Source organism: Diadema antillarum, unplaced genomic scaffold, assembly GCF_040938485.1.
Source record: "Diadema antillarum isolate AM-2024a unplaced genomic scaffold, OU_Dant_1.0 scf00000056, whole genome shotgun sequence".
NCBI classification, from domain to species: domain Eukaryota; kingdom Metazoa; phylum Echinodermata; class Echinoidea; order Diadematoida; family Diadematidae; genus Diadema; species Diadema antillarum.
Window position 1 is genome coordinate 359,173 of NW_027270945.1, and position 72,089 is coordinate 431,261.

Here is a 72,089-nt window from a genome sequence, read left to right on the forward strand (position 1 = left end):
CATGTTTAAACTCACCAACCATTCTCTCCCCCTTGTGTTTGATTCCATGTTTTTAAAGAATGAAACTGTTCATGCATATCCAACCCGTCAATCCCATGAATATCATTTGCCTTTGACTAGAACGGTTTTTGCAAAATCTTTATTCTCCTTTTCTGGACCAAAATTCTGGAATTCTCTGGATAATAACATAAAAGAAGCTTAAAGTTTTCATACATTTTCTTTAAAGTTAAAGAATTATCTAAAAACTTCGTACGCAGCATAATTCATTTTTCTTTTTTTACTGTTGATTTTCAAAGTTGTTGTTGCTTCGTTATTCTCACTACTCTTTCTTCACCAGCGAGCCCGTGCTTCTGTGCCTCCAGTGCCCTGGATATGACCCACCATTTTCCTCTCCTCTCCCCTCCCCCCCCCCCCCCCTTGTCCACCTCGAACTTACTACCTTCTTCACTACTAGTATATCCTCCTCAATTTTTTCCTTACAAGAGAGCCGCCATGTGTTTGTTAATGTGCGTCCGTAAGTGTGCTTGTATCTGTGTATTACTCTTGTCTGTTTTTTTTTTTGTTTTTTTTTGTTTTGTTTTTTGCTACCGCTTATAGGGAAATTTGTTGTTGTTGTTGTTGTTTGCATTTTTTTTCTTGATGAGGGGACTGCATTCTACAAGCTCTGCTTTTTAGCAGTCCCCTCCATTTCCAGCAATATCGTTTATGCATTTACCACAGTGACGTAACAGATATTTGTATCTCTGTTGATAATTTACCTATAGTTTTCTTACAATGTTATTCTGTTCATCGCATTGTGGTACTGATTTCATGACGTCTGTGTTTATATATGAGTGTTTCTTTGTATTTCTTATTTGTTTGTTGGAAGTGAAATAAAATCAACTTGACTATCAACTTGACTTGACTACTTTTATAGTTTACTTTAAAAGAGTAGACCTTGCAATAAGCAGCTTAAATATACATGTAGCTGTAATGGGAGAACCATTCTCGACTAGCACAGTTTGTGCTAACTTTTGGTTCCCCCTTTAACAACATTATCTTCTGTTTTTCTATTTTTTTCAGAACATTTGTCTATGCGTATGTCTACATTACATATACTCTGTGCCTTTTCAGTGATAAATGTATCACAACGAAACTAAATCTATCATACCACATGTATTCTCATGTGTATAAGATAATATAAGTATGTAAAACATATGCTTGCATACCTGTAAGAACCTTGTACAAAATCATTGTATTTTTATAAAACATTTTCATGTTATTGTATCTTACCCTATGGAATTTCATGTTATCATGTTATCATATTCACATGTATGTTGTTAATAAACTCAACTCAACTCAACTCAACTCAAAGGTTGATGTTTACATGGATAAAGCACAGCTTGTTAAGCCGCAAGGTCCCAAATATAGAGACGTATTTTGTGACCTTTCTCTAAATTCATATTCGATAGACAAATCTTGAGTAACTTTTAGTGTCCCTTGCAAAATATCATTTTGTATATTTTGTAGGCCTACAATGAATTCAAGGTCTACGAAATTAATTGGCCCTTTTCTACCGCTAATTAAACAGAAAGTTCATTCACAACGGCCCACTACTGTTATAGCATGATATTAATTGGGGTAAGATAATCAGTGAATAAAAACCAGAGACCAAACATGCACAATTATCCAGTAGGTCTATATGAGATACTGGGAAATCCCTTCTCGCCCTTTTTAATATCTTTGCAACATTATAGTATGCACTCTGCACTCTCCATCATTCGGTTCAAAGTGTCCGGTTATTTCCAAATACAAAATCCTTAGACTCTGTCTGTCCGGTTTCTTTCACAAGTGGATGTTCTTTTCTACGCATGACGGTTCGCGCTGCGTGCAGGCTGCGTGTGATTTCACGCCAACGCAGAGTTCGTGGTTGGGTTGCGCTGAAGTTGCTCTGCTATGCTTCGCGATTGGTAATGATCGAAGCACATACAGTACATGCGCCTTTAGCTTTGCATACATGTTGATCCGATATCCGTGCGTTCAATTCTGATTCACTTTGGTCTTTGCACTAGAAACGTGACGCAAAAAAATGGCGTTCTTCGGACGGCCTCGGGCCAGTGGCCCAGTCGATACCAGTCTTTACGATCTTCTGGGGGTCCCGAAATCAGCAAATGATACGGAGTTAAAAAAGGTAATTAGATTTAAGAATACACTGTTTGTTCGAATCGCCTGCCGGAGGATTTTGTCACTGAGTGCTGGTGATGGAATGAATGACTTGACGATTTATACATAAGGTCTGTGTGTGCTGCAAGCGTGGCTTAGGATATAACGTGTGCCGTCTATGGGACTTCATGCCAAATGCATGTGACCATGCAGGGTACACGGTGCACGGCGGCGATCGCGAGTCGCGCCGTGCCGGTAGGTTCCATAGGTTGACGATCGTATGTATGCGTTTATACGGTGTCTATACGAGCGGCCCGCACGCTGAAAAGTAGAAAAGCTTCGTGAACCTTCTCTTTCGTTTAGTACTAGCGTCACATTGAAACCACGGCGGATTGTGTTCTTTCTATCCTCTTGCAGTATTTTATGAATTAAACAAAATTCACAGATATGACGAAGTTTCATTGTTGATGTGAAACACAATGTAATAATACACATCAGGGTCTGTATGACTAAGAAATTTTGCAGTTTCCTCTTTCCATTCTGTAACGTTGGACAAAATCAAGGCCATGCACATGCAATTACCTGTGGGCCTACATTTGCTGTAGAAGTACATCATCTGAGATCAGGCATCCTGTGTAGTAGAGCCCATTTAGTCTTATTATAAACATAGCTGTGAGTGCGTGTATAGAAAATACTACCCTACTACTATTCTAAGACACTAAAGTCAAGGCAAGTCTATTGTCATAATAGTGATTGTTATGTAAGTTTTAAATATGAACATTGACCGAAAGATCGGTCTGTGTACGTATCTGGTCGTCGGGGATATATTCCGCGGAGACTGCGTCTGGCTTCACGGATCCCTCCATACAGACCGAAGGCTATGATGCTGGCTCCTGAAGGGCTGTTCTGCCAGCGGTCGTGCACAGACCAAACATTACGATGAACCCAATTTCATACAGCTTTTTTACACTCAAACAAGTTTGACAAGACATGACACATTAATATTATGCAGCAATATTTGATGTAACTTTCTCACATTGTGCAATTGAAATACAGTTAAACTAGTTAGATCGCAGAAATTTGTATCCATATCGCAACATCGCCGTTCGCTAAATGTAAGTCACCAATTTGAATCCGTTGGCCATTGTTGTTTTAATTAAAAAAAACACGTAGAAATCTGCCTGGCATGTGATTGGCTAATGGATTCATACAATGTATGTTGAAGAGCTGTTACGACCATACCGACGGGCTGGTAGTTGTCTTTTTTCATGAAAATTCTATCAAAATGTTGGATCATTCATTGTTCTGGTGAGTGCAATGCATTCTTCAAATGTTGATTTTGCTATACAAGTTAAAATTTGCCGATCTAGGGCTGTGAATTAGACGCATTCAAGAAGGGTGAGGTACCTCACCCAATTCTCCTTAGAGACAGTGGTTAGAGCTTCCCCACAGCGATGTATAGTACCGGTACAAGCTTTCGTCTGTCTATGGAGGAGAGCGATAACATCCAAAAAAAAAAAAAAAAAGACTCCTCCGGACAGACTCTTTCTGTCTAATATGAACAGTGACCGAAAGGTCGGTCTGTATCTGGTCGTCGGGGATATGTTCCGCAGAGACTGTGTCTGGCTTCACAGATCCCCTCCTAGTACTGTCTCTGGATTAGAGCGATAACATCAAAAAAGTAAAAGACTCTTCCGGACAGATGGATCTTTCTGTCTCATATGAACAACACAACAAGACAACAGAGCCTTCCGGTGTTTATTTCTTGACTTGTGGTTTGTGAAATACCTGTCATGAGCATTTTGACATGAATTTGCTGATTTTCACTTTCAGACATTTTGACAAAAAATCATAAATGGAATACCTGTAAGGTAGGGGCGGTACCCTGCCCCCCTGAGTGATACACTGAATCTTTTCATTCTTTGACACCAGCTACAATTGTAGTACACTCCTACAACTGTACACAGTACACTGCACTCAACGTCCGATGGGATCTGTCTCTTCACGGTGGGCTTCTTATCTGACGTTGGGACATGTATTGTCAGCCCTCTGTTAAGCTGTTTAGAGACAGATCTGCTCGTATCACTTTGCTATGCAAAATTATTGTTCAGTGTAAAACAATAAATCCCATCGGTCTGCACAGCCCTGTTGCTGGACACAACGGAGACGCCATGGGAAGCATGGCGTCTGGTCGGGCTACACTTCTACTTACTACTCAGTACTGCCTTGGTACCATGCTGGTACTAATCACAAGATCTATGCATGTGTAATCCACTAGACCCTACTACAAGTTGTACTTTGACTGAGCTGAGACAAGTCTCTACAGGGTGACTACAATAAATACATTGACTAGATACAGACCTACAGTACAGTAGATCTGTGTACACTAGGCCATGACTTGTGTCAAGGAGGAACGGAAAATATAACCACCAACACGTCTGTGTGTGTGTTTGTGTGTGTGTGTGTGTGCTGTGACTCTTTAGGAGTCTAATAAATTTGCAAACTGAAGTACCGATACATTATACCCATTATGCTTTGTACAACATTTTGTACAGGTTTTAAAGTGAGGAGTTGTGTGTATATAAAATGTGTGTATGTGTGGGCACCGTGTATGTATGTGTGTGTGCTTGCATGCCTCAGCAACTTCCAAAATACAGTCTTTACATCATAGTTTTTATTTTGCACAAACAGAGGTTTGTCCATGAAATTGCAAGTAGTTCAGCATTTTTTTCTTTTTTCCATTTTGAGCAAGAGGACACTGGCTTATTATGATAAGAACTGAACTGCAGTGGAGTGATGACATGAAGTTTGCTTTGCTGTTATGTAAAATAGAGTATCATTTACAATGTTCAATTGTGTATGTCCTCATACATGTACAATACAGCCTGGTTACATTATTTGGTAATAGTCCCAGTTTTGAATGGGATGGATGTGTAGAAATTTTAGGAGCAGGTGTAATCTTCGGATTAAATCAAAACTGATATGTTGGGAGAAAACAGTAGACTGGGAGATACATGTATATAACCGTACATGTATGTACACCTTGTATGTGTACGTGCATTTTTGTAGACACTTCTAGAAAGGACCATACAAATTGGTTTGTGGAGATTCTCTTGATGCAACTTCATAATTTTGAGACCTGCAAGTCGAACACAGCAGAAAATTAAAATACATCTAGACTTGGTATAATCTGAGAAGATGCACAGGTCTATACAATGTATCGTGTGTATGGCTGTGTACATAATCCTTTGTATTCATGCCCATATAGCCAATCCCCCACTCCCTGTGAAATGCAACATCTACACAGAAAATGTGCACCATGACTTTGTAATGCTGAGTCAGAGTGCCTTTTTTGAAGTGAAGGGATTAGTTAATCTTTTCCACAAAGGGAACAATTTGAGCATCACAGCATCAAGGTGATTAAATGAGCAACCTGCAAGTCCAAGCTACCCTTAACTCTTTATGTGCCACGTTGTAAACCCCCTCTGTGCCACGTTATGCTGAGACAGCGATGTAGTCCTGCTTTGGGAAAACATTTTTTTTTTTTCAAATCTATGGAACTTTTATAGATTTGTGTTACCCTCGACATGTAATGAGCAAAGTTGTAGAGAAAATTCCTAGCTTTGATTTGATGTACATCTGTAAATCACATGACAAATCTATAAGTATTTTCCTTTCAAAAGAGCAATAGCTTTATTATTGCAGAGGCATGCTTTTGCACACAAAACACTGGCACAGGCTGGGAATTTACTTGTAGATCCAGGAATGAACATTGGTTGATATTGAATCAACACATAAAATGCAAGCTACGTGTGACAGGAATGGTACCGCATGAAACGCTTCCATTATACTGTGGCATTGGGTGATTTATTGATCGGTTTGGACGGGTTTGTGCGTTTGAGCAGAATATACGAAGTTGGCACGCCTTTGACTGAGTCGGACGTGCGAAAGTGGCACATAAAGAGTTAAACAACTTGAGAAGATTTGATATTTGGCAGCATGTACACTCTATGTACTCAAGGCACAATGCATCTGAAAAACAGGTGATCTTTAGAAGATGCAGTACTTAGTGAAACATTCAAATGTGCTCATTGTTTGGAGAATATTTGTTTCTTGTTTTAATGCATGCATTGATAAAGCAATGTTTGTAGGAAAATGTGCAAATAACATAATTTACCATAATTTTCTTCTCTTTTTTTCATGTTACCAGGCCTATCGGAAGATGGCAAAACAGTATCATCCAGACAAGAACCCAGAGTATGGGGATAAAGTAAGTGTCAAGTTATTGCAGCTTAAATTGAAATAAAACTCTAATGTCAACTCCCAATAGCTGTCTCACAGCAGTCATATCTGTTTAAAGATATTTGTTTTTCATAATCCACAGTACCTATATTAAATTGCAGAAGATGTTTAACCCATTGAGGACGGACTGATTTTGCTACAGCACGCCTTTCCTATAGACACCTGCCGGAGTATACTCAGGACTCGTCCTCAACGGGTTAATAGATTTTGATTTGCTTACAAGCGGTATTGAGTTCAATCAAATCAAATACCCAGTACATGCAGCAAGAAACTTTACTAAACGAGTATGTGACTGTTCACTTTGACTGATTTGTACCTAAAGTGAATACAGTGTAAGATTTGCTACGAGAATATGCTCTAATGAAGTCTTTTATAGGTGATAACTGAATGCTTGCATACATGTAGTTAAGAATTCGATCTGCTGTCTGCTGTGCAGTTGTCTTTGCATTATGTACCATTTCATTTTATGCGTTGGCTTACAATTGTAATTCAATATTCTTTGCGTGTTTGCAGTTTAAGGAAATCAGCTTTGCGTATGAGGTACTATCAGACCCAGAAAAGCGGGAAACCTACGATAATTATGGACTTGATGCCCTGAAAGAAGGAGGTGGCCGAGGTGGAGGTAAGTTGGAAGAAAAAATCTTTGAAAAATCTATCAATAGTGAATATCAAAGTAACATGTCACATCAGAATTGGCAAATTGTCCCAACTTGACACGCAAAGGTATTATGAACAATATACATCAATTGTTTGTTTCTTTGGAAATTAGGTAGAATAAACATCAATGACAATCAACTTCTTTAGTGTAGTGATTTCATTTTATGTCATCTTGATTTATAATGATACTGTGGGTGTTTATAGCACATTCTAATACTTTGAAGTTTAAAAAAAAAATCTGAATGCATCTCAAAGCAGGAACTTTGACAAATACATTGTAAATTCTGGATCTATTTTCACTTCTAAGTTTTGACTGGAATCTCCCCCAAACTTATTTCCATCAACCCCTTTGTATGAACAGACTGTGAGTTGTTGAGTAGCTAGATTTCACCTAGCGTGTATGCATCGTCATAGATAGATGAGGGTTATGTTGTCCAGATTTTTTTTTTTTTCATTTAAACAGAATCACTCAGTCATAACTTCGTGAAAGAAGTACTGTATTAAAACTGTATAGTTTGCAAGCGTAATATTCTGCAAATTGACACTAGTAGGTCAGTGTGATAAAGACTCTGCAGTGTTGTTGGTAGTTCATGTAATGAAATGTTCCATAAGTAGAAGAGACAGAAATCTTCTGAATCGTCCTCTGTGGATAGAAGATGCAACCATAGATGATATAAATGCAATCATATGCACATTGTATGTATTTGAGTTTCATTTTTCTTCTCTTTTTTTTTTTTTTTTGTGGGGGGCATTTCCTGATTGAGAAAGAAAGAAACATGCCAATTTTGCCAATCCACAGGAGGTATGGAAGATCTCTTCTCGAGCTTCTTTGGTGAAAGTATGTTCGGAGGTCCGTTTGGTGGAAGGGGACCCAGGAGGACGAGCAGACGAAGAATGAAGGGGGAAGATACTCTACATCAACACCGGTCAGTTTGCTGTGCCATTGTTCCTTTCTTTCTCTCTTTCTCCCTCTCTTACTGGTCACTTTATCTTTACATGCCTTGCTATTTACCTTTCGATCTTTTCTTTGTCCATTTTCTCTTTCATCATTTAATTTATCTTTGCATACTTTGTAATTTCCCCTTGCTGTGTCACTAGTGACATTATTGTTCATTTTGCAGTTGCTCCTTTTTCTCTTACAGGTCATTTCATTACATGTTTTGCCATTACCCCTTCACACTGTTCAGTTGATCTCCTAAGCTTTACAGTACCTTGTATCTACTCTTCCGTGTCGGTCTATCATACACCCCCCCCCCCCCCCCCCACACTTCTTCTCTTTCAGGTCTGTCAGAACATTTCACATGTTGGTCTGTACCCCTCTCACTCACTAGACATTGTATCTCTTTTAAATGCTTTTTGCCGTCATTCTTTTCTCTCTATAGTGAGGTTAACTCATAGGCTTTGCTTTTGTTCCTTTCTGTCACTGGCCAGTTTATCCTTCGTACTTTGCTATTATTCCTTTCTTCCACCGGTCAGTTAATCTCACATGCTCTGCCGGTACCTCCCAGTCTATCTCTCTTGGTTTGCCATACTTCCTGTTTCTATCACATCAACTTTTACTTTCTCCACAGTATTTTTGTCTGTTGCTTACATGACTTTTACACCTTTCGAAAATATTTTCCATAAATTAATTGCAATTATTTCAAGAAATGTTTCACTGACAGACATAGACTAGTATCTTCCCTTACTGAAGACAAAATTCAAAATGATTATTCAATATAGCAATTTGTGTATTTATGATTGATAAGCATGCAAATGTGCATTTCCACCAAGTAATATTGAAGTGTGAAGAACAATGGTTTTATAAACGATACAGAGAAAGGGAATCGTATGGTCATTACATTTTTATGTGTAAAAATTTCATTGCTGTATCACTTATCCTGAACATTTCTTTTACTTATATCTATATGTACTATGGGAGATGCTTTAATATGGTACAATTGTACTGAAGTTGTCAACATAATGTGTTTGAAATGTGGTTTAAACAGCCTAACATTCATTTTTCCCTCTCAATTTAAAGGGATGGTACAGTATTGGTGGAGATGAAAATTGGGCTTTAACTTTTTTGCGAGATACCAAGAAAACACTTATGAAATAGTACAGAGCATACCATTTTAAGAGAAATTCAAAGTTTATTTGATGAAAATCGGGTTTGGGATAGCTGAAACATCCAAAAACAAAGTAAAACAAAATGATCATGATAAAATGTGGGTCCCACACTTTATTAGGATCACTCTGTTTTGGATATCTCAGCCATTTCAAAATCAATTTTCATCAAATAAACGTTGAAATCCTCATGGAATTACATGCTCTTTCATATTTCATAAGAGGTTTCTCACTATCTCACCAAAAAAATAAAAAATGAATAAAAATGATATAAACTTGAAGTTCAGTCTCAACCAAAACTATATGATCCCTTTAAAGTGCAAACAGTGTGCAGTCTCTCTGAGAGCAGCACTTGATGTGTGTTTGTCCAACTATTTCACTGTGATTGTGTTACAGAGTTTCTCTGGAAGATCTGTACAATGGCAAAGTATCAAAGCTTCAACTTAGCAAGAATGTAATTTGTGATGCATGTGGTGGGTAAGTACCTGTCAACTTATTCATCAGTTTAAAAGAAAGGAAAACAAATGAAAGCATGATGTGTTTCAAAACTTCTGCTGTCATAAAGTGACTCATATACAAGTACATGTTTTGAAACCAGTAAGAGTGCTAGATAGTAGTGGTAAAAACAACAATAACAAAAAGATATGGACATATGTTCTGGCAAAAGAGGACCACTGTTATTCAGTGTAATCTAATTCCTTGGACATGAATGAGATTTGTGTTATAGAAATACACATACACACACAAAAGAAAAAATAATTACCTATCAACGACTATGTCAGCAAAATCAGATGACACAATAAATTGCATTAGAGTCACTATATTCATGTGATTAAATGTTCATGGATATTGCATTTTCTTTAGAGAAGCATTCTGGTGTTGTGCAGAAAATTTGCGAAGTTGATGACAATCTTGTGTATCAGGCAAGACAGGAAAATTCAGTTTTAGCCCTATTGCGCATCAAGCAAATGGAAATTGCTGCACAGACGGTGTCACAATCACACCATGAAGGCCTGCACAATATTTGTCTTTAACCCTTTCAGTGTCACATACTTGGGACAGTCTGTACAATGCTATGGGGTTTTCTGTGCCAATTAGCTCTCAAAGCGCACAAAGGGTTAAATATATTTGACACAATGTGAAAGCCTCATTGTGATATTAACTGCAAACCTGTCCTTGCTTTTGCAGAGTTGGGGGCAAGCCCGGTGCCATGCAGCCGTGTCGCACCTGTCACGGGCGGGGAATCAAAGTGACGATACGACAGCTCGGGCCGGGAATGGTCCAGCAGATGCAATCGACGTGTCCGGACTGCCGGGGAGAAGGTAAGTGTGTCAGCTGACCATTGTCCAAAGTGGGACCTAAATGATACATTTTCATCTTCTTCTTGAAAATCCCAGAATGAATTTTCACCAAACTTGACAGGTATCATCCCTAGGGGAATGGGATCTCACTTTGTTAAAATGGGTAGCATGCTCCCCAGGGGCCCCTGGGCCCCCTTGAAAAAACATAAGGAATCTTTAAAAATTCTTTTTCTCAAGAATCAGAAGTGATAGAGCAAAGTTAGTGCTATGGGTACAAAGTACATTGATAAATGTAGTTTCCAGTTTGTTCATGGGTTGCTTTCCCCCCCCCCCCCCCCCCCCCCAACCTTCGGAACAATCAACAACAACAACAAAAAAGACCCCAAAACCAAATAGATAAATGGAGTTAACTCTCTTTTTGAATAAACTCTTCATTTATACATTCATTTTTAGTTACATTTCATGTTCAATAGTCGTACAACTAGCCTCAAGAAAAGTTTTATGACATTCGAAGACAAAAAATACCTGATTACTGGCATGTGACTCACAACAGAATTTTTTTGTTGACATAGGATAACTTTAAAAATTGCCTTGTCTGCGTAAGACACAGAGAATATGAAAGTGTAACATGTACTGTAATACGCCGAATATTTCCCGAGGTTTTTATTTTCACAAATTTCGTGAATCAGCTGCTATTCGTGAAATTAAAGATGCGTGAAAATATTAGTCCTGATGTGAATGTGAGGCACATGTATACAGGTCTCCATTCAGTACAGGACTCCGTGATTGTGAATTTAACACTCGCGAAATCGTTTCATGAAAATTTAGACTCGCTAAATATATGGCGTATACAGTATGCAGTATTTAAACCTTCCTCCACATTGTGTCACCCACCCCCAGGGGAGAGAATAAATGAGAAGGATCGCTGCAAGAAGTGTAACGGGATGAAGGTCAACAAAGAGTCCAAGATCCTAGAGGTACACATCGACAAGGGCATGAAGGAGGGGCAGAGGATCACGTTCAGAGGGGAGGGTGATCAGCAGGTAAGAGTGCTTTAACCTCCGTACTACACCCAATCTCCCTGACACCTTTGCCATATACAGTGGACCCCTGTTATAATGAAGTCCCCGGGACCAGCAGTTTTCTTTCGTTATATCGAAATATTGTTCTAACCGAACAAATAAACAATAAAAATACATAGAGCGTATAATGTTGCTGCCTTAATTTTTACTTCGTTGTAACCGGAATTTCGTTATAACTGTGTTCGTTATAACGGGAGTGCACTGTATTGGGTTTCAGTGTGTTCTGTTCCAGGGTTGTCTTCTTGTATGTATGTATGTCATATCACCTTGATACTTTGAGATCAGCCCAAGTTACCAGAATGCTGCTTGGTATAGATATTTGTGACCTGACAGCTGATTAATGGTCATGAATACAAGGGCCACAATTCCAGACTTTTAGCTAAAGTAAAATGGGGTAGACCTCTGTAGAAGTGGAACAGTTCAGTAATTTTAAGCTATTAGTGGGCAGGTGATATGTTTTAGGGTTGTGGTTTATCTGATGATAAGAATCTCACACTGTCTGTTTTCACAAGCGTATCCAGACGGGGGCATCCTTCCTGTTTTTTGGTTAAAACAAAAGAAATAAAAAGAAAAAAATGAAAGGGGGCACGGCCCCCCCCCCCCCCCCTCCCCCCTTAAGTTTTGAAGAAACCATCTTTGTCAGCCGATTGTAGTGGCACCAGAAACTTGCGCTGAAGCGTTTTTTTTTTTTGCTTGTCGACCGATGAAACCCAGAAGTGGCACCAGAAATATTTTTGGCACCTCCTCCCCCCCCCCCCCCCCCCCCCCACACACACACACACACTTTTCAGAATTCCTGGATCCGCCCCTCGAAATGACCCAAGAGATTATTCACCAAAATGCAGTTACTGTGGTAGATTGTAAAATACAGGTGTATGGCATGGCAGTCTTCATCAGGACTTTATCTCTGTAGCATAGATTTGTTCTCACTGAAACTGAAGCTACAATGAACAAATGTACTGCCATGCTGTCCTATATATAATTTTTGTGAACTTGTAAATGCTAGAATGGCCTCTTTATGATAAAATGATATCTCTTAATGATGAAAGTAATATTGGATGGGGGAGGGGGAGGCAGCAGCACTGGGCTTTCTGAGGGACTACACAACCATTATGGCTGTGGGATAGCGATTCTAGGTAGATTGGAAGTCATGAATAGCACACAATATAACAAAGTCAGGCAGGCTCATCTAGTGGAGTGCTTCAACTGTGGTTGCAGTCATTTCGCAAAATCTGAGTTATACAGATTAATGTATTTGTTCCTGCTTATGTTTGTTTATTTTATTCATTTCCCTTATATTACCTCACTTAGCATGGAAATGTTGAGGGGAATTCGAAAGTAATATTTCTTTGACCGATCAAGGATAATAAATGGGTAAAATTATGTTCAGTTTCGTCTCTTGGTATATATTTTACCCTAGGCCTAAGTTGAAACATACACTTTCCAAAGTAAGGAGCAACATCATTATTTGAATTCTTTGTCAAAGATATCAAATCTTTCCCTCATTTTGTGCAAAACCTACATACAGTATGACTGTTACAACAGACCATAATATTGTTATAGTGAAAAAGTGCAACGACATGTCAGATTAGTGACATCAGTGATGGTGTTGATAGCCTCGCTCAATACAAAGCGATGACATAAGAAGTAGTTACAAGTTTGCTTTGATCTCACCAAGGAGGTTCAGGAGATGGAGTAACAACAGTTTTATTCCCTTTGATCCCATGTTCGAAGCGGCCACTCAAAAATACTTGAAGTATGTACTAAACTGGAGCTGCCCCATAGGTAGGAAGACAATTGATTCATGTGTCATTGCATAACGACCAGCTACCTTCTAGGAAAGATATGTCTTTATGATGGTGATAACTTTTTGCCATCCCTACTTATGGAACATGAGCAATACAAAAAGGTACAGGCAGGGGATGCGCGGATAGAAATCACAAAGAAATTGATGAAATGAAAATCAAGTTTACTGGACATGGGCATGTCTGGGCACAAATCTGACATATTGATTTATAAAGAACTATTATCGAAGATTATTCCATATCAGTTTTATTTGTCGGAATTTAGCGGAAAAATGTTACAATCGCCATTCAAAGAGGGTGTACTTTCAAATACTTTCACAACATACAGCTCCGATTTCCCCCTTGGCAGGTATTTCTGGACGAGTTTCACCTTTGTTCTAAATGTTTTATCATAAGGAGAAATTTCTTGTCATTTAATGAATAAACAAGCAAGATATACCCGATATAATGTTAGAGTTCAAAATCCTTCTTCTGATTGCCCAGAATGATGGCGGCTTCAAACATCGAACGTCAAGGGTACTAATGCACCTGTGGAATTCTTTTGTGCATCCATAGAAATATGACAACTGTTTGAATAATTATGGCCAGTTGGAACTCCAGCTCTAGAACCTCCTTGATCTCACATGTCGTTACTGTCAACCCTTCAAATCCTCCAGCCGGATGTAGAGCCAGGAGATGTGATCATCATACTGGTGGAGAAGGAGCACAACCAGTTCAAGCGCCAGGGCACCGACCTCTACATGGAGCATACCATTGGCATCACGGAGGCGTTGTGTGGCTTCCAGTTTTCAATAACACACTTAGACAACAGGAAACTACTTGTCAAGTACCCACCGGGCAAAATAATCCAGCCGGGTAAGTGTTGTAATCGTGTCAGTGAGAGAAAGGGAAAACAACTTGAACACTCTCGTAGCTTGTGTCACACCGCCCTAATTAGGTTTATTTCCAGTGTGACTTGAAAACAAGAAACCATCACAAAATCGCTCAAAATGGCAAAATCTGTAATGCAATCCAAATTTTATAGGTAGCAAGAGATTTTCATTTGAAATGCATGCTTTCTGCAGCTCACAAAGAGTATGCATACTTTTTGAATTATGCAGCTGTGAAATTGTATTCCTGATGTCGCAACGCTTATTTCATTATAAACTGCAAACATGATACTATAGAAATCATTCTGCTAATGTTGAGGGTGTGATGCCAACCAAGTTACTGCATTAACCCATTGAGGACGAGTCCCAAGTGTACTCAGGCAAGTGTCTATGGGAAATGCTTGTTGTAGCAAAATCATACCGTCCTCAATGGGTTAATTTGTAGTATGATCCATCTTGAACTAGTTTGGCAATATCACACCATCTAATGAGGAGATCACTGCTTGAGCTGCAGGGGTCTGCGATGTGTATTACTCTTGTCTGTGTCAAGTCTGTTTCTGATTTTAACAGCGATTTAGTATAATGTCTAAAATACAGCAAAATCAAAATTCAAGTCCCAAAATCATCATCTCTGTATATGAATACATTCTGCTGTTCGTTTATAACGAAATTTCGTTTAGAATGGATCCAAAGAAAACTGCCGGTCCCAAGGAGTTTGTTGTAACGGTAGCACACAGTATATCTAATCTATCTAATCCAGTAAATGTCAAGATTTTTTTGCGCAATTAATTTTCCATGCTGAGTGGCTCAAAAGCACATTTGTGGGTACTTGAGTTAAATCTGCACAATAATTGCCAACCCATTCAAAATGTGCAGAGAAAATTGTAAAGATATTTTCATGGGTTTATAAATTCACGCTCGCCAAATGTAGTGCGAAATACTCGAAAAGTAATATAACGCAAAAATTTCTGCCTTTACAGTATGAACCTATCTGTCTGTCTAGCTATCTATATCTATCTTATTTATCCATTTATCTAGTGTCGTGTCAATCATGTTTGTGAAGATGAGGAATGCATGCAGCAGTTGCTATTACTCACATGCAGTCAGACAGAAAAATTAACAAACTGTGAGGGAGCCCTTGTTCTTAGAGACTGTGTTTGTGCTTCACTGTTTACAGGCTGCAAACGGGTCGTGGAAGGAGAAGGCATGCCCATGTACAGGAATCCCTACGAAAAGGGCAACCTCATCATCAAGTTCAACATTGAATTCCCTGAAAACAATTTCACATCTGAAGAGAAGTTGAAGGTAACGATGTCGGTGTGCCCCTTTATCTGCCAATCCCGTTAACCATATGTCTCTGTCTTCATAATACAGTTCAACTTCTCCTATCCAGCCTCCCTTTATCCAGATTTCTCTATTATCTGGATGCGATTTTGGCGTTGTTTTTTTTTTTCAATCTATTAATTACGGGGAAAAGGGGGATTTCAGACTGGAACAAGATTCCTACACACACTCACATTGATTGCATATCTTTTCCCAACATGAATAACATACATTCACATCTAATTTTCATGTAAATGCATTTATACATTCACTATCCCCAAATCAGTGCAAGAACATGGACAGAAAACTTGTTATGGAATCAGTGCATGTACAGGCAGTCCTTCATTCAGCTAATTATCAGAGAATTTCAAACGCAGACTAGCTGACGAGGATGTGACATGTTCACACAAAATTGATATGTGTACATGTAGCTACCATTGGGTAGGCAGCTGCATGTATTAAACATTGAGTCTCCCATATCCAGCCAAATCCTTTATCCGGATGAGCGCTGGTCCCAACATGTCCAGATAGGAGAGGTCAGACTGTATTTTTGTTTATGCCTACGAATCACCAGAGAGGATGGAATTCAAACTGAGGAAAAATGCTATCCTTCAAATTTTCATAAGCAATTGTCAAGGAATGACAACCCAGTTTGTCACAGCATGCAGGTTATTTGCTTGCAGAATAACACAGGCATAAACCAACAACAGAATGTTCAGAAAGATGTGGAGTGACAAAAAATGGAGAAAGTGATGGAGAGGAAAAAAAAATGAGAAAGAAGAGATGAAGATGATGGTGAAAAGAAAAGAGAAAACATGTAAGAACAAAAGAGGTCAATTACTTTGCTAGAAAAGCACTGAAAGAATCATTCATCCCTTTTGGTTGGACGGAGACAAGGTGGTGTATTCATCTTTCTTCACTGCTTTTGTGGTCCAGATAATGTCTAGATTAGAATAAAACACACGCCCCACTCCCCCAACAAAAAAACAGAAACAAAAAAAGAAATATGTATAGTGCTAGTATTCGGCTAGCTCTTGTTATCTAAAATGCCATTTACATCCGTGCCTCTATACCGTATGTCCCCCCAAAAATTTACAGTGGGACCCTCTGCAATGATAACTTTAAAAATAGTGAATCAATCCAAATACAATTTCAGGGTATGAAATTATAACTTATTACCCACGTCTTAGAGAAAACCCCATCCAATTTGCTTTAGTGGTCAAAGAGAAATGAAGATTTTTGTAGAGCATGGCAGGTATCACTTCCCTCCAAGTTCTGGCCATTATGTTCACACATTAGTATGCAGTTCCAAGAGCATCCAAGTGCTAAACTTGGAAAAATCACATCCACGACATGCTTCACAACAATTCACATTTCTCTGTCACCACTTAACCAAATTGAATGGGGTTTTCTGCAAACTATAGGTAAGACATTATGTTTTTAGACCCTGAAATAGCATTCAGACATTTCAATCATATTGGAAGTTATCAATGCAAAAATCTGATTGTAATTTTTTTTTTTTGTGGACATATTGTACAGGAACTAGAACAGCTGTTACCCCAGCGACCAGAATATCCCCCGCCCGGCGATGAGGCCGAAGAAGTCGACCTGATGGACCTTGACCTCTCCCACAATCACCAAGAGCGTCGGGACGCCTACGAGGAGGACGACGATGACGACCACCCGGGTGGCCCGTCGGTCCAGTGTGCGCATCAATAACGTCAGTGTGGACAGTAGCAGCCTAATGCAGAAAGGACAGTGAGTTAGCGCTTGACCAATGTGTGAATAACGAACTGTCCCTGAAAGAGGAAAAAAAAAAATGGAGAGATTGCCATTTTGGACTCTCGCGTTTATGCCGAGACGAGATTAATGTTCAGGACTGTGTTAGATAATTGAGACTGTGATATGTTGTTTGTTCAGATTTTGTTCAGTGGGTCTGATTTTTTTTTTCCCCTCCTTCAGTTTGACTAGTCTTGTGTCCAGGCTCTCAAGTCTTAATGGCACCTTGACAGTTGTTGTCATGGTTGATAATTTGGATTGCAGCGTTTGCCAGACAGGACTTGAGGACCACTGTGCACCTGTTTTCAGTCCGAGATTGGTCGCAAACTGATTTGGGCCTTCACCACCTGTTGTCACTGCTTTGATCATTTTCACAAAATACCGTAGTCATCGTGGTCTTTTTATTTCCCACTTCGCTCACATTGATGGTATATACTCTTGTATGCAGATAGGTAAATAATGATCAATACCTTTTAATATTTCCTCTCCTTTTTTTGTTGTCATGTTGATCATTATATATGCACCAGTCTTTATAAACTTGTATTTTTGCTACTTTTTAATTGAACTGTGGAGTTGTAATTAATATGAATATAGTGCTTAATCCTATAATGTGTACTTCTGGGAAAAGTGATTGAGCATACTCCTTAATGTTGCACACTATGTCAAATATTGTAGATTTGTTGATATATAAATTTTTGCTGGCACCATCCAAGTGGAGAGGTAATATAGCTCTGTGAATCAGAAGAAGAAAATGTTTCAGAGTTAACCATGTATGTATCATTACCAAGAATTTTAGCACTGAATCTTCACTCCATGGAAAACTGTAAAATATCAGTCAGACATTGCCAATAGGTACAGAAATATTTTCTCATGTCATGCTTACCAGTATGTGTGTGTGGAACATGTGAATACTTTCAGTTCAGTTTCAGATGCGATGAGCTTTACAAGGCCGTGGTATAGGATGTCAAGGTGTTGCAAGCCGTGTTTGATATGTGATTAGTTGCCGGTATGTGAAAGTAAATGAGCGGTGCTGAATAATAGAATATAAGATATGTAGTAGGTTTTACTCATCCTTGATATTTACATCTTTTCAGTGATTGTGGAAGTGTTATTTAAAGCAATAAGTAAGAGCGGATGTGACGTAACAGGTACTGGAGTTTCAACAGAGCAGCGAGAACGTTCACATAGTGTTTTAGCAATCAGGAAATTAAATTGTAATTTGATATCTTCATTTTAAGGTATTGGGGTGGTGACAACTAAAACAAAAAAGCTCTTGCAAGTCTTTTTTTGGGGTACAAATGTGGTGTGAAAGGAGGTAGTATGATGATGATTTGTTTTCATATGAGAACTTTAGGAATTAACATAATTTCTTAGAATTATGGAAATCAGTTATTATCTTGCAAGGAAAGGCTATGTGTCTTCACAAATAAGGATTATTTTAAATTTTGTCAAGGCTTCATAAAAAACAACACAAACAAAAACCTGTGATTGCAAAAGTTAAACACATTGCTCGTGAGGAAAACTGTATAATATAAAGTAGCAGTCATCAAACTTTGGTGTCTCAAGGCTTGTAGGTGTGAAGTTAAACATCTGGACTTCTGTGTACGTTTGCATGTTACTGAATTAGAATCATGTCCATATGCACAACAGAATTTGAAGTGAATGTGAATTTGTAGTTGGTCTGCAACTATCAAAATCAGTTTGTTAATGAGGCAACCATTGATTATATTTGTGATGATATTATTTATGGCTTTAAAAAAAAATGAATGCCATCAGGTAAGAGGTTCAAGTTGCTGTGAGAAATATACACATGGAACAATAAAAGTAATAAGGATTCTATTAATGATAGGTTTTACTTAGCCCAGTATAACACATTCCTTAGCCATGAGAAGCATTGACTTACGTGTATACAGTATGCTGAATGTTAGATTACCATTAAAGTACGCACATGCGTAGTAGAAGGTGATACATACAGAATCAGCAATACTGTGTGAGAAGCCCACTGATTTATAAAATCTCTTGATTTTTAGTTATGCTAGCCCATGTCAGATTTGTGTGCACAAGGCAGATAATTAAAAAGAGGAGCAGATTTATGAAATCTCTTTTGATCTTTAGTTATGCAAGCCCATCTCAGATTTGTGTGCAAAAGGCAGATAATTAAAGAGAGGAGGAGACGGCAATATCTTATCTCTATAAAGTACACTTGTAGGCAGAGAGACTGTCCATGGATGATATTTGTAAAGCTTGACCACGAAATGGGATAAACACTATCCTTGGACGTTTTAACAGTAAGCCCATCATCAAATAGAGCGAAATAAAACCTTTCCAGTGATATCTCTCTTGTTATATAACAAGGAATATTCTGAAGTTATGATTAAGTATATCCCTTATTTTCATATTTTTTTCTGTTTTTATTGAGCACGTAATTGCAAATGCCTCAAGCTACAAAGAATGGAGTTCACTTATTTTTCAATTAAACCCTTCACTTGTATCCCTTAGGAACAAAGGATGGATGTAGCAATGTATTCAAAATCCATGGTGGTTGCTTACACAAACACATCTCCACACAGACAGACAGATGGACAGACAGTCAGACAACCAGACAATTCATAGAGCACATTCATAGCTATTATATTGATAGGGTTGCCTCTATGTTCAGACGAATCCCATGGCTGTTTTGTTTTGTTTTGTCTGTGTTTGTTTTTGTAAGTTATCTATAGCAACTCTGAAACTTTTGGAAGTCCTTTTGATTGACTTGAGCTGACAACCAACCACATAATGCTAGCAGATCTCATCAGTACCGGTAATTATAGAAGTATACTAAAAACAAAATAGATGGCTGATGATATGAGTCTCTCTAACTGATCATTTTCATAAGAAATGTTGAGTGATTTGGGCTGTGATAGAATTTAAAGGGATTGTATAGTTATGGTTGAGCTCTAATTTCAGGATTCTAACATTTTTTGGGGTGAGATAATGAGAAACCTCTTACGAAATATGAAAGAGCATGTAATTCCATGAGGAATTCAACATCTATTTAGTGAAAATTGGTTTTGGAATGGCTGAGATATCCAAAACTGAGCGATCCAATAAAGTGTGGGACCCACATTTAATTACGATCGCTTTGTTTTACTTTGTTTTTGGATGTTTCAGTCATTCCAAACCCAATTTTCATCAAGTAAACTTTGAATTCCTCTTAAGATGGTATGCTCTGTACTATTTCATACGTGTTTTCTTTGTATCTCACAAAAAGTTAAAAGCCCAATTCTCATCTCCACCAATACTGTACTATCCCATTAGGCAGTGTGGAGGAGGATTGCATTAAGAGTGCAGTGCCAGCATTCACGCATGTGTGAATTGTGAGAAGCAACTGAATTTACTCATAGCATCTTCTGGTATCCAGAACTCCACCTTCTCCTTGCTGATGTGAACAAATGTGGGCACTTCATCTTATGACAGAGACATCCCTCGACCATTTACATACAGCTAGTTCTTGTGATAGATATCTGTCTGTACAGTTTTGGATTGTAAAAGTGTACTGCAACTTGAAGGAAAATCAATGATTTTAGATTCAGGGTTAGCTGCTGAAGCTACTCTGTTCATTCATGGAAACGCCTGCTTGACATCTGTATAATAGTCTCCATTCTCATCCCACTCCATCCTGTGCTTAGCATGTTCATTATTGTTCAAATTGTCTGTTTGTTTGTTTGTTTGTTTGTTTTTATGACTCTTGACACAATGCATTCTTGTACACCGAAGTATTCCTCACATGAACATCTAGATATCATAACAGATATCCTAATACGTAAAGTAATTGATATACAATAAACAAATATGAAATATAATTAGGTCAGCCATGCTAGAATTCTTTTGTACTTGCTATGTTCATGCAGAAATGCGCGTAATATGAAACAGATTTGTAACGATAGCCTTATTTCCAGTCTCCAGTAAGATATGTGTTAACATTGTGGTTCTGTCACTTCTGTGTTTTTTTTTTAAAATAAAGTGTCATAGATAGTAATGTTTGAATTAACAAGGCCTATCAGTGCTTGAGACAATACTGTAAGGCAACAGTGATACGTGTGTGGAAGTGATTAGGACTTTGCATAGAGCCATACGATAGGCTATTATCTGATCAAATGGAAGTGGTGTAAATTTCAGATTTTTATTTGTGTTTGACAGCTCTTTTCAGTGTTAAGATAAAACATTTGTTATTTTTGTTCATGATAAAAGTAAACATTTGACGAGGAAATTAAAACTAGATTTCATTATGAGTCTCTAATGTGATATTATCCATGAAGCAACAGTTCGTTAGACGTTGTGCACACCAGTGCCCAACTCGTTTCTTACGTCTCTTTCCAGTGTGAGCTTGGATGATGCAAGGAAGTGGAATATACACCTGTTTTGTAAAATTCAGTAGAGGGAGCAATTCTAGATTTTTCAATATATGCACACCCTTTGGAGTTTAATTGGCAGTCTTACGTGTGACTGTCAGCTTGCTGTAAGTTGTAGAGCTTCACCGTCTTTTTGAAAATTGCAGTGGAATAGTTTTCCGTGCATTTTCTACATAGTACTGTAATGTCATTTGTTTCCATTGTGCATACAAATTTCAGCCTGCATACCGTGTGTGTAATACATGTCCCACATGGAAATTGGCAGCTATTTATTGTAATGATAGTGGAAATTTTGGATTGCTGAGCCATATTTTTGTCCCATCTGGAAAGTGTGGGAAGCAACTCTTGGTGCAACAGTTTCCACAGATTGTGGTGTGCTGATGCCAGGACAACCATTTCTTTAAGTGATTTCAATGAGTTCAAATAAAATATATTTTTTAATAATCTATCATCCCTGCCCTCACTCAAGATTCTCAAGCTTCTCATGTGTTCTCTGGATTGTTTTTTAGGAGTGTACTAAACACCTTAGAAATGGTTATGTGCAAATTGAATTTTATGTACATCGGACTCTTTTGCTGCCTATTAAACAGAATACAGTCTCAAATGTGTATGCCTGATTACATGTAGGTGCATGCATGTGATTAAAATGATTTTTGTGTATTGTAAAGAGCTTTTTTGAGACATGTACAGAGGGAGACTTCATTAATCATTATTTAATTAAACAGATTCTGCGTAACCTCCACTGTGATTTCAGTTTTTGTGTGCGTCTGTGACGTATGAATTAACGACCTCCATAAGAGCATCTAGGCATTGAAACCCTAACAAGCACTACTGTTTTGGTGGACAAAACATAGTGCTTGTAAGAGCTACCACTTCATGCTTTTCCAATTTCTCATTGATTAGTATAACATCATTGTTTTGGCATGTATCCAATAGAGCTTAAGAGTGATGGACCTACTATGTTCATGTTTTGTTTTATCAAGTTTTTGGTTTTTTAGCAACAAAGCTTACATGATAGGATATGAATTTCTTTGATATCGTTATTTTAAAGGTGCATTACTCTTTCAAGCCATTGTGATAATATGTATGGGCCTCGGAAAGTCAGAAATACAATACATAAAATCATTTGATATACTATAGACTCAACAATTGTAAAAATATCTTTTTATGTTGTAAATTGTATGTGACCAGGAATGCCAAAGTATGTTTAAAGCTTATCCATGCGTTCAATATCAGAAGGGTGATTATATTTTCATCAGCCCATGGTGGATTCATTTGCTTGCATTTGGTGTGACACGGCACATTAAAAAAAAAAATGATATGACAGAGCAAATAAGCCTTATAAAATCAGCTCTGTACATGTGGGTGGTTAAAATGTCATTTTCAACTGAATAGTCTTATGCAGTGGCGGATCCAGAGGGGGCGCACTGGGCACATGCCCCCTCCTTATTTTTGCTTAAAACAAAAGAAATGAAAAGAAAAAATGGGGGGGGGGGGTGCATGCGCCCTCTTTAATTTTGCAAAGGCACCTCCCCTTTATGGAATTCCTGGATCTACCCCTGTTATGGGTAGCTCAAGAATGATCAATAGAATGGTCACCAAGTTGAAAGAAAAACATAACATGGAAGATTGAAGACCACTCGAGACAACTTCTGTAAAATCCTTCGTTCTCTGGTAAAATTTCTTATCCATCCATAATGTTCTGCAAAGAAAATCCATCTTTAATAGATTACATGTACCTTGTAAAGTTTCTTCCTGTGTACAGCTAACTTTGGGCAGCAGTGTTATCACTGTGTAACAGATCTGCAATTCATGATTCTGTGGGGTGTATTTATTCGATTTGAGGGAAAATCATCTTTGGTTTGGGATGTGTTGTCAGGCATTTATTTTGTATTGCTGAAAATTCATTGTTTAAATACAGTATAAATAGTGGTTACCTAAATGTTTGAAAATATCAAATAAAAAGATGACTTATCAGGTGGCATTTATGCCACACAAGTACTTCTATATCATAGTGATGTCTTGTCTTTAATTTTCATATCATGAGAAATACTACTGTAAAAGTGGAAATTTTCATGGTGTTGAAATTTTTGTGCATTTCGCGCAACCAGAAACTAGCGTGAAAATAAGAGCATACAAATATTTTTGCATGCTATATGTTTCTTAGTTGTCTTGATTACGTGGAATTAAAAACACATGAAACTCACCAAGCCAAGCGTGAACAATTACTCATGCAAAAATATCCACTTTTACAGTATATAAGTGCCTAAAAATGATAGATAAAGTAACTTCCCTGGCTATGATGCTCTCTCAAGTAAATTTTGATAACTAAGCAGTGGATGACACAAAATACAGAAGCACTTTACACTTGATGTATATACATGTATGTAGTCCCATGAAGACATTACATTAGAAAAAGGGAGGTCTACCCCAGAGTTCTACCATTTGATATATTATTCAAATGCAATGCTCTTTTTCAAATGACATGAAGATTCTGAAAGAAAAAAAAAAAAATCTTTTTTGCAGACTGCAGTTCTTAACTCATTGAAGTTGAAGGAGTAGCGAACATGCATTTACACCCTGTACTTTATGGATTTACTTTTAGAATATCCACTAAGAACCAGCAACTTGCAGTCACATGCATAAAATGGGGCGGAGATGCTTTCTTATCTGTACTTAATATGTTCACATACATACAAAATTCGTCGCTAGGGCGACAAGACCGCGAATCTGAAATTTTAGTGAAAATGACTTTTTTTGATAAATGGTCAGATAATCAGTTAAAGTGATGTCCTGTCCAAATCCTAGCTGTCTTACCCCCAAAATGAAGCCACCACGACATGTCAAAGGAAAGGCTTTCCAAATTTGATACAGTGCTTTGGCGGCCATGTCTTTTTGCTCTCCTGAACATTTGACATTTGTAGTTATGAGGTCTTGCCACCCCAGCAACGTTATATACATGTATATACACATATAAATATAAATATATATATATATATATGTATATATATATATACATATATACATGTGTATAATTATATACATATAATATATATATATATATAGGCCTATAATATAAATAATATGCAGGCCCTATATATAATTATAAACATATATTTCAATCAAAATAAAGTTTCGAGTTGGTGAGTTATACAAGTAAAAGTTACAGTCAAAATTTAACTTCAAATTTTGTGTATGCACATACAAATGGTGAAATGTCTCCATACATTGTACATTGACACCATTTCCTACTCAGTTGAATGCAGCCATAGTGGGACAACAAATAAACGTGTTCTTAAAGTCGAGGAGACATTTGCAACAATTTATAAAGCAGCAGGAGACCACAAAGGTGAACAATTAAAGGGTAAATGTTCTCATAATATCTTATAATAGTATGCTATCAATTTATTCACTTCATTATTTTGTTCAAAATGAATGACACAACACAAGTACCTCAAGCAGCAATAATAAAGATTCCCCTGATGAAGCCATAAATGAAGAGCACAAAGAAGAAGAACATATCAGATAGATGAAAAATAGAAAACCTTTTCAGAATTACAAAATGAATGAGGTAAGAATGCCATGTACCACTGGCTGGCTTTTTGGTGTTGAGCACTTCAGTGTACCACAGGTGGAAGTTAAATCATTTATAATTTTTAAAAATCCACTTGGTACAATGGAAATTCATAAAACCTCGCGGTAAAAGGCAAGAATCATTTAGAGTATTGGATCAATAGTCTTTCAAATATTCTGACTGGAATGTCTCACAGCTCTCCACACATTTTTATAATTCCCTCCAGAATCTTCATTAGACAACCAGGGCCCTCTTACATAAAAAGCTGGGATCAAGCGCAAGTCAGAATATCAAACGTAAGTCTCTGAATGCTAAATTCTGATTGGCCGACACCTGACCTACATACGTTTGATTTTCTGACTTATGTTTGACTGCATCTCTTTACGCAACATAGTCCAGGTTCCTGAGCACATAGCTTTACCTAGACATGCATATAAGCCAAAATTCGCACAGGTAGCTTAAATTTAGACCATGGATTCTACGATTTTGTCTGTGTGGATGTGTGTGACGGATTGCTTGCAAAAATACACATCTAGTAATGAATATGCACAGATATACACAATTCTCGGTATCGCCAATACCTATGCACCATGCGCAGAGCAGCATTTTAGATATATTATGGGATAGCTCAGGGGACGAACTTGCCCCGGTTTTGGCTGCATATGCACTGGGGTCACGTTCTGTCTTTATCCAGGGGTATTTTTGGTCGAATATTTCTTCCCTTTCCATCATGTGACCAGCACATTGAAGCCTCGCAGTAGTGAACCATGACTCTAGTGACTGCAAATCAGTAAAATTTAGAAACTTTCAACTCTTTTAAAGCTGAATTATAGCCAAGAAAAAAGGAGTAATAACGTAAAAGCAGACAAATAACTCCATTGAATGGTATGGGAACTGCGACGCGCGCAAGACAACCGGAAGCAACAATGGCACCGAGGAATTCCACAGTGCATCTGTGACAGGGCTCTTCAGTGTGCGCACGAGTTTTCTTCGCATTGGCAATACCAAGAATTGACAGGTATGCCTATGCATTTTAGTCCATGGACCAAATTCAATAAAACAGATTTGCTTTAAACCACTTTTGTGTAATCGGGCCATGTTTGAAATTTGAGTAAAATGAAAAAGAGGAAGAGGTTTAGCCTGAACTTGATAGAAGCTGTCCATAACATATACTCATCCAACATATAGTGCATAAATGTCTGACATAATCTGAAGAAAATTAATTTCAATCACCATGTGTCACTAAATGTGATTGACAAATAGCAAGTGAGTTGTCTTCTTCCCTCGCCTGCTTCATGGCCATACAACATGGACACCACAGCTCAGGTGACCTACTACAACAGATTGGGAAGGAATACCCAAAACTTTGTGACATTACAATGTAATGGTGGGTTAAATCTGTAAGTTAAATCACATCTTTTATACATTACTGTATCTTTTGTTTAATTACTAAAACGTGTTATACTAAAGAAGGCCACCTCAGATAGTGAAAGAGTAATTAATGGACACCATTAGCAGTGAACAGTTCCATTCAAACAACTATATTTCAGCCTTAGTGTATTATGTAAAGTAATTAACCCAAACTGGGCTATATAATGTATCCTGAAATATACATGTAAATGTGAACAAATGCAATCAGCTGCCACTCAAAATTGTGCAATGAAGAATGATGCATTAGAGGGGTCTGCTCTGATCCTACTGTGCAAGTGATTGATGCGCCGTACGCTACAGGTACAGAGCCAAAATATCAATCCCATCAATTCCTAACAAGGTGAGTGATGGTGTGTACATGTAGCTACCACACAAAAGCAATTTCATATACTTCATACCAGATTAAGTTCTTTTTTCTTTTTTCTTTTTTTAAGGGCTTGTCAAACTTTAATGAGACACTAATTTTTCTACATACAGAAGCCACTATATGCTTGGGGTAAAGTCTCCTTTATGGATTCAAGGAGCTTGATCCCTAGACCTTCTAGCTGAATGTACAACTGTAAAAGCTGCAACTGTTACAACAAACTCATCAAACCATGTTGGTTTTGCTCACATATTGTTACCAACAGAACACAATCAAATGGGCAGCTAAATATCACAAAAGATCTATGAAGTATATCAGATCTTTCATACTACAAAATTTCAAAGCCAGTACATAGCAAGCTGGATGGCAACTTGACGCTGTAGTTCTGTTAGCTAATGCTTCTTCACAATAATCATAATTACTGCATTTCCTCTTGCCTAATTTGGATATCGTCACAGAGGTGACAAGGCCTTGTATCTACACAATGTCAAACGTTCATGAGAGCAAAAAAAAAATCAAAACAAAACAAAACAAAACAAAAAAACATGGCATGTATTTTTGGTCGAATATTTCTTCCCTTTCCATCATGTGACCAGCACATTGAAGCCTCGCAGTAGTGAACCATGACTCTAGTGACTGCAAATCAGTAAAATTTAGAAACTTTCAACTCTTTTAAAGCTGAATTATAGCCAAGAAAAAAGGAGTAATAACGTAAAAGCAGACAAATAACTCCATTGAATGGTATGGGAACTGCGACGCGCGCAAGACAACCGGAAGCAACAATGGCACCGAGGAATTCCACAGTGCATCTGTGACAGGGCTCTTCAGTGTGCGCACGAGTTTTCTTCGCATTGGCAATACCAAGAATTGACAGGTATGCCTATGCATTTTAGTCCATGGACCAAATTCAATAAAACAGATTTGCTTTAAACCACTTTTGTGTAATCGGGCCATGTTTGAAATTTGAGTAAAATGAAAAAGAGGAAGAGGTTTAGCCTGAACTTGATAGAAGCTGTCCATAACATATACTCATCCAACATATAGTGCATAAATGTCTGACATAATCTGAAGAAAATTAATTTCAATCACCATGTGTCACTAAATGTGATTGACAAATAGCAAGTGAGTTGTCTTCTTCCCTCGCCTGCTTCATGGCCATACAACATGGACACCACAGCTCAGGTGACCTACTACAACAGATTGGGAAGGAATACCCAAAACTTTGTGACATTACAATGTAATGGTGGGTTAAATCTGTAAGTTAAATCACATCTTTTATACATTACTGTATCTTTTGTTTAATTACTAAAACGTGTTATACTAAAGAAGGCCACCTCAGATAGTGAAAGAGTAATTAATGGACACCATTAGCAGTGAACAGTTCCATTCAAACAACTATATTTCAGCCTTAGTGTATTATGTAAAGTAATTAACCCAAACTGGGCTATATAATGTATCCTGAAATATACATGTAAATGTGAACAAATGCAATCAGCTGCCACTCAAAATTGTGCAATGAAGAATGATGCATTAGAGGGGTCTGCTCTGATCCTACTGTGCAAGTGATTGATGCGCCGTACGCTACAGGTACAGAGCCAAAATATCAATCCCATCAATTCCTAACAAGGTGAGTGATGGTGTGTACATGTAGCTACCACACAAAAGCAATTTCATATACTTCATACCAGATTAAGTTCTTTTTTCTTTTTTCTTTTTTTAAGGGCTTGTCAAACTTTAATCAGACACTAATTTTTCTACATACAGAAGCCACTATATGCTTGGGGTAAAGTCTCCTTTATGGATTCAAGGAGCTTGATCCCTAGACCTTCTAGCTGAATGTACAACTGTAAAAGCTGCAACTGTTACAACAAACTCATCAAACCATGTTGGTTTTGCTCACATATTGTTACCAACAGAACACAATCAAATGGGCAGCTAAATATCACAAAAGATCTATGAAGTATATCAGATCTTTCATACTACAAAATTTCAAAGCCAGTACATAGCAAGCTGGATGGCAACTTGACGCTGTAGTTCTGTTAGCTAATGCTTCTTCACAATAATCATAATTACTGCATTTCCTCTTGCCTAATTTGGATATCGTCACAGAGGTGACAAGGCCTTGTATCTACACAATGTCAAACGTTCATGAGAGCAAAAAAAAATCAAAACAAAACAAAACAAAACAAAAAAACATGGCAGCCAAAGCACTGTAACATGGGATTCCCTTTCCTTTGACACACTGTGGTGGCTTATTTTGGGTGTAGGACAGCTAGGATTTGGACTGGACATCACTGAACAGATTATCTGACCATTAATCCAAAAAAGTCATTTTCAAAAATAACAAAATTTGAGATACAAGGTCTTGTCATCTCAGCTATGATTTACAACTTTTACAAGCTGACATCTCGAGGCATTACGTGAGGAATCACAATTCATAAATCTTGTCGCAATGACCTTTTACGCTTAAAACTCTCCCGCACCTCAGAAAATGTTATCTGTACCATACCATAATTGTTCATTTGCCTCTTCCATTCCCCACACTTTTGTGGTTGAACATCTTCTTGTCAATTCTTGTCAACTATTTTGTGATTTACACATTCCTTTGATAGACCAAAAATAGTATCATTACCCACAATACACTTAAGTATAAAACAAATATCACACAATACAGAGTACTGGATATCACAGAGAAATATCGAAGCTCTATCACACACCAGCTGCTGAGCCCCAGGTTGATTTCAGTAATGGCAATGCATCTCATAACCATCTGAAATATGTTTTGAATGCTTTGATTATAATGTATATAATTAAAAATCTTTTGTGCAATAAATTTGATGTACCTGATAACCTGAACTCTGAAACACAGCATCAACTTGTTCCATTTTTTTTTTCCCACACAAAAATTAAATTCACTTATTTGATAGAATACCAATGTGCTGGTCTTCCAATAATGTATATCAAAATAGTACTTCCATGTTTAAGTGATCTGTCGTTTAGTGACCATGACGGTGAAATCAAAGCGAATACTTTCCTGTAGTCAGATTCATTTGGTTACTAAAAGCATGTTCAAGGCTCTGATACCTGTATCATGTACAATATGTACAAGATTTGAAATCAGCTGGAGACTTCATGGCAATGGACTAGGGCAAGTATCTTGACAAAAATGCCGTGCGATGCTACTAGTCTGAAAGGGGCAAGTGGACTTGCATGAAGCAGCTCATTGCAACTACATGCAGACTTCATGATACACGTTGATTCATCATTATAAAGCAGCAGTTTCTCTTCTCACCTGACCTACTGTATTTTTAGCTAATCAATTCAGGTAGGTGCCAACTTGGCATACCTTTTACCCTTCAATCATAACTCTTCTTAACTTCTAGAATGACATGCTACAGAGTATGAAGTGATGATGTCACCAGCTTTTGTTATAGCTTGGATTGGAATCAGGTGTGCACATAAAACACTTGGACCAGGTGAGGTTCTTTAGAACCAATTTCCATTGTGATGAATGGCAATGACATCACACTATCATCATGAAACCGCAATTTGCCTTCTCACTTAACTTACCATGTTTTAGCCAATCAAACGCACTAGTAAATCTGCCTCTTGTTCGGTGACGATCTCTTGCTATTAAATTGTATGGTCTGTAATACAGTTGGCCCCTCACAAAAGACATGTATTTTCCACTCACTTTGCTGAGTGGACTGTGCGACCTATTTGCACACATGCCAGTTTAGCGGCTTGGACGTGACTGATGCATCTTGTAGGCGAGGCCATTTTACTCGACAAAGCATGCATAATGGTATATAAGGGTATAAATCATGAAATTGGTGACTTGACTCATTACTGGAGTACCATGGTAAAAAAGCTATACATGACAAGTTATGTGATCTCTCATAGCAGAAAAAGGGGGATTCTACCCCGATTCCTACTTGTCATCACAGGGTAAGTAAGTTCGCACAGCAGAGTAAATGGAAGACATCTATTGCGAGGGCCGACCGTATTACTGACCGTATAGTTAACAACGGGCCAGTGAACAAGAGGCAGATTTATTGGTCAAAGTGTTTTCCTGCCTCACTTCAGGCAGACTTTGAATCAAGTGCAAAAACAGCTTCTCTGCCTCTATGCATTTTCTCTTTATGCTTTCAGCAGGACAGGTAAATACAATACTACACCTTTTCAATTGACCAACTACAAATAGAGAGCACATATACATTATTAACTTTTCAATAAATATACCACAGCCACGAACGCATCATTTATATTCTCAGTCCATTGCTCAATTTTGTCAAAATATACAGTAAAAGTATCTTGCTTTACTTAAATATCATTATATCACATTGAAAATTCCTCATTAGACCTTATGAGTCAGAACAAAGCTCCATTCTGCCCCATGGTGACTTTCAGTCTCAAAGTTACAAAAAACCTTCACAAACATGTAAAATTCACGATGCATGTTTGCACCATCCTTGGAACGGCAATTCATAAATAACATGAGAAACACGATTTCTCAACTACACTTTGTACATACAACTGAATAAAATCAATTTGATGCTTTACATCTGCAAATTATCAAAAATCTTATCAAGATACATGTATCTAAAGGTGGACAGGAAAAGCTCATACTTAAGACCTCAAAGTGGAAACTGTCAGTTTATTTGTTTGTGTTTTTCCTCACTACGGGCTAGTATCAGCAAAATTCACTTATTCACGATTTTTGTGCATGAGAATACATGTATATGCAATGGATATTTATTCATAATTTTCTGGGTTTTTTTAACAAGCTTTAAAATATAAAAGCTCACATTGAAGTGCTGTTTTGCAACAGCCTTTGGAGTGCAAAATTTGGGATAATTCTGCACCATTAAATATTCTACATATAAAGCAGTATAAGTTAACAAGTGGTTTCCAATATAAACTGTGGACTCTCATTTTTGCAATATATTTGCAGTCCATTAAAGTAAAAACAAATTTGCTGGAAACATAGTGTGCTAAAAGTTACTATTTAAAATAGACTAAATGGGCATTGGTGTGTGGTACAAGACGGAAAGGAAGGAAGAGAATGGCACATATGTACAGTTTGTATAATTCTTAGATATGTATATAATATGAATAAAAACACATGAATCATTGATAACATCATGCTTGTGCTTCTAACATCAACCTCATTGAACCATAAATTGATGGAAAATATGAAACACATCTCATAATACAAAAATTTATATAAAAAGAAGATTTACATCACTGAATCATCATTTTGAGAAGAACACAATGACACTCAAATCAATGATTAAGAAAATTCAGACTGCAGGCAAAGACATGCAATCAAGTGGCAAGATGAATGTTGCCCATATCTTGGGATTCTTGAGCTCGACGCCTCAAACACCCTTCAAACAATTTCAACACACGACTATAATATGATCTGCAATATCAACAAGCCTATAACATTTAAGGAGTTGTTCTGCTCTCTTGGCACCATAAGTACAACAATCACATCAACACGTCGGTGTTTCATCGGTGCATCTGCTACGAATCAACTATGAGCATTTTAGATGTTGCTACGGTAGCTGCATTTATATATACATGGTAAATTAACAGTAAAAGCTCCAATTACAACAACGACATGACTGCATATACCTGTAAAAGCCTCTTTAGTCTTGGCATCCTTTACCCAGAAGGCCTTGCCAATCTATTTCCTGCACTTCGCCAGGAACTCATTCATCTTTTACACACACGGGTCAAGAGGTACAATGCGCGCAGAACAACTCATCCAGAGATGTATATGCCTGGCTGGATTTGAACCCAGTATCTTCCAGCTGCAAGTCTGAAGCCCATACCACTACCACCACAAGGGACAAACCTCTCTGTGAAACCGGGAAGGCAAACTTTCAACTTGCTTCTCACATTGCGGGATAAGTTTTCATGTGCACTTCGTCGGGCGAGACTGGCTGCTGCTGGTAGGGGGTGTAGCTGGCTCCCTGTTGCTGGTAGGGGGTGTAGCTGGCTCCCTGTTGCTGGTAGGGGGCATAGCTGGCACCCTGTTGCTGTGGTTGGGGCTGCATCATGACAGGTGCCTGACCCTGACCACTGGTGCCAGCTGCTTGTCCCACACTCTGGTTCATGGCGTCAGGGTGGTAGTATGGGTACCGCGGTGCATACGTTGTGGTGCCAAAGGAACCCTTCTTGCCCTCTATTTGCTGGAAACCCTCCATTGCAACCTCGTATGAAGGTGGTGGCAGGTATGGAGCTATTTGGGCAAAACAAAACAATACAAACCTTAAATTTGTTAGAGGAATATGCTCTCCGTTGCATTCATCGATATCACGGTTTATTTCCAGCTTAGTAAAAATTGATCAACACTACTATGAATTTGCGCGCACACACACATACACACACACACACACACACACACATGCACGCACACACACACACACACTCACACACATGCATGCAAACACACACACACACACACACACTCACACACACACACACACACACACACAACAAATCTAAATATGTATACACATATAACACATTTTGACAACTGAAGAACTTACATACTAATCTTCTTGTATAGAAACACCTAGATCTGGTAACATTCATTTAATTTCTTCTTGGTATTCTAGTCTTTACCATACTGTTATATTTTCCTATTGATTTAATGTCATTATCTACTTAACGTGTTAACATACCACTGTGTATTTAAGCATACACACAAAAAAAGAAGAAAAAATGTCATAAACAAATTTATGAGGGTCTGATGAAATGTATAATTTCTTTGTCTATGCTGTGATCATGTTATTGTGCATCTTTTGCGTTCTTTGAGTCTGATTTCGAGTGATCTGCCTTTATCTCGTATGTAGACCTTCCTACATTTACAAGGAATTTTGTAGACTACTGATTTCTTGTGTTTGTAGTGTCGATCTAGGAGTGTTGCATTGTGTGAGGTTTGTTGGTAGAAGTGTGTCTGACTTAAATGTTGACTACTTTCTAAATGCATCATAGTTTGTGTGAGGTTTAACCAATGTATGGAAGGACTATAGTGGTTGCTGGTTCCTTCATGGTATCATCAAATATCAACAACTACAGCAAGAGCAGTGACCTTTGACCTTGAGATATTTTGCAAAAAATTTATTCAGTGCATTTACACCTCATTAAGCAAATATGAGCCAGGTTCCATAAAAATCCATAAAAATCCCTTTCAAGTTTACTCTTTAGTTCAGAAAACAAGATGTGGGACAATTTAACAGACGGACAGACAGGCAGACAGACAGACAACCAGAAATCAGGATGCCTCCACCACCCTTTGGGGCACTTAGAGGCATGAAAGCAAAATTATGATCTCACATGTGGGTTGAGGTTGGTTCTGTGGTGGCGCTTGGTATCCCGGCGGAGGGGCGTAGGTAGCAAGTTGTTGGGGAGGTCCCTGAGGGGGGTACATGGCTTGCTGGGGCGGGGCCTGGGCTCCGTAGGGTGAGCCCTGCTGTTGGGCTGCGATCACATGAGGCATTGCTGGCACTGTGCCAATTATGATGGGCAGCTCCAACTTGAGATCAATGGGTGTCCCAGAAACGTCCACTTCAAACTGCATAAAAAAAGAGAGAGACCTTTCTTCAAACAAGCCTTTACAAAAAGGATGAATCTGCATTTTTTTACAAAGCTGGTAAGACCGTCATCTTCTGCTATCTTAAGTTGATAAGTACGCGTGGTTGTGACAATAATATCACTACTTAATCAAAACAAGTTACATTTTAAAACTTCATTAACCTTTGTTTAGGTCTCATTTCCATTAAACATTTACCTTTGCATTTGTCTGATTTTACTCTATCTGCTAAAGTCAACTTGAAAATTGCATTTTCTATTGGACTATTAGGAAGGCAAGTTGAGATAACATAAAGAGTAAAGAGTAAACAGTCATTGCATGGGTATAAATAGACACCTCGAGTAACATTCTTCATCAGAGGCTAGTATATTTTAAGCAATACTTAACTCCAGCATTGGCATGGCATGAAGTCTCTTTCAAGACATCTCATTTATTTTTGATTTAAAAAAAACCAGGTAGCTAAACTGATTACCATGTGTCTGCTTTAATTGATTTTTCGAATGCACAATACAATAACAGCAAGCTATTGGCATGTGTTGTGTTAAATCTGTGCCAAAAGTTGTTTTGGTAAGTGAGTAGTCTGGCCAACATTTGTACAAAGCGGTGGGGAACTATTACAATAGACAGAGATTTTACTTAATGTGCAACATAGTCAAAGGAGGCTATGAAAAGACAGTATTATTATTATCATTATCATCAATATTATCATCATCATCATTATCATTATCATTATTATTACTATTATTATCATTATCATTATTATTATTATTATTATTATCATCATCATTATTATCGTCATTATGATTATTATCATCATGATCATTATTATCATCATCATCATCATCATTAATATTATTAATCTATGGAAACTATGGAAAAATCCAATAAAAAACATTAAAAGTTATGTTTTTTTTAATGAGTCAGATATTTAAATTTTATCATAACAAGACTGGGAAGTTGGACATATCTACTCATAAATAAACTCTCAACACTTACTCTCAGGCACTCATTCAGTCCTTTTCATCCATGCTTTAAACAAATTTAACTGCTAAAAAGTTACAAATTTATTGACATACAAGTACTTTTCAAAAATATTTGGTGGCCCGAGGCGGGCCACCAAATTTGCCCTTTTTTAAAATTTGGTGGCCCGACTTTCATTTTTGGTGGCCCCGGGCCACTGGGCCACCATTAGTGTCGAGCCCTGCCTAGGAATGGACAGGAAGAGAAGGGAAAGGCTAGCTTTTCATAGTTTTTCTCTCTTACCTTGACTTTGTAGACAACACTGATGTTTGGACAGTTGTCAAAGTTGTTTGGAGGTATGGGTGGGATCAGCATTGGTCTGTCCACATAGTTGAGAACGTCCTGATTATTGAAGTCCTGGAACAGGAGCTCAGCTACTCGTTTGCTGCTGTGGCGTTTGTGAGTGCTTCCGCCATGCTTGGCCTTGTATTCTGCATACTGTCTCACACAACATAAATCACATCACGGAGACCAATACAAAGTTTAACATTACCTACAAAGGAATTGAATTAGGACTAAAAATCCAAATGTTATAACATCTTCAGATACTGGAAAGAAAAGGTTTTCTTTCATCATCGAAGTGGTAAAAGTTCTTCAGCTTTTTCCAGTAATCATGATGCTAGCCATTGATACTTTCCATTGCGATGTAATATTGCAAATCAATGACTCACTTCAAATGTACAATCTTACCACCCCCCCCCCCCCCAAAAAAAAAAAAAAAAAACCACCAACAACAACAAAACATAAACAAAGAAGAAAAAGAAAAAACAGCTCTAACCCTGATGGCAATAAAATCAAACCACACACACTTGCTTTGGCACATCTACCAGTAGAAGGGTATTGGTTTTGCATTAGTAGTAGGGTATTAATTTTGCTGGTGGGCGTTTCCACCTGATATATTCTGAGGGAATTAAGTGGTGCTGAGAGTTGATGTCTGAAGGTATATGAAATAATGGTCATTGATAGAGATGATTATCTCGGTAGGATCATTTTTCAAGTGGTACTCAACCATACTGAGGACCATATGTTTGTCTAGATAATGAGAGGTATAACTTACCAAATCCTCAAGGAAACTTTTCCAAATGTAACTTGCTAGGATAAATATGGAAACTACTAAATAACATCATTTGGCTTGTGACTTGTGGATAGTTTTCATTTTCTATCATTGAGCACAACATCGGGTTACAAGTCTCTACATGGAAATTATGGAACAGTTAAAAGCTAGTCTGATAAGAAAGGGTTTGGATTTGATAAGCACAACAGCAAAAATTTGATTAAGACTTGGATCAAATAATGAGGTTATGAAACTGAAATTTTGCTACTTTTCCCAAAACAGTTCCTGAATGGTCAATGTGAATATGCAAATGAGAGGGTTGATGATGTCATCGCTTCACAACTTGCCATATAGTTTGTACACAAAATCTCATAAAATCCGCTTTTTTGTTGTTGTTCAAGTGCAATCATGCCTCAGTCTCAAGTCCCCATAAATCTGACTGATTATTATTTCAAAGGTGTACACCCGGATTAACATTACCTCCTACACTTTTATAGCAGAAAAATTGCACTTTTGTCAGTTTTTTTTTAACACGATAAAGGGAAAACTGTGAGGGTGATGACATCATCAGCACACTCATTTGCATAGTCATATCAACATTTTAGAATTGTTTTGCAAAATTTAAAAAAATTGCAAAATTTGCAAAATTTCACAATTTCACAACTTCCCTAAATTTCATCCCAATTTGACCAAAGTTTCACTGTTGTGCTTATATGAAATTCTACTTTCTCTTTTCAGACTAATTCTTAACTGGCCAAGATTTCCCCTTTAAAAGAAAAGGTGCTACCAATGGAAAGTTTAGCCAACCTGTATGAGTGCAGCTTTAAGAGAGATGATGTCCCTGCCTGTCTGGTTGTTAAGGTTCATGGTGATGAGAATGGACTCGCCCGGAGCGTACCCTGACTTGTCCAGGTATGCCTCGATCCGGATGGGACCAGACTCACAGCACAGGCAGCAGACTGTCTTCTCTGACACCGCACCTGGCCTGTTCTGGAAGGGTTGGTACACGGTGAGGGTGGGGTGGGATGGGGTGGTTGAGAGTGGGTGAGAGTGGGGTGGGATGGGTTGGTGGGGTGGGATGGGGTGCGTGAAAGTGGGAGTGGATTGGGCGAGGGTGGCATGGGTTGAGCGAGGTTGGGTTGGGTGGATGAGTGGGGTGGATTGGTTGAGGGTAGAGAGGGTTAGATGAGGGAGGGGAGGGTTGGATGAGGGTGGGGAGGATTGTACAAGGGTGAGAGAGAAGGAAATGATAAAAAATGAATCAATCAAGGTACCTAGTAAGGCTACTGAGTTGTAGCTGTAATCAGCATGACAAAGACTAATTATAGCAGTTGAGGAAACATATAAAAACAGAGAGACAGATAGAGGAAGATAAGAAAGGGAGAAGGAAAGGCAAGACAGTGACAGATAAAAATGACAATTAAAAATTTCTGATCAAAATACATATACATCTATAGGGACAGTGATTTTCCGCGATCGCGGAAAACGGACGGAAAACGCGGAAACGGCCTTTTGAAACGGAAAAAATATTCCACACGGAAAATCACGGAAAATCACTTTTTAACAAAATAAAACACATAAAAGTAAAAATAAATCCAACAGAAGCTGTGAATTAATCATTATTAGATCTACATGTCCACGATATTCACAGACTGCGGAAACTGAGTTTCTAAGCCAAGTTGTGTTAGCTGCAAGTTCTAGCGATGTCTAACGGCGTTAGATCTAGCGATGTCACGATTTCAATAACTGTTGAACACTTACGGTACTCAGTTTGATCCAACACCAACAATCATAACCATAGAAGAAAGTCCATTTATATTCCAAAACACAACGTGTGTCTCGCCGAATAATGTGTGATGATAAAGCCAGTATTTTGGCAGTAAAAGTAGCGGCAACAGAAGAAACTGTGTAACTGTCTAACTGTTATCTGCTCGCGGTAAGCTGTCAGCAGGTGAGTGGAGTGGTGACTTGCTATGTAGCTATGCCTGCCTAGCCTAGCCTGCTATGTCGTGTGTAGAGCACAGCGCACAATTTCAGGAGAGAAGAGTGATCAAACTCCAAGTTCACGCAGAAAAAAGAAAAATCCCACGATGCCAAGGTGCCATGCCAGACTGGCATGGGTGGGGTGGAGAGAGAGAGAGACCAATCAACAGAAGAAACCGCGCGTACTGGCGCATTCTTGGAGGTCATGAACTGTCTGGGGTGTTGGAGATGAACAGGGAAAGGGGCTGTTCCCAGGCCCTCTCTCCAGTCAAGAAATTGACACGCGCGCGCAAATTCTTCTGCCAACCAGCCAGCTGTCGGAATGTGCTTTGAAGTTTATGGCAGCCTGGCCTGGCTGGCATGAATGGGTGTTGAGTTTCAATCAATATCTACTGCTGTTTTATTTTTGTATTTGAACATGTCGTTTCACCTGACAGAAACACGGAAATCGGGAAGGTGTAGGGGAGAGGTTTTTGTTGTGTTGCAATGTGTGTGTGTTTTCCTCGTTTTTTTTTTTTGTTTTTTTTTTTTGTTTTTTTTTTTTTGGGGGGGGGGGGGGGGGGGGGACCGAGGCCAGAATGGGGAAAGATCAGAGTGAGATGAGTGCTAGTTTCTTGACTGGATTATTGACTGAAGAAAGATAAATTGATTGTTCCTTTAGTGCTGAAATTTTTCATCTGTTTAGACCTTCTGAAGGAATATAAAGACTTGACTAGACAGTACACTGTAAGTCACTTGACTAGCAAGTCAAGAAAGAGGACATTCATAATGATAGTTGTTGATACTGCAGGCCAGGCTTTGATAGTGATACACAAATATGTACTGTCCCACGGCATGATTAACTGGATTACAATGTATTGACTGAAGAAAGATTCAGGTAGATTGATCGTTCTTTTAGTGCTGAAGTTTTTATCAACACTGCTTATTAAACTGATTATCATGTATTCTGTTTGCAGCTTCTAATCAAAGGAATAAAAACACTTGACTAGCATAAAGTCACAAGCTGAGACTCAGAGACATATTTTACTTTGTATATTTTTTTTCTAATTTGTAGACAGCAGTGTAAACAGTCGTGTAAACAGCAGTGTAAACAGCCCTCTTTATCATCGCCATAATTAACCTTGCAGATTTACACATTATGCAATACTCTTCGAACATTATCACTGTGGCAACCTACTTAGTATTTGTTAAACCGCCATTTGGCAACCTAAAAAACTCTATAGGTTGCCCGGCTGGCAACCAAGGAAAAAAGTTAAGTGACAGCCCTGTGCATGTTTTGACAGTCGAAATAAATAAATTGTCGTACTGATGTTTCATTTCATTTGTCTTCATGGGTGTGTGGTATGTACAGAGGTTGGAAATCATCAGGTATACACTATGCATAACATGTATGAATGTATACACGATTACACAGGCACACAAACTTCAAATAGCAATCTTTTAATTTTTGTTCATTTTTGCATGCAAATACATGTAAACGGAATTTGCATTTTTTGTATGTACAATTCATATGGGAAAACGGAATTTCCGTTTTTTCACCATTTTGAAACGGAATTCATGATTTTGTGAAACGGAAAAGGCAATTTTTTGAAACGGAAAATCACTGCCCCTACATCTATCCATTCTCAAAATCACTACGGACACTATGAAAATGGGTAAGGATAAGAACAGCAGTCAAACCTGTCTATAGGGGCCACCCAAGGAAGACAGAAAAAGTGGCCATTATAGACAGGTAGCTGCTATATACAGGGACTTATGGCTTTTCTTCTGGGAGGGATTTGCTTTAGCAGGTGGCTGCTATAGACAGGTGGCTGCTACAGCAGGTTTGACTGTACCTTGGTCATTCTACTTTGATTCAAGTGAATTTTCATACGAAGGAAATGTAAGGCAAATCAAGAGTACTGAGTTGTAGCTGTAATCAGCATGACAAAGACTTATAGCAGTTGAGGAAACATATAAAAACAGAGAGACAGATAGAGGAAGATAAGAAAGGGAGAAGGAAAGGCAAGACAGTGACAGATAAAAATGACAATTAAAAATTTCTGATCAAAATACATATACATCTATCCATTCTCAAAATCACTACGGACACTATGAAAATGGGTAAGGATAAGAACAGCAGTCAAACCTGTCTATAGGGGCCACCCAAGGGAGACAGAAAAAGTGGCCATTATAGACAGGTAGCTGCTATATACAGGGACTTATGGCTTTTCTTCTGGGAGGGATTTGCTTTAGCAGGTGGCTGCTATAGACAGGTGGCTGCTACAGCAGGTTTGACTGTACCTTGGTCATTCTACTTTGATTCAAGTGAATTTTCATACGAAGGAAATGTATACTGTAACAAACATTCACATGATTGATTACCATAATAAAGGTTGAAGACACAAACACTGAATAAACACAGGATTAGACTAGGTACACTGTATACATGTAGCATTACAAAGACCTTACTTAAAGAGTCCCTGAAATTTCAGCGTGATTCTGTCTCCTTTAGTTGTACACCTGTTTGCTGTTGTTAGTAGCTTTCAGTCTTGCTACATTTTGATCTCACATGCTTGAAGTAAACATCATTTCAAGACCCTACAGTACACCCTTACCAGAATGTTTGGCATCAGGTTCAGATCCTTGACCGTCCAGATGCTAAAGAAGCGGTGAACCTTGTGGTCAAACTTCCACGGCCTGTCGATGGTCGTCTTGATGTAGTAACGAACGTAGCCCACCGTGCCCTCGAAGGGCGGCGGCATGGACTGCATCGGCAGCTGGAACTGGAAAGGGAAGCGGTGATCCCCCATAGGGAGTTTCATCCTGCTAGCTGCCTTGTTATTTTTGCCTACAGGAGGGCACAAAAAGTCAGAATTACATTGTTGGATCGAATGTTTGTCACCAAAAGGTTGTTTTTCCCCATTTGCTCTGATGAATAGTAGAACTTCCATACTGGCTCTTTGTCAAATGATTTTTATAAAACCCTGGGGTCCCTAAATCTGGAATATTTTGGACTCAGTCAGAAATGTAGAATTAAACATTTGTCACTCATAGGCTGTTTTCTACATTTGCTACATGATAAATAATAGAGCTTAGTGGCTCTTTGCCAAATGATTTTCAAAACTTTCAAATCCCTTAATCTTGAATATTTTGGTCTCAGTCAGAAATGTAGCATGTTTGTCACTTGTAGGCTGTTTCCCCATTTGCTATGATAAATAGTAGAATTTCCTGGCTCTTTGTCAAATGGATCTTTTTAACTCTCAGGTTCCTCAATCTGGAATATTTGGTATCATACAAGTTGCATTCCTATAGATTCCAAGTCCGTAGGTGCAATATATTCAAAAGACAGTGTGCTGGAAAAGTCCTTACAAAGAGGAATTTCTGCTCAACAGTTACTCCATTCAAATCAGCCATAGCACAATATCAAATTGGTTGAACATGTTCTCTAAATACAAACCCTCCCCAGGTTTAACACACTAACACAAATACATACACACACACACACACACACAGGTTTACTTCAGGAATATGTTGATTTATAGTATTTGAAGAGTAGGAGATTAAGTTCATTCAGAGTACAAGCGCAAATACGGACTGACATGGTGGCATGAGGGAGGCTAATGTTCCATATTCCTAAACAAAATAATGTACAAAAATTCAGGGAAGAATGCAACAAAGATCCACGGACAATGCATATTTTCATTGCATTTCCTAAGTGCTCATGGATAACCACACAGTCATGTACACCAACAGATTCAGGGCTTATCCAATAGTGAATGTGTGCTGACATGCAGGTGCAAAGTATAACTATAAGTGTGCTTGTTTAAGTCCATAGACTAACAATGGTAAATCTAAACCTTGGATTTTATTCAAACTAGCTTTGTGAATTGATTGGAAACTTACTGTGCTTTTACAGAAAGAACGCATCATGTTTATAATTAGACTTATCTAGAAGTAGAATTGAGCGAGTAAGAGAGAGAGAGAGAGAGAATGAGAGGAGGAAAGAAGCAGAACAAAGAAAAAAGAAAATTGTGTCACGATCTCATAGCCTCCTCCCCCCCCCCATATATTGCAATGCACACGCAAGAACACACACACACGCACAAACAACACACAACACACAGCAAACACATAAGGAGTAATAGTCATGCCAATAATATGATAGCATAAATGCTTTGACCTTAGGCTGTTCTTAATATCACTATCTCTCTCTCTCCTAAGTCCGTTTTCTAGCTTCATGCTAAAAATAGACATGATGATACTCTATTGCATGTGATTCACTATTCTCCTAAATCTACTTTCATGGTTTCATTATATTTGCAAAATCATGCAGCCCATAAATTTTTGCCCCCTGCTTGTTTGCAGTACACAACAAGGCCTACTGGTTCTTTGTAGTACACAGCATGCAAGGCCTACTGGCTAAATACATTTGTATGTCTAGTACCAGTCTACATAATGAATTACAAAGAGACAAATGCCATGATGCCATGGGGGGGGGGGGGGGGGGGATAACATTTGCTATGTGTTGACAACTCAAGCAAGACACTCTTCACATAAACTAGGGTGTTTTTTTTTTAATAGTATTTATAGAGGGGTTTAGGGTGGAACAGATGGAATATCACTCTAAATTGTGGGTTATTCCACTTATATACGAATCATATATTTGTATTGAACACAACACAATGACATATAATATTTATAGAGAGACTGATAAGGATGTGTCATTTTTTGAGTAGTTATCAAACCTCAATATTTGAATAGGCCCATTCACACACAAGACTCAAGACTTATTAATTTTTGCATCATGATGCAAAAATGAATGTCAGTTCCACTGTTTACACTTACATGTGACCAGAAACCTAATTCAGGGGCATGTGAAGCACTTTCAATACCAGTATCCAAAATGTGCATGCCAAAACACTGAACGGAGTGCCATTCTGGGCACTGTAGTGTGTGGACCTTATATGGTACATTGCATCACAGGATTAAAAAACTTGATTGTGTGTGTGTGTGTGTCTGCGTGTGTATGAGTGTGTGTGTGTGTGTGTGTGTGCTGTTTACACAGACGGCGCAAGGTAAATAATCATGAGGGTTTCCAAACAAATCCAGATGAAGTGCTTTATTGCACTGTGATGCGGATCGCAATAGTTTAAAAATATTTCATGTTGAGTCCACACAAAAGAACGAATAGTTTTCTGATTAAAAGACTACTGGTAATCAGTTAGCAGTACTTAGCATTGATGATTTGATATTTGTCATGAGTGAGTATACATCAAACTTTACTTGTAAATGGAGAAAAATGTCACTAGTAAAGATCAATGAACAATATATGCTACTGTATAAAATGTTATTTAGCAAGGGCTAAATTTTTGTGAATTTCACAAATCACTGTTGGACCACAAAAATGCACTAGGGTAATAGTCCACTTACAATAACCTCGGTGTCCATTCACGAAACCATCTCACGAAAATGTCAGTGACCCCCTCATTCCTGAGAATATCTGTATGCGAAACTACTGTAAAAGTGGAAATTTCCACGGTGTTGAAATTTTCGCGCATTTCACGCAACCACAAACTAGCGTGAAAATAAAAGCATGCAAATATTTTTGCGTGCCATATGTTCCAGTAGTTGATGTCTTGATTCCACCCAATTAAAAACATGCGAAACTCTTCTAACCCGCCCAAGCGCAAAAAATTAGTTGTGCAAAAATATCCACTTTTACAGTAATCAGCTTTTACGGTATTTCAGACTTTGTATGTTTATGTGCACTAGCATAAATTTTGAGAGCTGCATTTTCATCAGCTCTGGCAGACGTACCTTCACCTCGCAGAATGATCTCCTGCTTGAAGTATGGAATTTTCCAGCTGTAATGAATGGTTCTTCTGTGCTCCCCTGAACCTCTGCTCTCAGACCAGTGAGTGTAGGACTTGCCCTTACATACCACCTTGATTCCTGTGAGAAGGGTCAAAGAACATATCACACTCCTTGTGGTAGAAGAAAACAATACACTTTTTTGCTACGGGGTAATTTACTTGGAAGGGAAGTCGTTTATGGAAGACACAGCTGAGTGTTAATTTGAGAAAAATCAAACCAATAATGTGACGATTTCAATGCCAATATTTCTAACATACAAGTTGTAACATTCTTCAACCACCCAAAACAGAATATGATGTACTAGAATTTCCTTTGTAAAAGATGACACTTCGGTAATTCTTTTTTAAAAACTTGATTTGAATGCAGCTTCAATTGTCCCGTTTCTGAATTTGAGTAGATCTATGTACTTGAAGAGTTCGATCATGTAAGTGCCTCGATTGATAGTGCATACCGTGCCAGGTTTCATACCACTGGCATGAATATCTACAGTCACAATTTGTCCCATTTTGATTTGGGGTAAACTGTAAATCTCTTTTCAGATATCATTCTTTGATGTTTCCTGCACACTTTGATACCTGGTTGTTGGTTTCATAAACTTGGTTTTGGTGGCATATTACAATGAATCAAAACTACTCATCAAAACAGGCTAAAGTTGCTGCAGCCTGTTATTCTACTGTGCAAAACAATTGCATATAATTTCCATAAATCAACACCACAACCATTTGCGATGTTTAGTTTTTTGGTCAGAAAAAAAATTTTACATATTATATACTCATGGTATATAAAAATAAATAAACAAAAATAATGAAATTCATATATATGACAAAAAATATTCATAAGCACTAGAAAACTTATCAAGAAATAGTTATATTGGAATAAAACTGCATTGAACACATAATATTTATCATCAATCTATGAATGACCATCATTTGTCTACTTTCATAACCGATTACCAAGCCATTTTCAGATCACAAGAAAAAAAGAAGAAGAAATTTTGAGATAAACTGCAAAATGTGTAAACTGACTGCAATGTACATATGCATTAATATTTAAAAAAAAAAACGTAATCTCATGCCTTCCTATAAATCAATCTGTAAGTCATTTCAGTGTTCTTAGATATAAGGAAGATGGTTTAGATATCACCATGAAATCAATATAATGAATTTTCTATTTCAGATTTCATGTTAAAATTGGCTATACAGGGTGGCCCAAAAAGAACGGAACGCCTAAGATTTTTAATTTGAGCAATATTGTGGCAAATATGTCATTATTTTGCATACTATTGGAAAGGCCATTCTTTTTCCAAAAGAATAACACCAAATTCTTTAATTTTGGTTCATGCATCATGGTTTTAGGACCCTTTTTGTCAACCCTTGCAATTTTCAAAATGTGATCATTTTGCATTATCAGAGACACCGAAATCAGCGAGAATTTGGCTTGTCATAGAAGCAGTAACGTCCACAATGTGTGGAATGTGGCTATCATTGTCCGTTACCATTGTGAATGAGACGACCTGACGACAATAACACTGTCCGCCCCACATTCCGCACATTGCGAACGCTACTGGTTCTACGGTAAGCCGAATTCTTACTGGCTTATGTATCTCTGAGAGTGCAAAATTATCGTATTTTGAAAATGGCAAGGGTTGACAAAAATGGTCATAAAACCATGATGCATGAACCAAAATTAAAGAATTTGGTTTATTCTTTTGGAAAAAGAATGGCCTTGCTAATAGTATGCAACATGATGACATATTTGCAACGATGTTGCTGAAATTAAAGATCTTAGTCGTTCCGTTCTTTTTGGGCCACCCTGTATAATACAAACAACACCGTAGGCCAATCAGACAATGCTACAATGTATGGTGAAGGTTGCCCATTCTTATATCATGTTTTATCAAATACCTCATCTATAGGTTTCCTGAAAAGGCAACATTGGAAGCAACCATAACATTGGACAAACTTGAGATGGTGATGATGTCACTACCTCAGAAGTCTCACACTATAAACGTCAACACAAGTTTGTTTTTTTTTTTCTTTTTTAATACTATTTTCTATTTTTAATATCGTCAGCTAAGAACCAGAAGGGTGTTAATTGCATTCTAGGATTTGAGTATATATATCAATCATATATGCTTAGATAAATTAAACAAACAACCAATTTTCATGATATGAAAAGTCTATTTTTAAAATCAAAAGCGGGTCAATTTATAAGCATTGTTCCAAATACCCAGTAAAATAGTGCTCTTGTTTAAATTGTGACATGGTCATTTTACTGAAATGATAATTAAAATTATATTCAAGATTGACACTATTAGTAATTACATGTAGTAACGCCCTTCTGGATCTTAGCCAATGATACGCATTTCAGCAATGAGACTGGGTAATGATCTCTTTTCAGTCTAGTAATGATTACGCAATGATGACTCTTCAAGGAAGAATAACTACCGTATATCATCAACCAAAGGCATAGCAAATATTTTTTTTTTAAAGCACACATTTTTGTGCACAAAAAAAAGGAGAGCAATTTGATCCATGACATCATTAGTGACTAATCTGCTCTAGATACATTATATGCAGATGTTCCATATCTCTGTGTCATGAAAACATATAGGCTTACAATTTTGCAATTTCATAAGTTTTTCCAGCATGATATTGATGAAACTCAGATAGCACTCTGCTCATCTATGGCTAATTAGTTATGTACTCTGTTCACTGTAAAGCTTACTTGAACATGGTATGAAAATACACTGTTTGAGAGGTGTCTACACCTTTCATCAACACCAATGGGCCAGTTAGGGAAAATGATTTGGCATACAACAAAAATTTTGGTAAAATCATCTGCCACTGACACTTAAATATGAGGAACCCATCCCATGGTAAACTGTATACACACATGCAATGCATTGTCTGTTAACAGGCACGAGATGCCTATTAACAGACAAAAAGAATCACCATAATATAGGGTAAACAAATATCACATGGTAATTGAACAGCTGTAAAAAGCTTTGTTGACAGGGTATGGAGTGATAGAAATAATTCAATATGACAATTCTAACAATGTAAACAAGTACAGATGATGACTATAGAGGGACCTTTTTTGGTTCAAAAAGAGAGAATGACTGAACAGACAACTCACATTTTAGAGTGTGCACATCAAAAAGTTGGCATGTTGGACAAATTATTGGAAAGAAGGGCTAGAACAAATGTGTCTTTGAAAAAATGACATGAAGATACCTGTAACAAATAATGACCCCCCCCCCCCTTCCCCATTAAATATCGGTCAGTGATAGAGTAAATGTAAAGATAAGGGTTAGGATTAGAAAGTTTGGGTTAGGATTATGATTAGGTTCAGGATTATGATTATGATTAAAGTTAGGATTCAGGGAAAGGTCTGGGGTAATTGTCCGGGGGTAATTTACTCTTTATGTGCCACGTTCGCCAGCCCGACTCAGTCGACGGCGTGCCAACTTCGCATATTCTGCTCAAACGCACAAACCCGCCCAAACCGATAGATAAATCGCCAAATGCCACAGTTCAGTAAAAGCATTTGTTGCCATTTCGTTCCTCTCACATATAGTTTGCATTTTGTGTAATGATTGACCAGCAAAAAAAAGTGTTCCCTACTGGATTACATCATTTCTGCAGCTGCTTTGTGTGCAAAAGCCAAGCATTTACATTAATGTAGCTGCTGGTCATTTGAAAGCAAAGCAATCATAGATTTTTCACAAAATTCATGTCAAAGCAAGACTTTGCATTTTCTCTACAACTTTGCTCACTACGTGTCGAGGTTTTAACAGAAATGTATAAAAGTTCCATGGATTTAAAAACAGAATGTTTTCTCAAAGCATTACTGCGTTGGTGTCTGAGAATAATGTGGCACACAGGGGGTTTCCACCTTGACACATAAAGAGTTAATTATTTTAGAACCAAAGACACCTTACCACTTTAATGTTCCCCCAAAATGGAAAAATTGTTTCATTTCTTACCTCTGATGTCTCCTTTTTCTCCCGAGAGCACAATCCTCACTTGGCCATGGATGATGTCGCCAGGTTTGTACACGTCACAGTTCCCTTCCAGAAGAACTTCAAAGACTTGCAGTTTACCCATTCTGCTTTGGTATCCAATGATTCAAGCTACCAATGTATGTACTATGAGCTGCTAATCGATGTCTTGTGGAAGTGATTCCTACACTCTAACAGCCAACTTCGAGTACCTGTAGCTTGAGAGAAATGAACAGCTAGGATAAGGCACAGCATTTATGCTTCTAATATCAGACCTACTCAGTCTTAATAACAGTGCAATGAACTTTTTGAGCTGCTCCTGCGTGACAAACTCAATTCAATTTTACAAGGAACATTTATTCAGAATCATCCATAGGTAAGAACACTGCACTGTAATTTGTTTTGATGTGTAGGTTTCAAACAACCTCTTTTCTCTAATTAAGCTACCTCTCTTGATGAAAGTTGACATTGTATCAATATTTATATACAGTGATGTGTACAGCGACAGGCCTGTGCATATAGGTACAGGCCTAGCTACCTCTGAACGTTGATGATGCATGCATGGGTACAGTCTAACCAGTGTTAGATTTAGATGACAGCTAGAATAGATGACATTAATATACAACACAGCAGGCGCAGGAGCAGGTCTAAATCAAAACATGATCAACAAGGTGACTGTAACTTGCAAATAGACTTGGTGGCAGCGATAATCGAGATACCTAAAGAAAATTCATACGATTATGTAAGACGTAACCTAGTTCAGCTGTCACCAAATTATTTATTCCTCATAAATTGACACCGTCCGGTGTACACCGCAGCGCTGGCGCTTGCCAGGGTATCGGGTGCTTGCGGTTGCTGCTACGGACGCAACCCGGAGGACACGATCACTGACTGACTGACTGTGGAGCTGCTATTTACGTACTAAACTGGAGTCGAGAAGTAGCGTTGCCTTAGCTTTAATACGGTAATTTGGCCCAGTAATATGGCCCTGATTATTACATCTTTTGATTTAACAAATCAGTGTTATGTCACAGTTCCAATCAGCTGTCTATGTAACAATTTACGAGAGCTTACCATGAACAGCACTTGATCTCCTTCAGCTACTGAGCGCAAGCATCCAGCAGCAGCATCAGCTCTGCGTTTCATCATCGATCATGCGTACGACATCCTTACGCACAATGTACGTTGTTGTGAAAGGTAGCGGTGGTGGGCGCGGTTTGTTTTCCGACGAGGTGCACACGGTCTTGATGCTGTACATTAGTGTCGAGGCTCGGGCTCTTACCGCTTGTTGAATGTTTTAATGTTCGTTGGGATTGTGCGTGGGTGTCTTTAAAAACGAAGTGCAAAATAATACGTTTTCACTTTCAAATTATGTAGACTCAAATGCGTATGTTTGAAGCGGTGCACCGACTTTATTGGTGAAACAGTTTCACGTTCAATGCTTTAGAATTCTTTTTGGGCATCCAAATTAGTGTTCACAAGTTCAAATTCAGATGTATAAAGCATTCAATTTCGTAGTCGGTTTTGTGCATTCAACTTAGCGCGATGGGCTCGATTAGCACTTAACAATTTCGTTTTTGAGCAAGCGATTTTTTAAAAACCAATTTGTTGTGATGCATGTATACTTATGAATAAGCAATAAGTGATAATGTCCAGCTAATCATTGAATGAGACTTTCACTTTTTATCTTGAATTTTGTCATTATGCAGCAGCATTAGTTTATTTGAACATTCTTATTTTTTCTTCTGCTATAAACATGCTGTGTAAACTTCAATGCAAAATCCTCATTTTGTCATGTAATCACATAGCCTTCTTTATATCTAAATCACATCTTTATTTTCATTAAGGTTTTTACAAATTATTGTGCTTATAATTTTTATTTAACGTAAATTTATTATAATGATCACCATACTGCTCTGTGATCTTCACTTTACATCTAAATAAATAGTTCCGTTATACCTCGGCCTATTTATTTGCATCATCATAATATGTGATCCACATGTGGACGTTTTTAGCATTCAATTTAAAATGCAGAAGTTACAAGTAATTTGTCTTAATGGACATCAGTAGGCATATTATATCACAAGTTTAACTTGAATTTTACTTTTATGAACGTGTTTGCCCACATATGCGAATTTGAATGCTCGAAAGGAGGTGATGACAGCTCGAGACAAAGTTGAATACCCACTGCCGAAAGTTCATGCCCAATCATTCGATGAATCAGAAGCACAAATTATGCGAAATCAGTTGCCAAGTTATAGTAGTCTATTTGAATGAAAAAACAAACAAACACGATTTTATTGTATTTCGATGCCTGAGCAACAAATTGGATCGGAAGAAGAACGGTGCGTGGTAACATCTGACGCATACCAATCGTGCCAATAAATTCATTTTAATTCAACTTGTAAGATCATCACAATATGACTATTTTCGTGAAAAACACCACACTTCTAAACGTAAAGAATGATCTCTTCATAGATAGAGGATTAGATATACTCCGAAATAAAATTTGAGATATACCTGAAATATGAGAACCAAACATACACAAATCCACATTTTTCTGATATGTTTCCGAAATTTTCACACAGAAGACGGTAAAAATGAAGTTGGAAAAGATTTCTATGCAAATAATACACATGAATTCAAATTTCCTTTGTTCTAGTCTGTGGTATAGGTCTCAAGAATCAATACAACGATGGTAACGTATCTGACAAAGCATTTATGTTCATTGATATAACCAAGGAGGTACCTCCTTGATATAACTACCGATTATATACATCAAATCAAATCCTATCATATAGTCATTTTCAGAGCATAAACATGCAACGAAGGAAGTGCTCTGAACTTTAACCATATACTGGGCGCATTTTATGTATTATAGATAAAATGCAAAATTATAATGAACAAATGTAGACCATTCATGTAGTCTGCATGTTTGCTGTGAAGTTGACAACAGAATTAACAATTAAAGTGGGTCTACCAGACCTCAGCCCTAAGTCCTAACATGTCTAAGTTGATTTTTACAGACAAAATGTTATTGTCAAGTTGACGAAAATGAATGCTTCTGATATGATATTGAATGACAAAACAGTGAAATTGGCGGGAAAACATGCAGATATACTGTTTATATATGGCAATATTCAAATGATGCATGTTTGTTTTGGTGCGCTGTGATGTTTTCGTTGTTGTTTTACAACTCTGTCATTATAAGGCACTATATTTTATCCCTGGATCGAGTCAACTACAAAAAAAAAATGCACACCCAAGCATAAAAAGAAAATCTGCCATTGACTTTGACAAAGCCCTATGGGCGAAAATTTGTCAAAACTACGTCTCTCACGGAGTTTTCATATGAACTACTGTTGTGAATAAATACTTTCTTGGACTCCGAGCCGAAATCTATTGCTGTTTTTCATTTATATATACTTATATGATATATTTTTGCGAAAGAAGTCACCGCTACTTATATAATATATGTATATATATATATATATATATATATATATATATATATACATACATATATACTTGTAAATATATGTCCATACATACAGATTACAGAAGGAAATGTTCCTCATAGCCATTGATCCAAGCAAGCACGCAAAGGACGTGTGTTCTTCCTGACTTTACGTCCTGTTGCAATGTGTTTATGATGCAAAGTGGTGGATTAGAGTGATAAGGCCTCTATAGCAAACTTTTGAAACATGGCTTGGACTTCAAAATGCGTTCCCAAATTTGATTCCCCTTACAGTCTTACATAAAAGATAACATTTTCTTATTACAGACTTGAGTGGTGACAATTTCAAATAACAGGGGGGAGGGTGTTGGAGGAGGACGGAAACGGCAAAGACGAATTTTATACCCTATATAGCGCTGGAAAATAGTGCCCAAAGATTGCCGTCAGCAGGAATTCGGGGGGGGGGGGGGGGGAGGGGGAGGATGAGGGGGCGCAAATAGAGGGGATCGGAGGGCATGGGACAGGGTATCCCCCTGAGAGGGAGCTTTAACATTTTAGATGTTAGATTCAACAATCTGATCAACACTCTGATTGGGAAAATTTGCCAAATTTTCAGTCAGAAAGCTAAGAAAATATTTAGGGACACTGAATGGCTAAATCATGTAGTATCTGTCACCTCTGTGATCAGCCTGTGTGTCTATTCTGTGCACTTTATAGGCCCTATTCAAGTTTACGGAAGTAGACTGAAGGAGAGGGAGTATTGGAAAGGTTTTGCATTTTTTAGAACCAAATTAATGTAACATTCTGGCGAAATGTTTGAATTTTCTAATGAAAAGAGAACAAATTTTGAGGGATAAAATGAGGTACCTGTATCTGTCACCTTACGATCCAAATGTGGACCGAAGAGGGAAGGTGTGTCCCCTTCCCACACTATGGAGTTTTTTTGCATTTGATGAACTTGATATTCAACGATCTGATGCAAACCTTGCTGGAATATAATATGCGATTTTCTAATGAAAATATAGAAAAAGAAAGCCGAGAATTCAGAGAGATTTGACTAAATTGTAAAACCTGTGACCTCTTAATTTGCGAGTGAATCTTCATTAAGTATTCGTACTGATGATTTATGGAGATGGTACAAGGGGAAGGAAGGGTGTGGGAGCATGAGTGAGCTTTTGAAATTTAGTATTGAAATTCAACGATCTGTGGAAAATTTTGGTGAAACCATTGAGAAATGTTCAATAAAAAAATTGTGTAATCTTTTGAACAGGTTCGCAGATACAAACTAAACTAGAAATGTTGCTATGGCGACTGGTATGCCTCCGCCTTAATGCATGGATCTCCTAATAAGTCTCTAGTTCGATGTCTTGCTGAATGTGTGATGAGTTTTTAGAGGGGGGTGTTCAGTGGCGTACCGTGGGTCAAGACATTGGGGGGGGGGGGCGCACCTCATGGAAGCAACATCAGAATTGCATAACTGTACAATTAAATGCGAGCAAGCGGAGCGAGCGAGCTTGAAAATTTTGACATTTTATAGTCCCCAAACTGCCGTTTGTAGCTGTATATAATAATATATGTATATATTATATGTATTTGCTTTGGAAATTAAGGGGGTTGCACCGGGTGCAACTGCTGGCAGTTGCTGGCAGGAGAATGGCATAACGATTAAATGCGAGCGAGCGAAGCGAGCGAGCTTGAAAATTTAGACATTTTAAGTCCCCAAACTGCCGTTGGCAGCTATATTTTTTCGCTTTAGAAATTAAGGGGAGGGGGCGCACCGGGCGCAACTGCTGGTAATTACTGACAGCAACATCAGGAGAATTGCATAACGATTAAATGCGAGCGGGCGAAGCGAGCGAGCTTGAAAATTTTGACGTTTTACAGTCCCAAAACTGCCGTTTGTAGCTATATTTTTTCGCCTTGGAAATTAAGGGGAGGGGGCGCACCGGGCGCAACTGCTGGCAATTACTGACAGCAACATCAGGAGAATTGCATAACGATAAAATGCGAGCGAGCTTGAAAATTTAGACATTTTACAGTCCCCAAACTGCCGTTTGTAGCTATATTTTTTCGCTTTAGAAATTAAGGGGAGGGGGCGCACCGGGCGCAACTGCTGGCAATTACTGACAGCAACATCAGGAGAATTGCATAACGATTAAATGCGAGCGAGCGAAGCGAGCGAGCTTGAAAATTTTGGCATTTTACAGTCCCCAAACTGCCGTTTGTAGCTATATTTTTTCGCTTTGGAAATTCGGGGGGGGGGGGCGCACCGGGCGCAACTGCTGGCAATTACTGGCAGTAACATCAGGAGAATGGCATAACGGTTAAATGCGAGCGAGCGAAGCGAGCGAGCTTGAAAATTTAGACATTTTAAGTCCCCAAACTGCCGTTGGCAGCTATATTTTTTCGCTTTAGAAATTAAGGGGAGGGGGCGCACCGGGCGCAACTGCTGGTAATTACTGACAGCAACATCAGGAGAATTGCATAACGATTAAATGCGAGCGGGCGAAGCGAGCGAGCTTGAAAATTTTGACGTTTTACAGTCCCAAAACTGCCGTTTGTAGCTATATTTTTTCGCTTTAGAAATTAAGGGGAGGGGGCGCACCGGGCGCAACTGCTGGCAATTACTGGCAGTAACATCAGGAGAATGGCATATAACGGTTAAATGCGAGCGAGCGAAGCGAGCGAGCTTGAAAATTTTGACATTTTAAGTCCCCAAACTGCCGTTGGCAGCTATATTTTTTCGCTTTAGAAATTAAGGGGAGGGGGCGCACCGGGCGCAACTGCTGGTAATTACTGACAGCAACATCAGGAGAATTGCATAACGATTAAATGCGAGTGGGCGAAGCGAGCGAGCTTGAAAATTTTGACGTTTTACAGTCCCCAAACTGCCGTTTGTAGCTATATTTTTTCGCCTTAGAAATTAAGGGGAGGGGGCGCACCGGGCGCAACTGCTGGCAATTACTGACAGCAACATCAGGAGAATTGCATAACGATAAAATGCGAGCGAGCTTGAAAATTTAGACATTTTACAGTCCCCAAACTGCCGTTTGTAGCTATATTTTTTCGCTTTAGAAATTAAGGGGAGGGGGCGCACCGGGCGCAACTGCTGGCAATTACTGACAGCAACATCAGGAGAATTGCATAACGATTAAATGCGAGCGAGCGAAGCGAGCGAGCTTGAAAATTTGGGCATTTTACAGTCCCCAAACTGCCGTTTGTAGCTATATTTTTTCGCTTTGGAAATTCGGGGGGGGGGGCGCACCGGGCGCAACTGCTGGCAATTACTGGCAGTAACATCAGGAGAATGGCATATAACGGTTAAATGCGAGCGAGCGAAGCGAGCGAGCTTGAAAATTTTGACATTTTAAGTCCCCAAACTGCCGTTGGCAGCTATATTTTTTCGCTTTAGAAATTAAGGGGAGGGGGCGCACCGGGCGCAACTGCTGGTAATTACTGACAGCAACATCAGGAGAATTGCATAACGATTAAATGCGAGCGGGCGAAGCGAGCGAGCTTGAAAATTTTGACGTTTTACAGTCCCAAAACTGCCGTTTGTAGCTATATTTTTTCGCTTTAGAAATTAAGGGGAGGGGGCGCACCGGGCGCAACTGCTGGCAGTTACTGGCAGTAACATCAGGAGAATGGCATATAACGGTTAAATGCGAGCGAGCGAAGCGAGCGAGCTTGAAAATTTTGACATTTTAAGTCCCCAAACTGCCGTTGGCAGCTATATTTTTTCGCTTTAGAAATTAAGGGGAGGGGGCGCACCGGGCGCAACTGCTGGTAATTACTGACAGCAACATCAGGAGAATTGCATAACGATTAAATGCGAGTGGGCGAAGCGAGCGAGCTTGAAAATTTTTTTGACGTTTTACAGTCCCCAAACTGCCGTTTGTAGCTATATTTTTTCGCCTTAGAAATTAAGGGGAGGGGGCGCACCGGGCGCAACTGCTGGCAATTACTGACAGCAACATCAGGAGAATTGCATAACGATAAAATGCGAGCGAGCTTGAAAATTTAGACATTTTACAGTCCCCAAACTGCCGTTTGTAGCTATATTTTTTCGCTTTAGAAATTAAGGGGAGGGGGCGCACCGGGCGCAACTGCTGGCAATTACTGACAGCAACATCAGGAGAATTGCATAACGATTAAATGCGAGCGAGCGAAGCGAGCGAGCTTGAAAATTTTGGCATTTTACAGTCCCCAAACTGCCGTTTGTAGCTATATTTTTTCGCTTTGGAAATTCGGGGGGGGGGGGGGGGCGCACCGGGCGCAACTGCTGGCAATTACTGGCAGTAACATCAGGAGAATGGCATATAACGGTTAAATGCGAGCGAGCGAAGCGAGCGAGCTTGAAAATTTTGACATTTTACCGTCCAAAAACTGTCGTTTGTAGCTTAGCTACATGTATATTTTTTTTCACATTGGAGGGAGGGGGCGCCCGGTGCGCCCCCTGGATCCGCCACTGGTAGTCAAGGGTGTCGGTTTATGTTCATGATTGGGGGAGGTATGACCAGCGAGGGGACGTCGAAGTGACCAAGCGGGAGAAGGATGTCCAAAATCTGCACTTTATATAGAGCATCCCCTAATTTGTTTGTGTTTGTGAGTGTGTGTGTTTCATATAGATGGAAAAGTTAGGAAATAGCCAAGGTCAAGTCTTATTATTGGCAATGCAAGGCATTTTAATATAGACTAGTATGTAAAGCAACACTGCAAAATCAATGATCAGGTTTTGATAGCAAATGTGTACAACCTATCAAACATTGCAACTGATTGACAAATTGCCCTACATCGACGTAAATAAGCACTGAATTGATCAGTGTTTTAGTAGTAGCCATGACAAAAAATCATAGGCGTACATACTCGAGCAGGATTCGAACCTACGACCTCCTGATCACCGGACAGACGTCAACTCCACTAGACCACCAAGCTTTCGCCCGACAGCAAGTGTTGGTTCTAATCCTTATAGCATGCAGCGGGTACTGCTTTGTTATTCAAATTCATGAAATTTCTTCCGTCGAGATGTTTTCATTGCAACTGATTGACAAATTGCCCTACATCGACGTAAATAAGCACTGAATTGATCAGTGTTTTAGTAGTAGCCATGATAAAAAATCATGGGCGTACATACTCGAGCAGGATTCGAACCTACGACCTCCTGATCACCGGACTATCAAACATTGCGCAACATTGCAGCGACTCTTTTTGCCATTCCGATATTCTGAGTACACTGCGCACATCCTGCTTGTATTCAAAATGCCAACCAGGAATCACGCTGAATCACAATCTTTTGTCGTCTCCGGGCTTTTTGAACAATGTTATACCTCTTTAATTATATGGTTAAAAGAAATCTTAGAAAAATATCTTTTTTTCTTTTTTTTTCTTTTTTTCTTTTTTTTAAATCAGCGGATGGGGGGGGGGGGGCACGTGCCCCCCCTGCCCCCGTAGTTACGCCACTCTTCCTAGACCTAGATATCTAATGAATTTTAGGCGCAACAAAGTCATACAACCACAATTTGTAGACTCACACTCAGTTATTTTTCAGTTTTAACTTTCAGTCATTGAAAAAATTCATATCTACTATTACTAAAAATTACCAAGTCCATGTGCTATTACTAATTACATTGAGTAGCAAGTAACTTGCTACTCCCAGAGCTTCCAATGCTTGCTGCTTCCAGTAGGCTACTATACTGACTGTACTTGGTAGTCAGTGGCGTATCTAGGGAAAACGGCGCCAGTGGCAAGCGCGAAAATTGCGCCCCTAATTTCTGAAAAAGTGTTCAACCCCAACCCCATCCCGGTAGGGACTTAAAAAAAGTCCTCATGATATACTTTTTGAAGCACTTAAGAGGGGTCTTTTGAGGGTGATTTAAATGTAAATAGGCAACCCTAAATTTTGATATATTTTGGCGAGCGAGCGCAGCAAGCGAGCCGAAAATTTTTATATTTCAGCTTTATACATAACATGGAATTCTTGTCATTTTTGGTTATCAAATCTTCGAATTACAATTCTAATCATAGTGACGGCCTTGATAACGATTTGTACCAACAGTGTCCAACCCCATCCCGGTAGGGACTTTAAAAAAGTTCACATGATGTGCTTTTTCAAGCACTTATAGAAGGGGTCTTTTGAGGGTGTTTTAAATGTAATAGATATTGAAGAATTTTGGCGAGCGAGTGCAGCGAGCGAGCCGAAAATTTTTGTATTTCAGCTTACAAAACATGGAATTCTTGTCATTTTTGGTTGTTAAATCTTCGAATGACAATTCTAATCAAGATATAGTGACGGTCTTATAGATACGAAACGATTTATACCAAGAGTGTTCAACCCCAATCCCATCCCGGTAGGGACTTAAAAAAAGTCCACTTGTTATGCTTTTTCGAGCACTTAAAAGGTTTTTTTTGAGGGTGATATAAAATCTGATGAATTTTGATAAATTTTGGCGAGCGAGCGCAGCGAGCAATTTTTGTATTTCACCTTACAAAACATGGAATTCTTGTCATTTTTTGGTTATTAAATCTTACAATTCTAATCAAGATATAGTGACGGCTTCATAGATAACGATTTATACCAACAAACTAAGGACTTGGAAAAATATTCTGAATTACTACGAGTGAGTGAGCCGAAATTTTTATATTTCCACGTCATCATTACGTTTTGTTCTTCTTATTTTTTTTTTTTTTTGATAAATTTTGGCGAGCGGGCGCAGCGAGCGAGCCGAAAATTTTTATATTTCAGCGTTACAAAACATGGAATTCATGGAATTCATGTTTTGTTTTTATCTTGTTTGATTTGGTTTTCTGCCCCCCCCCCCAATTCTCCTTCCCCCCGTCCGGGCGAGGTTTTTTTTTTTTTCTTCTTCTTCTTCTTCTTTTTTTCTCGTTTTTTTTTCACGTGCCTCCTTGCCCCCCCCCCCCCTAGATACGCCACTGTTGGTAGTTTATACTACTGACTTAGCATGCAATGTGCCTATAATAGGCTGCAGCGCAGCATGCATTGTACACACATAATATTATGCATCATACACAATTTACGGTACCGCGTACGGTATAATACCGGTAAACGGTGAACATTATGCGCAATGTATCTTCGCGATTCGGTCAGAAAGCAAAGCAGGGATCGGGAATGTCTACTGTTTGCGCGTCAGCTTCGCGCGCCGTGCAGTAACGTAGTATTAACACGTACTGTACACGAGTTCTTTAGTGCGTATGATATTATGTAACTCCATAATGTATCATCATCCACACAAACATAAAAACAAGGAAGAGAGAGAGAGAGAGAGAGAGAGAGAAAATGAACGCAAAAGAAAGGAAAGGCGGAATTCAAAACGGAAATAAAAGCGGTAAAGACAGCTTTTGTTTCATTGATTTTGTCAACATCTAAGCATTGTTGAAGAGGGGTGTTGAATAGCTCAAACACCTCCCTTTTGCCCAAGGGGGGTGTTTGAACACCTTAAACACCCCCCTTTTGGCAAAGGGGGGTGTTTGAACACCCAAAACACCCCCCCCCCCCCTCGGTACGCCCTTGCTAGTAATGGACAAAATGTTAAAATGACAGGTTTGCCACAAATGTGTTGAATGTTCACTTTCCTTGAACTAGGTTTAATTGGATGGCTGGCTATACTGCCTAAGAGCGCAGGTATTTGAGGATTTGAGGATTTTTACTTCACTTTTGAACCTTTCTTTTATACATGGATTAAACTCTTAAGGTATGGAGAGTAGTTATAGTAGTCTAAATGGTGACGCCCTATGGGAAATCGCGTGTTGTAGGCGAATCGGGGGTGTTCACTTTCCATAGGCCCTGTGTTAAAGTTGGACTTAGAATTTCTCCATAGACGCTGTAGTTAAGAAATTGGCCGAAATTTTTTGGTGACGCCCTATGTTATAACGTGTGATGTGATGTTGATATTTTGTCTAAGTCCGAGATATGTTGGAACTTAGAATTTTTTGGGTGATGTGTTGAGTGAATGGGTGAACATGTCTTGGTGACGGTTGTATACAATGTTATAACGTGTGATGTGGTTTGCGTGTGAAGATTGTACATGAATGTGTTAGTACCGGTTTTGGTGTTGCGTTGTGTGCGTGTGTGCGTGGTGTAATGTGTGGTTGATGTGGACATGTTTTTTGTTTTGTGTGCGATGGGGAGTGATTGGAATGTGGTGTGATTGGTCGTAAAAAACGATTGATCTTAAGAGAGTACGAGACTAATTAATTACACGTACAGGACAAGGGTTGTGAAGAAAAGAGTCGTGGGATACAAGGAGTTCTTCCACATTTCTTTATTTTCCTCTTTATTTTCTTTTTCTTTCTTTATTTTTTCTTCTCAATGGTGGACTTGCGTGGAATATACATCAAACATCGATGTAAAGAAGTTCGTTGACATTTCTTTATTTTTTTCTCTGAATGAATGATGAATATAATATATACAACGAATAGTTTGCAATGGCGTTCTTTTATTTACCTCTTTATTTTCTACTTCATATGTTAATGCGTGTGTTATATGTTAGGTTTGAAAGGATTGTAAATACAATGAGAATATCTCATGGAGAATGCATACATATATTACATCTTAACTACAACGCTAGCTGCAAGAACTCTACCGGGCGTGTCTGTACTCGTACGTGACGTCACAGGCTTGAACGTACCTTGGTCCGAACTTGTCCGGACTCGTCTGCTTACCACGCCTCGAAGGCGCGTGACAACAGTAAACTATTACATATTTTATATTGAATCATATTTATTTTTGTGGGTGACGGTTGTATATGTTATAACGTGTGATGTGCTTTGGATTCGGTTGGTGAGGACCGTGTAAAGATTGTACATGAATGTGTTAGTATTGGTCTGGCGTTGCGTTGTGTGCGTTGTGTGCGTGTGTGCGTGGAGTAATGTGTGGTTGATGTGTGATTGATGTGGGCATGTTTTTTTGTGTGTGTGCGCGTGGTCGTGGGATACAAGGGGTTCTTTCATATTTCTTTGTTTTACTCTTTATTTTCTTCTTCGGAGAATGTGTTGCGCTGTGTGCGCGTGATCGTTGGATATAAGGGGCTTTTTCATATTTCTTTGTCTTCTTCTTCATTTTTTTCTTCATTTTTTTCTTAATGGTGGACAGTGCGCGTGATCGTTGGATATAAGGGGCTTTTTCATATTTCTTTGTCTTCTTCTTCATTTTTTTCTTCATTTTTTTTCTTAATGGTGGACATGCGTGGAATATACATCAAACATCGATGTAGGTAAAGAAGTTCGTTGGTATTTCTTTATTTTTTTTTTCTGAATGGATGAGGAGAATGATATATAATATATTTATATATATATATATATATATATATACAAAAAATGATTTTGAATGACGTTCTTTTATGCATTTCTTTATTTTCCTCTTTATTTTTTATCTTCTATATGTTACGTGTGGTATACTATGTTAGATTTGAAAGCATTGTAAACGCAATGAGAATATATCATCGATAATAAATCTATCGAATTATTTAGTTTTAATGATTCTATGCTTGTAATGACTAGATAGGACTATATACAGTACATATACAGCTTAGCTACAAGGCAGCGAAAACTCGACATTTTTTTTTAAATCGCTTTCCTCTGTATCGGTTATACAAGCAAGCTATGTCTATACAACAAATAGCAACCGAGTTATATGGATTTTCGTTATTTATCGTCTTTTTATTGGTAACACAAGTGATATACGAGGAACATGGCAGAGACGTATGTACTTGGTTTAAGAATTAGTATGACAAATGTACTAAAAAATTATCCGAGATATACCAATAACATATGTATCTAGGTCTATATTACAAAGGTACTTAAAATCAACCCAAGATATACCAATAACATAATAGGTCTATACACTTTACCTTAACCCGTTCCTTCCGTAATTTCCCGAGAACTGTCGATGCCCCCAATTCCTTTACGCGTAAGAACGAGAATGGACAATATTGGTCATCCGCCAATGCGAATGCACTCACTCATAGTTGAGAAGTTGCTTGGTTGTTCTCTGTCGTTTTTATATACCTGTACATTGTATCCGAACACAGCTTCACACCAGGGAGGTGAGTTCACCTCCCTGGATACACCCAGCAGCGAGAGCTGCTCTTGCGTTCGTGTCTGTACTCGCGCGTAACATGATAGTCATGAACGTATGGTCGGCCGATTCTGCCCGGGCTCGTCCACTTACCATGCGTCGAGGCTGCGTGATATTCAATTTTATATTTCGTATACCAGTAACACTTTCTGCCACGACTGTATTGATAAAGCTGTATTGTAGACCTATGGCAGCGCTTACACATTGAATATATTTATTGAATATATTTCGTATCGGATCATATACAAACAATGTCATAAAGAAGGGATATGGGTGTGATGAATGCAAATAGCGTGAAATAGTAATATCATATTGTATTAAACATTTTCTGTGAATATTTGCAAATAGCGTGAAATAGTAAGATCATGGGCAAAATATGAACGTGAAAACAAAAGCTGTCAATCGTAATTACAAAGAGGTAACGCGGCAAAACTAAACCTACATGCCGATGACGTATGCAAACTCGCCGATTTCTCACGATTACTTACATCGATTCTATGACGCCGCAACCCATAGGGCAGTGTATCCAAATATTGCAGACTGATTGTGTACAAAACGATATTATGTTTTGTATTCCTTAGGAATTATTCTATTTGACCGTGTGATTTTTTTTTCTCACTATTTTATGTTTATTTTTATCTTCGTGCAGGAGGAGACATGATCGATAAATCCATTAAAGTATCTCCATTTTGGAAGAAAGTACGAATTTTATAGATTAGGGTTGAAATGGTTGAAAGTCTGGGTGTGAATGAAATCGGGATGTATCACGATTGCCTAACTGCAGAGGGGTCTGCCGCTGTTAACAAGCACCAATGATTTGAAACATTACATAAGGCAATTTTAACGAAATCTAAAGAAAATGCACTGAATATATTTTGAGATCAAACGTTGAAATTAGAACATTGTTGAACCACCTATGCTAGACGTACCTTACCAGTGGAATCACTTGAATCAGGCTATCCATTGCACTTCGAATGTTAACTTTTTTGAAAAGTTGCACTCATGACTCATTTGTTCGTAACCGCTTTCGAGCATACAAAATGCAGATTATAGTTGTTGTTTTTTGTCATCATTATTGTTTCATTTATTTTTATGTACATGCGTGTGTAATTATTTTTGTATTCCATAATTTACTTTTCCTACTGCGCCTTGAGTACATAATTATTTTGTCATGTGGAATTGGCGCATCAACGAGTGCCCGGTATACTTATTAGAATATAAGAGAATATTTTCTATGTAAAACAAAATAACAGTATGTTGATGTGAAAACTGCAATGATATGGTATAGTATAACGTATAGAAAGAACGTACATCTTCTCGTGCGCTTGTACAAAGGAAGAGTGTGAGGTCAAGCAGCTTCGTATATGTACATTGTATTACATAACTTCTTCGCTTCCGACCGACGGCAGATTCGATATCATTGTGCTGGTGGGCTATACACTAAAACTGAATTGAAATCGATGTGAAAACTGCAATGATAAACATATAGAAACAACGTACATCTCGTGCGCTAGTATTGAGGAAGAGTGTGAGGTCAAGCAGCTTCGTGCGTATTACATAACTTCTTCGCTTTCGACCGACGGCAGATTCGCTGTCATTGTGCTGGTGGGCTATAACACCGTGACAAGTCGATGTCGTGATTTTATGCATATCGTTTACTGATTGTTTTTACGAGTTTGGTCTCCTGATTTGGTGAATTGTAATGGAAGGATACCTGTGATACGTCTCTGTTAGTTCTGTCAAGAAAAATACCATCATTTCATTTCATTTATTTCCACATTAAAAAGACGATCATTGCATTCATTCAAGTCATAGTATAGAGAAATTCATTGTGGGGGACCAATTAAGGTATTTCAGGCTGGTTGGGAATAGGCCCCAAAGTAAATACAAGACTTTTTCAACTTACAATAATATACAAAATACATAGGACACAAACGGTACACAATCAAAGCAGGCTAAAGGAGGAAAAAAGAAGACAGTGAAATACTGGCAGAATATACAAAACTATGTTGCTATTAAGTACGAAAGTGCGTCTAAAATTCTTTATGAAATGCGGCAATGATTTGCAGTTTTTCAGTTCCTTTGGTAAATCATTCAACAAAATGGAACCTTGATAAAAAGAAATTGTTGACTTGGGTAGTTCAGTTCGGTAGAGGGGAGGATGAATTGTTTTGGTTCTTGTATTATTAGAATGAATGCTGCTGTTGAGATGTTAACATTGTTGTATAAGGGCGTTGGTAATGCACCGAATAAATACTGTTGCATAAAGATTCCCGTTTGAAAGCAGATTATATCTTGAATTGGTAATGTATTCATATTTTTTTTTTTGATAATGCAGATGTTTGCGACAAGTAATGTGAGTGGGTTATAATACGGAAAGCTTTTTCTTGCGACAAATGCATGCGTTTTACATTCTTTTTAGTTGAATGGCCCCAGACGGGAGTGCAATAACTCAAATGAGATGAAATGGAAATGGTCGTCTGAGTATTTCAACTATTGTGGATTATGATATGAAACGAGAATTCCATCGTGTGAGATCCCTTCTTTTTAAATTTACTGAAGTGAAGGAATCAAACAAAAACACTGCTAATCCCGCAAGCTGTACATTCGGTGTATACATAAGAACCTGACTGCATGGGATTTAAATGTATAAAACTCACGTTGTTACTCTTCGGACTGTTTGATGAGAAAAAATAGTAAAACTGAATTGAATAGAACCAAAAAAAAAAACACATTTCGCCTACAAACTTGCACGGTACATACAGGGGTTGTATATCATAACCACCACTATACGAATAATTGATGACATTGTTCACGAATCACCTATACACTCACGCATAATATTCACCACTCATGATACGAATTGACAACGATCAATCCATTGGGACTCACCTATATACCAAAGAAACATACTCAATATACAAATCATATACGAATGAATTAACTTAACCGAAGCAAATTAATCAGACGCTCTGCTTGTCATTACCCCTCACAAATGCAAGGCACTATGCCCCAGGGAGCGGCACCTGACAGTACGATAGATTTACCGAAATCAGTGGAAATGATTATGAGCACATTCGACCGTACATGGCACTGCATGGTGAATGAAGTTAAACGATGTGGACGAGGTTTCTCCCCCTTTCAAGTTGAAGAGAAGTTGTGGCTTACAGAAATCATTTTGGAGATAGCGATGTTGCATAAAGTCACCATAAAGTGTAGATAACAGTAATGCCCGATTGTATTTTGCTAGAAATGTAGATGTATAATTATTGTGTAGATTGCCGGGTGTGCTGAACCAAGGATGGATTTTGGGTGTATAGAAGTAGTATATACATGTACCCGTTCGCACCCCGTGGAGCAGTGGAGCTGTGGAGCGGTGGAGCTCCACAGCTAATGAATATTAATGAGCTCATGAATAGTAATGATCATGAATATGTATGAATATGTATTTATGTAAATGTACATGTATGAGTGTGAGATATAATAGTCTGTGAATGGGTGTGGCAATAGCAATAGTGAATTGTGGAGCAGTGGAGCTCTCTGACCTAGCATATCATATTAGTGAGCTTAAGCCATGAATATGTATGATTATGCATTTATGTTAACATTGTATAAACTATGCGTACGCTGTGGAGCTATGGAGCTGTGGAGTTGTGGAGCGGGAGTGACTCTCTCGCAACATGGCTAGTGTGGAGTGTATGTTGTGGAGTCTATCATTTTTGCACGTAAGTTGATGCGAATATAATTATGCAAATATAACAGTAAGGTGCGAAGAAATGAACATTATCAATAATGAATTGTGGAGCTGTGGAGCTTCAAATTGGCCTAACATATGAATATGAAAGAGCTTAAACTATGAATATGTATGATTATGTATTTATGTAAATATGATTTGTTTATGCGTGTGCGGAGGTGTGGATGGTGACTCTTTGCAACCGATGGCATGGCTTGTGTGGAGTGTTTGTTGTGGAGTCGTATGATTTTACACGATGAATATTATGAAAGGGTAAATTATATCAGCATATGCAAAGATTAAATGTATGACACAGATATGTTTACTTTGTGAATGGGCGTGACAGTAACGCATGTGGGCTTAAGTTTATTTGATACTTGATTGTGGAGCTGTTGAGACTTACATTTTTCAATATTTTTTGCAACGGATTGTATGGCTTACAGTGTGGAGTGCATATTGTGGAGTCGTGTTTTTTTTTTTTTTGCTATGTTTTTATGTTTGTTTGTTTGTTTTCTCGCACGATGATACGAAAGGTTGATATATATGCAAATGCGTATATATATACCGGTAACGTATGAAGTATTAAGTATCATCTATAGTGAATTGTGGAGTAGTGGAACTCCAAGATGACTAATATATGAATATTGATAAGCTTTATTCATGAATATGTATGAATATGCATTTATGTTAATATATGAATTATGTTTGGGCTAAGGAGCTGTGGAGCTATGGAGCTGTGAGGGGTTTCTCTTTTTCAATTGATTGTATGGTTGGTGTTGAGTGTATGTTGTGGAGTCGTATGATTTTGCGCGATGATACGAAAGATTGATATGAATAGAACTATGCAAATTCGTATAACAGAAACGTATGTAGGATAAGTCATCACCAATAGCGAATTGTGAAGCAGCGGAGCTCCAACAAGATGACCTAGCATATGAATATTAATGTATGCAAATGCGTATCAATTATGTATGATTGTAAGATTAAGCACGCTCAGGTGAGACTTGTGGAGCTGTGGAGAGCGAGACTCTTAAAATGATTTCTATGGTTATTGCGAAGTTAGGTTGTAGAGTCGCATGCTTGCACGATAATACATACAGAAAATTTCATATCATTACAGATATTCGTGTAAATGTGTAAACACGACGTACAAGTAGGATCATAAGATAGGCCTATGATCACGTACCCGCTGAGCAGCGGAGTCGTGAAGCAGTGAAGTTCCAAGATAATGCAAAATGTATGAATATTCATGAGTTGAGGGTTAAAATAATGTGGAGTTAATGGTGTGATGGGGTTGTGCGCGTTTATATGATGGAAATCTTATGTGACTTTGCTTGACGTAATATCATTACGGTGTGAGTACTTGGCATCGAAAGTGAGAATGAATGAGAACAATAATATTCATCTTTTCATCATTTCATCGTTTCATCGTTTCATCGTTTCATCATTTCATCGTTTACATCATTCCGTCGTTTCATCATTCCATCGTTTCATCATTCCATCGTTTCATCATTCCATCGTTTCATCATTCCATCGTTTCATCATTCCATCGTTTCATCATTCCATCGTTTCATCATTCCATCGTTTCATCATTTCATCGTTTCATCACTCCATCGTGTAATCATTTCGCCGTTTCATCATTTCATTTCGTCATCATGTCCATCGTTTCATCTCATTTGCATTATCTACAAGTGCGAAGTAACATATTGTAGCGTTTTGTACGATAATTGCGGAGTCTTATGCTTTGCACAATAGTATACGGAAAGATGATATAGCATTCCAGGCATAATTATGTGTAAATGTGTAAACAAGTTGATCGTAAGGTAATGACCGAGTACCCAATGAGCAATAGAGAGTTCCAAGGTGTTGCATGATGCATGAATGAGTGCTCATTACAGATATGACTAAGATGTGTGAGTTCTCTGTCGTGGTCACGGCGTTTTACATAACATGAATGAATCCTATATGCATGGTATGGAAATTTAACCTTATGCGGCACTTTCGGATGGTACGGGCATCTATAAGAACTAATAGCATTTAAAACAGAATACGCAAAAAACAAAATCAACATCAAGAAAGTGAACAATTGGTGTAATCTACGTTTCCATATTTTCCGTGTTCATGATACATATTTTACTCTACTACAAGTCGCACCTAGCTGTATAGTTTACAAAAATGTATCTTGTAATATCGTGTAATGTATAGTTGAACCTACTGATGAACAAAAAGATATTTCACTACAGCATTTTACATCGCAGTGTTTTCTCTCATGCATAACAAGCTGGTACTTGTATGTATATCTTGTACAATTTTCTCTCTCCCTCTCTTGTTGTCTTTCTCTCAAAAAATCGGCAAACCACACGATCATTAACATGTAATCATGTTCCGAGATGTAAGCATATCAGACGTTACACAATGATATTGAAGTTGTAAAGTATCGCGACTATCATGTCGCCGTTTATTTGTTAATTTTGTTTGAGAATGTGTTGTACAACATTTTAACATGTTTTTTTTTCCGTTTCGATAAAGTTAAGCGTTTTGAATAAGCAACAACAATGACAGATAGATTCAAAAGAAGAAGAAGAAAAAAAAGTATGTCCTGAAGACGAAATCGTACTGAATTTTTGGGCAAAATATTAATGGGAGAAAGGAAGTGAGATAGGGAGAGGCGGAAAGAGTAGGATTATAAAGTCCCATTGCGCGTGTACATTGATTGACTGACAGTGTGGGTCACGGGAACAGGAGAAGAGAGACAAGAATCATTGGAGCATGAAGTATAATCAATACGAAACGGCGAAACGGCGAGTTGACGAATATGAGTACAATTATTCTTGCCTATAGGGATACCACGATTGAATTTTACTCTTCTAATCGTCCATACACGCATACTCTACACAACTACGCAAGGAGAAAAAAAATACACATTTTAGTCTTTCGGTATTATATACACCTTAAACGCTTTAATAAAAAAAAAAGTTAATACAAACAATTTACATATTGAATCGTTGAAATGTTGAAATGAAGAATATTGATAAATTAGTAACATATAACGATGTTTGGTAGTGTCAATCGCCTTTTGTCAACAAATACAACCTAGAGAATTGTTAATCAAGAAAATGAACATTTGCTGAATATTACATATGATTATGATGCATATATTCAGCTATATATACAACCATCAAAGCTGTATACTGTACCTAAAGAACCTCCAAGGGAAAAAAATATGCAGCACATAGTCATGAAACGGTAACACGAAAATATTAGTCTGGTTTTGCGCAGCATCAACGAATATTTAAATCGAGACCATGACCATGAACCGACAAACAGATTTCACCTGTTGAGACTCGTCTGCATGAGTCATAACTGTTACGTAAGAACGACCGATTGTGGATTTCCCAAGTCGAATGACATCATTGCTAATTTAGATATCCCTGGCGGGTGGTGAGCAATTAGATATTTTGTGTCATTCGTGGATGACATTCTTTGACAAAAATGTAGTGAAACAACTATGTTCAGTAGTCTTGGTGGTATGGCGATTTTGATTTTGCACGTAAATCTGTGTGATAGAATACAACGATAATTCACCACATCGAATGGAAAACAAACGACAAAAGCGATTGATATTCCACACCAACACTCCACCACCAAAGGTCTGCCTTTGAATTTAGATATAAACTTAATATTTGCCCACTCCCCATCAAGGGTTTCCAGTTTACACAATAGACAATGAAGTAAGTTGCTGACTAGGTTGTAAGATCATTTAGGCCCCACCAAGAATATTACTTGCGAAATCTTGTCGAATTCAAGTGAAATAAAAAAAAAAAACCAAGAAGTTAAAAAAAAAGAAAAGGGTCAATTTCTTACACACGTGCTCCGTATTAAACATTTGAGAAAATCGAACATAAATCATATGCATATTATGCAACTGCGTTTCTCCAGGAAAAATATTAGTTCTCAGTCTGAAGTCTTCTGGCGTGTCGGGTTTCAGATCAATGAAAAGGTAGCCATATTGTTCGTGGGTAGCATCGGCATACGCATCCTGGAAATACTTGGTGCGGCCTGGATACATTTTGACGCCCTAAACATGATACTTGCATTTTATCTCTACTATTCTTAAACAAGCAATAATACTGAGTATTTAAGGAAATTGTCCTAGACTCTTTTCCGTTTCTGTACATATTTTGGGTTAGATAAATCAAACTTACATTTCTATGGTGACATCCCTTTGTAAAAAGAGCAGCCACTTTTCTACTATCACTAACAACATCCATCAAATCATCAATTATAAATAACGTGGGTCGTGCGTTGTCAGTAAATGCATAAAAGTCTTCTGGTAGGTTTTCGTGAAATTCAATTTGAGGAATCTCATGCATCATTTCAGCATAATCCGTTTGAAATTCCCCATAAAACCAGACAATTTTTCGAGGAGCAGGGTTAAACATACGCTCACGCTGTTTAATTAGTCTTTTGACAAAAGAAGTCTTTCCCGAAAAAGTTGGTCCGACAACGCACATTGTAAAGGGATGTTTTAGACGGACATCCATGGTAGATCTGTAATCAAAATCAACACGAAAATACTATAAGAGTGCAAACATTAAAATACAAATATTTGAGTTCAAAGTGAATGCGATGTATATTTACAATATAGAGATGTGGGTACCAATATTCATGACTTAAAGCTAGGAGCAGTTAAAACAATTACACATGTAACTACTGTCCCCCATCAGGAACGTCTTCACATTCATCCAGCTGAAATATAACTGACGCTTTCTTCAGAGCTAGAAGTGTTTAAATGGGATAAAATTACAGTCGAGTTTGTCATGCCTTGTTTCTCAAGAAGAATGTCGAGAGAAAAACTGACAAAAATAACAACTATCAGTAAAATGGTAATCAAAATATTCATACGACACGTGTTGTACGGAATACGCCTCACAAAGTCACGATGCATTCTTAAAAAAATCATACTATCCATTTTTTTTTTTCAACACTATCTCAACCTCAAAAATAATACAACCTTACAGATCTAGAGTCGGGGACTAAATGAGGCAGCATTTTTTTACACCGGTGTATATAAAATACTGGTTATGAAATATCCTTATGGCCATATGGTAGGGTTTTGGTTCCATCTCCAACTCGAACCCTTTTAGTAAAGACTACCCTGTAATCTTTTTTAGATTCGATTGTGTGAATCGTCTTGGTTTTGGTGTCTCGGACAATTTTTGATTCATGAATGGTGCGTATTTCATCGCTTTTGGACATAACGAGTTCTTTGAGTGTGTCATGATTAATGACCATAGAATTAGTGTGGTTCAACGTGAACCCCCGCACCTTGCACACTGTGTTTCCTTTGTTAGTTTTGTAACTGTAATTCTTCGGTCCACCACACACCCACGTGTGAATGTATTCATCATTAGTGGGGTCGATTTCATTTGTGAGATCACCTAGGTAATCGCCAGTCTTTGGGTCAAAGGGTTCGAGGGACTGATTCGTCTTAAAAACAACACTATCAGTATCATAATAGAGCGCCCTCTCTTCTAAGATTTCCAGAATTGAATACAGCTTCAATCTAGCCATTGCCGTTGTAAAGCTCGCTATCACTATATTAGTATTAACATTTTGCTCTACAAACCCGCGGGCGTTATTGTATTGCACTTCTATCATGTCTTCATTGATAACCCACATGTCATGGACTGTAACGGAATCATCTCTAAAATACCGTAATAGTTCCGCTGGTGTTTTGACATATTTCGTTTGCTTATGATTATTCTTTTCAGCAAGTTTACCCCATAATGTATTTAAGAGCAATTTTGAAATGGCACGCATGCCCGGATTCTTCTCGATACGGTCAGGATCTAACGATACTCCTTCGTGATTGTGATATTTTTGAATGTAATTTATCCTATCGGATTCTGTCTCGACACTAGCTGGATAGCCCGACGACTCTTGCTTTATTTTCATGAAAGTATCGATATATTCCGCAAAAAGGCCCCCCTTGCATTCCCGTTTGTCATACTTGGTATATCGATCGAAGTGCCATACTTCAGAAATTTTGATATCGTAGTATCCTTTTTCTACTGCCTTTTTTACTTCTTCTGACACCCAAACGCCTTTAAGCGCTCTCTCGCGGTCCTCGTGCGTGCACCGAGTTTGGT

The 72,089-nt window shown here is 38.2% G+C and overlaps 2 protein-coding genes across 2 annotated transcripts; one reads left to right on the forward strand and one right to left on the reverse strand.

Moving 5' to 3' along the window:
* Positions 1-2,065: 2,065 nt before the first annotated feature.
* LOC139715842 (dnaJ homolog subfamily A member 2-like) lies at positions 2,066-20,148 on the forward strand. Its single transcript, XM_071627378.1, has 10 exons — positions 2,066-2,170; positions 6,353-6,412; positions 6,958-7,066; positions 7,901-8,027; positions 9,604-9,684; positions 10,396-10,529; positions 11,409-11,551; positions 14,052-14,250; positions 15,442-15,569; positions 17,127-20,148. The coding sequence occupies exons 1-10, from the start codon at positions 2,069-2,071 to the stop codon at positions 17,304-17,306; spliced, it is 1,263 nt and encodes a 420-aa protein (XP_071483479.1). The 5' UTR covers positions 2,066-2,068; the 3' UTR covers positions 17,307-20,148.
* Positions 20,149-33,032: 12,884 nt separating this feature from the next.
* LOC139715839 (arrestin domain-containing protein 3-like) lies at positions 33,033-48,777 on the reverse strand. The gene is made up of 7 exons (XM_071627375.1): positions 48,637-48,777; positions 44,592-44,726; positions 41,390-41,622; positions 37,617-37,799; positions 35,999-36,193; positions 34,480-34,717; positions 33,033-33,379 (listed from the first exon to the last, which is right to left on the reverse strand). Exons 1-7 carry the CDS (start codon positions 48,755-48,757, stop codon positions 33,033-33,035), a joined length of 1,452 nt encoding a protein of 483 aa, XP_071483476.1. The 5' UTR covers positions 48,758-48,777.
* Positions 48,778-72,089: the final 23,312 nt, after the last annotated feature.

Bases quoted from the DNA above. Each gene is read 5' to 3' on its own strand.
- LOC139715842 (XM_071627378.1), top strand. From the start codon at position 2,069: ATGGCGTTCTTCGGACGGCCTCGGGCCAGTGGCCCAGTCGATACCAGT. The intron at 8,028-9,603 runs GTCAGTTTGCTG...ATTGTGTTACAG, and splicing joins GATACTCTACATCAACACCG to AGTTTCTCTGGAAGATCTGT. The intron at 14,251-15,441 runs GTAAGTGTTGTA...CACTGTTTACAG, and splicing joins GGGCAAAATAATCCAGCCGG to GCTGCAAACGGGTCGTGGAA.
- LOC139715839 (XM_071627375.1), bottom strand. From the start codon at position 48,757: ATGGGTAAACTGCAAGTCTTTGAAGTTCTTCTGGAAGGGAACTGTGAC. The intron at 37,800-41,389 runs GTAAGGGTGTAC...CAACCCTTCCAG, and splicing joins ACCTGATGCCAAACATTCTG to AACAGGCCAGGTGCGGTGTC. The intron at 34,718-35,998 runs GTAAGAGAGAAA...TTTTTTATGCAG, and splicing joins GTGTTGTCTACAAAGTCAAG to TTTGAAGTGGACGTTTCTGG.